This window comes from Camellia sinensis, chromosome 13 (assembly GCF_055761805.1).
Source record: "Camellia sinensis isolate YWXY chromosome 13, ASM5576180v1, whole genome shotgun sequence".
NCBI classification, from domain to species: domain Eukaryota; kingdom Viridiplantae; phylum Streptophyta; class Magnoliopsida; order Ericales; family Theaceae; genus Camellia; species Camellia sinensis.
In genome coordinates, this window is record NC_138973.1 from 126,432,321 (window position 1) to 126,504,409 (window position 72,089).

Here is a 72,089-nt window from a genome sequence, read left to right on the forward strand (position 1 = left end):
CCCCTTAGTCGGCTTTCTCACTCGGTTACCCTTCGCAGTCGGACCTCCCCTCAGTCGGCCTCCTCACTCGGTCACCCTTCGCGGTCAGCCCTTCCCTCAGTCGGTCACCTCGCTCGGTCATCCTTTCTGGTTGGCCCTCCTCCTAGTCAGTCTTCTTTCACTTAACCACTAACACTCTCCGTCTTCCTCCTTATTCCCTTCGTTGGACTGAAGCTGCACTTGGGAATGGGGGACTACTGACATAGATGGACCCATAAAGGCTTTGGGCTCTCTACTTAGAGCCCAACACACGATCCAAACATTAAGGCCCAACATTACTGAAACCCAGCATAACACCAAGAACCAATGGCATCTAAACACTTGTTAAGAGGAGAACCAGCCACATAAGCAGACAAAGATCTTGTAAAGTTATTGAACCACACACCAGCCACTAATGAGGTCCCCTACAACATTTAATGCAACAACCCCCTCACGATGGGACAGAAAACAACCTCACCATGAATAATGCAAGCTGGAGCACAGACTTTTGGTTAGGATGATGAGAGGAAATGATGAAAAGGATATAAAGAGGCTTCTAAGACAAAGAAAAAAGGTTAAGTTCTTTATCACCATCCTATCTCTATACTCCTTTGATCTCTCTTCTCTAACTTGCTCATCGGAGGGTTCGCTGGGGGACTCCAGTTCCCTGTTGAACTCTTGTGCAGGTTTCTCAGTGGGCCAGCGATCGGACAACCGTGTGGGAGGCCTGGATCAGCCCAACCCGTTACCCAGAAACAAGTAGTATCATCAATATTAAATTCATGGATACATAGAATAAAAATATTTCAAGTTACTCTAGTGATATTGTAGCTTAGTTGCTATTTTCTGTTTTCGTGAAATTGAAGATTCAGGGCCACCTTCATTATAGTCTACATAGATCAAGGGTGCTAAGTTCTAAGGCTGACTCTCAAAACACGATATCCTTAATTAAGAACAAGACAAGTATTCGCCACTCATTTAGAACAACCATTCACATCTCTTGTACATATGGCGGATAAAACCGTGGCACATTAGTGTAGCAGCCACTATGCTGAGTTACTTATGCAAATATTATTATTATTATTATTTATTTATTTTTTATCAGTCAAAAAAGAACTTTATTGATGAATATTCAAACAACTAGAGAAGGTACATCAATAAAGAGGAAAAAATGCAAAAAGCATCACAGTAAACCTATGCCATCCCAACAAGGTTGGCACTGCGAAGGCTACCCAATCATATGCTAGCACAACCCAAATGTTGGTGAGAAACTAACAATCACAGAGAACATAGAACAAAAATGAAAACTCCTTCTGAATGAAAATTTGTGGACCACCCCCAACTTCATATCAAAACTCAACTCCCCAAACACATCTTGATCTGCCTCAGATTGAAAATAAAGTCTTAGGTTGAAAAGTTGAACTCCTTCAATAATGGTTTCATCCACAAGGTAGTCCTAATCTTGATCAACTCATATAGCTCAGTCAGATTTGGATTAGCTGCTCTAAACACACATTCATTTCGATGCTTCCGGACAAACCGCAACACAACTAATGGAATACCACTCCAAATCTTCCTCTCCATTTTCTTCATCTTTCTTCTAACCCACCATAACAATAGATGATCCACAGAATGTGGTATAACACCCTAAACATCCCACCACTTCATCATATCAGCCCATATCTTCCAAACAAAAGGGCAGTAGATTAACACATGTTCCACATATTCATTGTCCCTCTTGCAGAAAACACATAAACTGGACACATTCCCATTGAGGACACCTACTTTATGAAGGAACTCTTTTGTCTTAACTTTCTTTTTCCAAGCTAAACATCCAAATACTTGCACCTTAGGCGGAATGTAATTTAACCAAACCAACTTGCTGATTCTCGGGGTTGGGCCAAGATTATCCACAATAGACTTATACAATGATGATACAGAAAACTCACCTGAGGCCAAGGCTGACCAGACAAGCCTATCAACATGCTCTAATCTCACTTCAGGACCTAACATATGATGATTTAATAGATTTGCAAGTTCCACCTCCTCCCAGTCATGTAACCTTCTTCTGAATGAAAGATTCCAATCGCCTGATATAGCTTTCTTATCATAGATTGCTCTCAAGGATTCACTATTTTCCATCGACAACCTATAAAGACCTGGAAACATCTCTTTCAAACTTACTGCCTGGCACCATATATCAGTCCAGAAATTAATCCTTTTACCACCCCCAACCTTCAAATGACAATTAATCAAATAGAAATCTTTTAAAGTGTTGCTCTCCTTAGCAATGGATAAGATTCCTTTCTATATAGCATAGTGGCTGCCAGAAGAGGTAAATGATGGAAACTAGCTTCCTACCTCTGACTTGTATTTGCTACAAATTACTCTCTTCCACAAAGCTTCTTCTTCACAACCAAACCTTACCACCATTTGATTAACAAGCAGTTATTAACTTCCAAAACTTTCCTGATGCCTAACCCTTCTTGATCCACTCTTTTAGATAGTTCCTCCCATTTGATCATACGTGTGTGGACCTGAATATGAAAATAAAATAAATAATTAAACAATAATAATTTTACAATCTCAAATATTTTTCTTGTGAATCTCAAAGTGCAAATTAAATATTATTGGATGGTATTTTAATTAATTTTAAACTATAAATAAATTTGTTATGAAAGTCCACAATTTTAAAAGCTAATAATAACAATAATAATAATAATAATAATAATAATAATAATAATAATAATAATAATAAATAAGAGGGGTTGTTAATTATACATATAAAGGAAAACAAAACCTTAGTATAATGTATGTTGCATTAGCCGTTAGATTAAGAGAAAGAGAAGCTGCGTTGGGTTGTCACTAGGGTTCATAAGAATCTATAGCAAATTCTTCAAGGTAGACTAATCTTTTAATTGTTTTGTCTCTTCTTCAACATTTCTTTTCCTTCTTTTTTTATTATGGTGTGCCATTTGACACTGTTTTGGTTGTTCTTAAAGTACCGTGAGAGAAACAAAAATAATGTGCCCATGTATTGTGTATGGCATGTGTGCAGAGGTTATTTGGAGGCTAGCATGTGTGTCTTTGGCAAAGTGAAGGGCTGAAGGTGTGTTTGTGTCACACCCCAAACTCGCCCCTAAAAGTTTGGGGCATGACCAATTCGGAAACGGACATAAAATTTGGTTTACATAACATATGGGGCCTAAACGGAAGCAGTTATCAACATAAACAATATCCATTGAGCTAACATTACTATGCCAGGATCATAAACTTAGCATCAGATAGACAATATACAGTGTTCATACATGCGAAGAACAGTTATGTACATACGTATATATAGACCCGGCCCCATGATTGGGTGTGAAACAAAAGCATTGGTAAAAGAGAGTTATACATATTTCATGACATCAGACAAAAAATTTAGAGCACAAGTGAAAAGTTTAGTAAGAACTCCACAAAAATGACTGAGCTTCATCTAAGTGCTTGGACGCATTGAAGTTGACAAAAGAGAACGGATATGAAGGTTAAGACTGACCTCCAGGGTGATTACCTACAGAGACAGACACAACACAGAGTGAGCCAGGCTCAGTGAATAATAGTACTTAAACAATTCAATGGTTAACTTGAATTATAATGTATATAAGTGCAGAGGTTATATGATTAAGGTTATTCTGTAAATATTTTCAGAACGGCCTTGGGCCCAAATTTTATACAGAGCGGCTTCAAGCCCGGTAACATACAGAACGACCTTAGGCCTAATAGATTTTACAGATCGGCCTCGGGCCCAGATATCAACAGATTGGCCTGAGGCCCATATAACAACAGATTGGCCTCAGGCCCATCATTAGTATAACAGAATGATTCCAGATACACAAAAATATCATTGTTCCATAATACACATATGTTCCATTTGTTCATCATAAATCAACATAGTTAACTTGTAGATAACAGAATGTTAATATTAACTATTAACGGTAAACACAACGTACTACGACAGTACTATTACTCACAGTGTTGTGGCGGAGCGATAGTTCCTCCCGGAGTGTGACCTACACACATATGCAATTCACAAATTAGTTCCTTTTCCTTTTAAATCATTTTCTGATTCGTTTTGCTTCCAATGAATTTACAAACATGTTAAAGGTATCAAATATAGATTTTAGTAATACCAGAGGGTCAAACAAGTAAAACGGAGCAGACGTGATTTTTCGGCGTGGGCCACACGTGCGGCAGTCCCCTCCGTATGTACGGAAATGTGGGCCGCATGTATGGTAATCCTCCCCCGCTTGTGCAGTAATTTTAGTAGCCAAGCCTCGAGTTTCCCCTGTGTTCCGCACGTGCGGTTGTGAGCTCCGCATGTGCGGCAGTGCTTCCACATGTGCGGCCAGGACCTTCGCACGTGCGGCCGTAGCCCCAGTTTTGGGCAGTCCGAATTTCAAGCAAAAGCCCAACTTGATAAACATATGGAAAGGCTCAAAATAGGTAAATTTAATACAAGAACATGGCTCAATATCCCATAAAGATGAATCACAAACTTACTTAGGTCCTTAATCACTTTGAATTCATAATCACAATTAATTACAATCCAATTCTTTCATGTTAATGGCTACCATTGATATATGCAAAATATATATGTATCACCATGTGATTCAACATGGAAAACAAAGAATAAAAATATAATTCCTCCATGTAGATCAAATTAATCTCCAAAACAAGCAAATGATAAGTACCCTTTCCAATTAAGTAATTATCACACACAAAACTTCAATCACAAACCCTAGTTCTCACAAATGAAAGCGGGATTCTTACCCAAGTCCAAGAAAGAGGCTATTTAAAATGAATTATGCATACCTTGAGTCCAATTCTCTACAATCTCACTCAATCTCCCCAATCTCTTCCTTGTTGAAGTTCTCTCCTCTTTGTTTTTCTTCTCTCACTCTCTCTCTCAGGAGATATTTGTGTAATGACTTCTAAATCAAATGTTTAAACAAACATATATATATATATATATAAGTTGTATAAAACAAAATTTAATCAGTTTAATCATTCCGAATCATATTTTTACATAAAATCATATTATGATCTAAAAATCATACTGATCTCAAATATAAAGTCAATTTCAGATTATTAAGCTTCTAAGGCTTTCAATTTCTGATTTGAACATTACAATTATAACAGATGTTTCTCTTACTCAACAGATATGAATCCACAATCACAAGATTCATTCAATTTAAATTAATTTCCCATGGAATTTCGCAGCAAGCATATAAATGTACAGAGTAAGGGGCTGAAAGTATACCGGAAAACATGTACGAGGGTCGGGTTATTACAGTTTGGATGGTAATGGGTTGGATTGTGAGTGTGCAACGTAGTTGGTGTAAATTGTAGTCTAAAAATTCTGCACACAAACACAAATTTTAAAAATCAAGAAATCATATTAAACGGATGAATTTTGAACTAAAATTTTTATAGTAGCTTAATAAATATTGAATTTCATGCCAGAATTATTTTATAATTTTTGAGAGTCAAAATCCATATAAACTAATGCATTCAAGTTTGTCCAGGAAACTAGTAAAAAATAGTAACTTCGGAAGTGTCATTCTCTTTGGGTATAAATCTGAAAATTATCAAATCAGCATCATTAGAACTAATTGCTTTGGTATACTAAGAGAATCGTTAATTTCTTTAAAGTGCTGCAGAAAGAGACCTGTTTGGATATAATTAATTGTAAATAATTATTTGCATAAGCAAATCAAGTAAAACCAATTAAGCATGAAACTTAAGATATATTGGTTGATATGTGGAGGGTTTTGGAATTTTTCTAACAGCGTGTAGTGGGTTTTTAATTTTCAAATTTAGCGAATGGGTTGGGAAAATTTGTTTAAAATTCTGTTTTATCTTAAAGTTGCTTTTACTTAAGTTTCGATCTGAACCCATGTCTTTGGCAATTTTAGACCTTGAAGAACATGAACTTAGGTATTATTTAATAGTAACAGTGAGTTAGGTTGAGCCGTGATAGTGTGATTTAGCTTGGGGTTACTTAGTTTCTTATTTTTTTTAGTATTTTTGAGTTACTAGTGACATGTAGTTTTCGTACTTGGTTCAGGGCACAAGTTGGACTTTTCTATTCGGTTTGAGGATTATATTATACCGTGTTGCAGTGAGTAGTTGCATGCTACATATTTTTACAAATGTTCCCTACCGCGAACTGTTCGAAAATTAAATTATTGTTTCAAAACTAAACTATTTTGATAAATTATTATATTATCAATAAAACAAAATTATATCCGAAACAAGTGTAAACTTGACATACAGTAAACTGTTTGAAATATTCTCATGTTTATAACGGTGAATTACGACGTTTTATGAAATTGAATTGCATTGATGATTGGTACCATCTGTATATAAAAGTTTAGGGAATTTATTCCATTGTCTGTGGTGACTTTGGCCACTAGGGAACAGATCTAGGTTGATGTAGCTCAGCTTTTTCGTGCCCCCTTTCGGAAGCTTAGAATAAAGCCCTACAACTCGGACTCCCGCAGTTCTAAATCTAATCTCACAAGTGCAATGTGAAATTGATAATCTCCAAAGTGTCCAAATCCGGAAAATCTTTTTAGAAAACCGATTTTAAATCAAATAATGCCAAAATTGGACTGCTTTGCCAGATACAGAGTCGCCACCTAAATATTTTATTTTTGGAGAAATTTAGGAAACCCATGACTCGTGCCAAAGGCCATGTGTCCGTCATCACCAAAGTTGTCTCGGCTCAGGAACTTAGGTACGAGAGGGGAAGGCCATGAATTGAGCACCCCCGCTCGCCCGATCGAAGATCGGCCTCTACTAATCATGATATGATATTTTATAAACATTATGTGCTCTTGTTGATTATTAATCTAGCTTTACTATGTGATGTGCACAATCAAGTATAGATTAGTTTGCTCAATTTGGAACAATTCAACTCATGTTTGTTTGCAAAAATGGTTTAAATTTTCCACCTCAAGTGGGCTTAAAGATTGCGGATTTGCTATCAAACATAGTGGGCTTAAAACATGATTTGCCACTCAACAAAGTGGGCCTAAAACGCACATTCGTTGAATCGTTCCAATTCAAACAACAAGCCTTCATCCATAAGCATTCAAGCAGTTTAGCATTTAAGCACATAGTCTCGTGGCAAGCATGCTAATCATGGCAACATTTACACTTATGCAAGTATGCTAAAGCATAAAAACTCACCTAGTACACAAAGCTAATAAGATATGAGTTAGAAAATAATGCATGATTCCTAACTATACAAGATGTCTAATACAACACATGCAATATGCAATTAATAGGCTCGGCTACTAATATGGAATATGAAGCAATTTAAATAACATGTGATTAAACATGTATTCAAATAAGATATTGAAATGACAATGCAATTTGAATGATGCGCCGAGCCTTGGTACATGCAAGACAAGATGAATGGATGCAAGCATCCGATATGCTAATTAAAACATGTCCCTAATCTAACCATCAAAGGCGATTAAAATAAAAGGGAGAAAGACGTGGGGTTGGAAGACATACACGCACGTACGCATACTTATTACAACATTACACCCTCGCGAAGGAGGATCCAAATGAATAGAAGCTAACTAGCTAACTACGCTAATTAAGCTAACTAATTATTACAAAACTCGAATTAATTAACTATTCTAGTTAACTAATTACAAAACAAAATTGAATAACTAGTTAAACTAACTAATTATTTACAACACTTAATTAGCTACAACTAATTAATTACAACATATATTTGATCTATTGCTAATTAAACTAATTAGCTAATCCTGGGAAGCGAGGGAGGCCCATGCATGCTTGGTTTCCACCTAAAAATCCACTGCCTTGCTGTTGAATGCCTCTGTTTGCACATTGAACACCAACAATTCTGCCCACTTTCAGAGCACCTCTGCTCCACCTTACCAACACACTGTGCAAATTTCACTGATGGCTGACAAGGGGCCGGTTGGCTACCAATGGTGGCCAGTCGGCCACTGTTGACATGTACTTCCTTGCTGCAACAAAGAGCAAATAAAGCAAAACATTGTGTTTCTCAAGGGTTGTTTGCATACTTTGCCTCTCCTTTTCATGGGGAAATTAAATGAGGGATAAAATTTGGTTCATAAACCATCAATGAAGCAATTTCATTGCATGATGGCTTGTGTAACCAATTGTGTAAGTTCAATAAATGCAAAATGAGACCAAAATGTCCATCACTCTATCATGCATGATCAAGGGCAATGAAGACCAAGGAAAGTGGCACATTTCATCACTTTTGAGTATGAAATGTCCCATTTTTCTTGTGTTCAAATTAACATCCGATTTGAACACATGCAATGCGACACAAAGAAATGCTTATCTTGCTACTTTTACCAGCCACTTTTGTTTACTCATTTTAGTTACCAAATCATTCTTTAATCAATTTTTCCATTGGTGAGTGTCTTCTAAGTGGAAAGAAAACTCAAACCAAAGATTGTTTTAGGCATGAAAGAGACTTCATACCGTTGGTAATGAACCCCCAAAGGAATTACACCATTAAGCACAAAACCTCAATTTCATGCTTTAAACAAGCAAATGGTTTGAACCACTTTCAATGCAAAAATAAAACCAAGAAAGGAGGGAAGTTGCAGATATGATTAAGTGCTGGAAATGAGCAATAAAAGCATAAACAAATGCTATCAACTCAAACAACAAGGTGTCTAAGGCCTAGAACACTAACCTTGTGAGGACTATTGCCCTACAACCATGCAAAACAAGATTTAAATGAAGTAACCAGCACAAAACAGAGCTAAAGTAGGCTAAAACATGCTGGACTTGAGCTAAGTTAAGCTAGAAAAACATGCTAACATGTGAAGCTAACTAGGCATGCAAACAAGACAAAAGGAGGGGAGGCTAACCCCTCCAAATTTGGACTTTAAAATGAGTTTTTTGCCACTAAAAAACCTCTGAAATTCAATGGTTAAAAGGCCAAAAAATGATGATTTGAAAGTGGTGAAGAAAGGCAGAAAAACTTTACAAGCAAAGATTCAAGAAGGGCCCTCTAACTGAAAATGGCCTCAAACCACCACCTCTAGGCCACAAAATAGAGTTTTTTACAGTCCAAAGACATGCCAAAACAATTGAAAAAGATGGCAAAGCAAGTGTGCAAAACAAGTATAAAAGGAGAATGTTATACCTCTTGAAGGGAAGACACAAATGAGGCAATAATTCAAGCCAAGAACATCTTCAAGAGCTCAAAGAGGGTCTCAAGTAACCTCAGCCCAAAGATAAGCAACTTTGATAAAGGGTGTGTATGCAAAAGTGTTGAGAAAACAAGCAACTACGCACAAAATTGTAAGAGAGAGAGAGAGAGAGAGAGAGAGAGAGAGGGAGATTTTTGTTCCAAAATTTCTAACCCTCAAAAATAGGGGAGGAACCCCCCTATATATAGAAAAACAAGCCTTGAGCTTACAAACATCCCGCCACAGACGTGTAGGGAGATGCAACTCAATGTGCTAACAACTAGCACAACTGTTAACAAATATCTGGAAAAAGACACTGGTGGCCATCGGCCACCACTGATGGCCAACCGGCCACACTAATGGCTGACAACCATGAGCCATGGCCGACAGCCTATGGTGGTGGCCGACAGGTCACCAAAAGTTTCAGGCTTGACAAGGCAAAGAAAAGACAACGTTAAAAGGCTCAAAGACAGGGCGTTCCGCTGAGAACTTCGGGCACTCAAAATGAACACATGTAATCACAATCATCATGTGCACAAGCGATGACATCCATGTCTAAAGGACGGTCAAAAATGGGGTGTCCACAGTTGCCCCTCTTTGACAGAGCTCGGAAGTCATGAAGTGACAGGAGTGAATGTCAAAGCCCAGAGACAACCCATTTTTGACAAGGCCGAAGACTTGGACAAACAAACAAGCAAGACAAAAATGGTTGCGCCTGTAGGCTGCCTACGTATCCCTTTGCAAGGAATCAAACTAGCGTAGTTCTAGGGACAGGATAGAAATGATACGCATGAAGCAAGAACATAACTTATGATCATGCAATGAGGACGTAATGAAACATGTAGATGCAAATGCTATGAAATGAAAATGCCACATTTAAATAATCTGAAACAAGGTATAGCAACCTTAAACACAAAAGGAAGTAAGTAAACACGCCACGCGTGGGAATCACAAGCCAAACTACATTTCATGCAGAAAGTATATAAGAAAATTATGCAAGCTCAACCACGCAACGTGCAGGAAAGGCAAAGAGCGACATAACCATCGGGCGCACTCGAGGTCTCAATTAAGATCCTAAGGTGTTGAATGTGGAAGGAGAACAAGAATGGTGTGAACATCGGGACGCACCTAAATGTGTTTAACCAAAGAGATCAATCTTAACGTGTCTCACGTGAGAGGAGAAAAGGTGGTGTGAACACCAGGACGCACCCAAATGTTTTAATCGAAGGGAGTGGTGTGAACACCGGGAAACACCCGAATGTTTTTAACTGAAGGGAGGTGTGAACACCGGGACGCACTTGAATTTTTTTAACGAAAACGTTGGTGTGAACACCAGGAAGCACCCGAATGTTTTTAACTGAAGAGTCAGTGTGAACACCGAGATGCACTTGAATGTTTTTAATTGAAGGGTTGGTATGAACACTGGGACGCACCTGAATGCTTTTAACCAAACGGTTGGTGTTAACACCGGGACGCACTCGAATGTTTTTAACCGAAGGGTTGGTGTGAACACCGGGACGCACCCGAATGTTTTTAATTGAAGGGTTGGTGTGAACACTGGAGTGCACCTGAATGTTTTTAACCGAAGGGTTGATGTGAACATCAGGACGCATCCGAATGTTTTTAATCGAAATGAGTAATCCTAACGCGTTGCACACGAGAGGAAAGAGAGTAAAAGGATGTGATTCAAAGGACACAAATGATCTCACCTGGAGCTCCTCTGAATGAACAGTACATACAATATCGTTTGACTGTGTTGGCTCCATTGAATGAACCATATCGAATGTACTATTTCTCTGAATGAACAGTACGACCGCAAGGGGAGGGTGTCAGCCACCTGTCGGCCACCCCTGAGCATTTTCGGCCACTGATGGCAGATCAGGCCCATTTTGGTCTTTTAACCACGAGTTTTTAAGTAAAGGCCATGGGGCCTCATTTCCACACACCCTCATGTCTGAAATTCCACCCTCTCTCTCTCTAGACCTTTCTTCTCTCTAGATCCGCACTTTCTACACGTTTTCCAACGTCCCACGAAAGTTGATTCGCTAAATCCTCTTTGTTTCCTTCGTTTTGAACCGATTGAAATTTGATTTCGGTGCTTTTTTCTTCATTTTCACCACTTGAGGGTATCCCCTCAAGTTTCTCTCGAGTTCTGTGCACTTTTCCCGGCTTTGAATTTTTCTCCCATTTTCTCTCTCCTAAGGTTTGACTTTTTCCAAGTTTAACCTATTTCTTCCATTTTCTTTACTTTTTATCGACTCTTCACCCATATTCCAGATGGCAGATGATATACCGCATGATGGAGCTCCTCTAGAGGTAGAGTTCGAAGAAGAGTTTGATTCTGAGGACGAGCCGGAGCCATTACCACTGAGGGTATGACCCTTTGATCCAGCGAGGTACCACCCTCAGACACACATCCTGCCAACTGGAGGTATTAGACGCTTTACTGATGTTGATCCCGGCGCACTAGAGGATCTCCTACTGTGGGAGCCAGCCTTTTTTAAGCTTTCAGCCATCTTTCAGCCATCTTTCAGCCATTGCTGTTGGAGCTCATCTTTCAGCCATTGCTGTTGAGGTGTGAGCTATATCCGCCGTATTTAAGCTGCATTTCTTGCACTGTCTTTCATTTGACTATACTTTCATAGCTTCTTTATCTGATTCATCTCTACTTGATATGTTTACATCTGTTCTTTGCCACAGGGTGAGTCCCGCGCCTTCAGGGGCTACGGTGCTACGACTGTACGGGACTGGTATGACGAGCTCCCTGCAGGAGTACGCCACATCGTCGACGTGGTTGGCATCAGCCTTTTCTACTCTGGCTTGACGAGAGTCATAGCTAGCCGCCCTTTTCTGGAGGCCCTTGTAGAGAGATAGTGGGACACCACCAACTCTCTCTACTTCTCCACAGCCGAGGAGATGACGATGACTCCCTACGACTTTGCCATGATCACCGGCTTAGGCGTAAAGGGCGATCCGATCCCTCTTGATACAGACATGGGAGAGTAGGAGGCAGCTTGGGTCGAGCTATTGGGGGCGCGCCTAGCTTTATACCAGCCAGGCATGGTCAAATACAGTTGGTTCAAGAAGCAGTTTTGGGGGACCGAGCTAGAGACAGTTGAGGAGACAGAGGAGTACGCTCGAGATTTTTTGATGTTCCTCCTCAGTACCACCCTGTTTGCGAACAAGGCGAACACTGTAGGATTATACTTGCTGAGCGCATTGGTGACCCTTCCCCGGGTGAGTTCCTATGATTGGGGTGTAGACACCCCATTTTGACCGGTCGTAAGACTTGGGCATTTTTTTTTTGAACACTCCAGGATGAAAATTGGAATATGTAATTTTATGAATTTCTTAACCGAAAAATTAAATTGAAACTTTAATTCTAAACTTCACCCATTTTGATCAAATTAGTTTATATTATTAATATTTTATTAATTTGTAGTATTTCATAATTTTATATATTTTTATATAATTTAAGGTGTATGTACATGTGTTTTAGATATTTTTATATAAATAGGTATACTTTTATATTTTAACTATGTTTTTATTAGAAAATAATAAAAAAAAGAAAAAAAGAAAAATAACAAAAAAAACAAAAAAAAAATATATGGTCAGAATGCTTGGAGGGATTTTGGGTGGGGCGAAAAGTTAAATGAATTGAGGGGGAATGATGATTTTTTTTTTGGGGAGGGGGGGGGGGGTTGGGGTGGGCTGGGCTAGGGTAGGGGGGCTTGGGCTGGGCTGGGCTGGGCTAGGCTAGAAAATAATAGGGGGTGGGTTGGGCTAGAAAATAATAAAAAAAGAAAAAAAAGATAAACAACAAAAAATTAAAAAAAATATATAGTCAGAATGTTTGGAGGGATTTTGGGTGGGGTGTAAAGTTAAATGAATTGAGGGAGAATAAATGAATTGAGGGGGAATGATGAAAATTTTTTTTTTTGGGGGGGGGGGGGGGAGTAACGGTTCGGCTAAATTTGAAAAGTGTAAAAAAGATTTAAAAATTAAAAAATTATTTTAAAAATTAAAAAGTTATTATTATTTATTAAAAATTAAAAATTACGACTGTATAATTTTTAATTTTAATTTTTTTTATATATTAATTTATATAATTTTTTAATATATATTTTTTTATAAAAAGTTAAAAAGTTAATTCAAATATTTATATATTTTTTTAATTTTTTAATTTGAAAAGATAAAAAGTGTACTTATTTAGAACACTCCAAACAACTTAGGTCAAGTTTGCCAACACCAAAATAATTTATTTTTTTATTTTTTTTTTATCACATTACCTTTCTATTTTTTACACATTTTTTTATAAAAAAATAAAAATAAACTTATTTAATTGATCCTAAACAAGCCCTTAGTGTGCCAGGCAGCATGACTGGTGGGTGGATTAAAAAAATAACATGATAACACACATGGGTCTGCGCATGACTGGTGGGTGGATTAAAAAAAGAAAAATGTTTGGGAGCACTAATTAGTGCTCCCACTAATTAGGTGGCAGTGGGTTCTGCTATTAATGATGTGATATTTTGCTCTTGAAGTTGTGTTTTTTTTTTTTAATACATTAGTGCTATTAGTGGTGATGTTTTTAGTGGGATGAATCATTGTTGTTAAAAAAATAACAAGATAACACACATGGGTCTGCACTATCTCTGCTCTTGTGGTGTTCGTTGAAAAAGGCTGAAGTGGGTTGTTACAAGCAGGGGGTTCCGCGGTGCGGGTCGGTACGGTTTGAGAGAAAAATAGAAATTATATGATGGATGGTGGATTGATAAAAGTATTATTAAAATTTGTCATTTTTTTTTATCAAAAATCGGCGGTTCGATTGACAAATAATGGTGGATTTGCCTTGGCGGTTCTGACGGATTTGCGGTTTATAAAAAATATAATTCAAATTACAAAACTTAAATAAAGAATAAAAAAAAGACGAGAGATACCGTGATGTTAAGTATCTTACGAAGCTTTCTTCTGATGCAGCAACTGTAGCAACAACATGATAATATCAATGACTATGCCATCAGTTCATTACAAGCATCTGTGGAAGCTACAATGATCAAATACAATACATAAAATTAATATCATTCAGGGTTTACAATATATTGAAAATGTTTATTATTGAAAAGTATTTAGATTGAAAAGTGAGCTGATGTAAGTTTGCAACATGGCCAGGGAAAAAAAAAAGATTGAAAAGTGAATTGGAATCCAATTTTATTTTAGATTACTGACATCTTGAATTCCCCTCGAGCAGTAATGTAATACTATATTCTAAGGTATAGAACAACAAGCAAACTTAAGTAAAAAAGAATTTTTAGAATCTTATAAAACATGATTTAATAGCGGTGCGGGTCGGTGCGGTTTGAAAAAAAATAGAAATTGACGGATTGATAAAAGTATCATTAGAATTTATCATTTTTCTTACAAAAAATCGACGATTCGATTGATAAATAATAATGAATTTACCTTGACAGTGCAACTCGGTGCGATTTTGATAATTTCAACCGTTTGGGCGATATTATACACCCCTAGTTACAAGTGGAGCTTGAGAGTGCAATAAATAGAGGAGAAAAAAAATCAAAGAAAGGGGGACCAATAACACAATAAAAAAAGAAAAGTTAGGGATCATGAAAATTCTTTCATGAAAATATCATGAAAGAGTTATAATCCTTGGATTACCTTGATTAGTGTGTGGTGCTTTATTCTAAGTGTAATCCAAGGGTCACAAAACTTTCATGATTATTTTTATGAAAGATTTTTCATGATACCTAGCATTGCTACAATAAAAATGGGTCTAATCTCTCTCTCTCTCCTTGACACCAAAACCAACCTTCTCTCTCGGCAATTCTCTCTCTCTCTCTCCATGGATGACAATTTGACACACCCAACACACACACACATTACACAGCAGCGCACACGGGACAGCTAGAGACATACTCTCTCTCTCTTTCCATGCATGACAATTTGACACACCCAACACACACACACATTACACAGCAGCACACACGGGACAGCTAGAGACATACAGATTCTCTCTCTCTCTCTATATTTCTCACTTGGTGAGACCAAACCCACGGCTCTGGCTAAAAAGATTACAACCTGATTTCTCTGTTAGGATCAAAGACACCCAGAAAATTATCTCACACACACAGAGAACACAATATTTACGTGGTTCGGCCCAATGCCTACATCCACGGACAGAAATGAGAATTATCACTAAAATGGAGCAAAAATACAATTACAGAGGAGGAGATAAAACTCACTCAACTCACAGCTCTCACACTCAATTTCTGATGATTTCAACTCTGCCCTCAACCTCTATTTATACACCAAAGAGGGAGAGCCTCATTGGTCACCACCTACCCTCTTCCACTCTCTAGTGGGGTTGGTAGAGTGGGAGAGCCACTTCCATTGGGTGGAGAAAGTGGGTTCTCCAATGGGAGCTCATATGGGATGATCCAACAAATCACCCCCTCAACTCATGTGAGGTGATCCAGTCCACACACTGCTGCTAATCTTGTCACGCCCAAAAGACCAACAGAATCTTCATCTCCTCACTGAGACATTGCATCCCCTGAAAGCTAGAGATAATACACCAGAGATACAAGAGGAGGAGGGAATCCTACATCCTCAACTCAACTCACACGATTCTCTGATTTGGAGAGAGCCTCTGCTCCTATCTCCCACAAATCTCTTCCACGCTTCCTGTCTCGGATATCTTCACTTGCTATGCTTGAACTTGCGCAACCAAGATATCTTGACACCCCCTGATTGGATGTCCTGCACCCCCTGCTCGGGATACCCTTGCATTACCGTGCAACTCCTTGCATGATGAACACTGGAGCAACTAGAAAACTTCAGAGTTTGACACATTAACATCCTCAATTTTCCTTGCTCGGAGCTTATTTCTGAACAACCAGCCTTTGCTTTCTGCACTTCAGAACAACTTCCCAGCGATCTCATACGCCCGTTGTCTGTGCTGCAATCCCTGATGTTCGGTTCTGTCTCACTTGTACGTCCGTACTGATGTTTGACAGTTAGCCCTTCTGCCAAGACAACTTCCATCGGTCTGTACAAGTTATCACTATGCAACTCCGTGCATAGTGCTTGCACCCCCTTATTGGAGTGCATTGCAAAGCTCACTTTGCGACTTGAGATTGCATCCCTCCCTTCCATGCATCTTTTGAGAGGTTGCAAAATGTCTCTAACACGGAAGCAAAAGAAACTCTCTTCTTTACTGGCATAGTCTCTACAGATTTGGTTTCTTTGCTCTGAACTTTCTTCAAGATAGGCTTCACTGGCTCAGATCTGTGCACCTTTGAACTGCCTCCTTGCGTTCCCGTGCACCGTTTTCGCCATTCCTGATGAAAGCCTTGCTCAATCATACGCTTTGGTTGCGTATGTTCTCTCTTTGTACCCTTCGACTGGCATTTGACAACACTCATCTTTGTCAAAACTTCTCCTTCCAGTCTGTACAGTTTGTTGCACAATTTGCCTTGCAACATTTCTCTATCACCACTACGTACATGAAGAACCCCGCCACTAGATGAGAAACAATTTCCTTTTAGATCTAGCATACTCAGGGAGATTAGATTCCTCCGTACTCCTGGCACATGTCGGACCTCAGATAAAATTACTTTTCTTCCATCCTTAGTAAGGAATCGCACTGTCCCTATGCCGACAACTCTGTTCACTGTGTTGTTGGCCATCCGGATAATGCTACCGCTGACTCTTCGGTAAGTGGAGAAAAGCTTCCTATCCGCACATATGTGGAACGTACACCCTGAATCCAAAATCCAGCCGGGTGTTTTCAACTCTGACGAGACTGTAAGCATCACCTCTTCATCGTCAGAGGAATGCACTGCAACTGCTGTAGTTGAGGGACCTCCGTGTCCCTTAGCCTTCTCTTTGGCTTGTCTGTCCGCCTTCTTCTCCGGGCAATCTCTTATTACGTGATCCTCTTGATCACAGTAAAAACACCTCCTCGTGTTGTCCTGTCTGGACTGTGAACGCCCTCTGCTTTTACTTCTTCCTCTACCTCTGCCCCTTTCTCTATCTCTGCCTCTACTTTCTGTGACAAGGGCATGAGACTGCTCTCCGTCCATCTCTTTCTTCCTTGCCTCCTCGTTGAATAAGGCGTCTGTGACCATCCCCATGGTTAGCTTCCCTTCGGGTGCAGAATTACTGAGAGAAACCACCAACGTCTCCCAGCTGTCTAGTAAGGAACTGAGTAATAATAATGCTTGCATCTCATCCTCCAACTCCATTTTGATAGATGCAAGCTGGTTCACAAGGCTGTGGAATTCACTGGTGTGTTCAGCAACAGACACACCATTCTTCAGCTTCAGGTTTATAAGCCTTCTCATTATCAAGGCTTTGTTCCGTGCGGTCTTGGACTGGTACATGCCCTCCAATTTCATCCATAGGGCATAGGCGTCTGTCTCTTGGGCAACATGGTGGAACACACTGTGGTCAATCCACTGTCTAATTTGACCGACAGTCTTCCGGTTGGTTTTTATCCAGTCCCCATCCTTGTCTCTATCTGGTTTGACCCCCTTTAGCGCTATAGGGTCAAACAAATCTCTACAATACAAGACGTCCTCCATCCGCGGCTTCCATATCGCATAATTAGAAGCGTTCAACCGTATCATCGGCCCTGAAACTGATGTGGATTCCTCTATCATCCAGAAAGTAATCTCTGTTTGAAAACCAGGCTTTGCTGTGAAGTCCGGACTGCTCAAATTAGCCGGAAAATCACTTCGGATTGCCAAAATAAAAACTGCAAATTTTTGAAAAACCTATTTGAAAAATCTGACCATACGGATGTGTCCGAAATATTCCAAATAGTTGGAAAGTACTATTGGATCACCCAAATCGGACCTCAAATGGCTTAGATGTAGCCAAAACAATTTTAACGGTTCAGATCGGCAGAATCTGGTGCGCCTGCGAAGCACCAGATTACTCCTCCGGTTATGCTGACGTCAGGCTGACGTCATCGGCTCAGTCAGCGGCTCGGTCAGCGGCTCGAACTCGGTCAACGCGGCTCCGGCTCGAGCGGTTCGGTGCGCGCGCGTGCGGCGCGTGGCGCGCGTGAACTCACGCGTCTTCTTCCTTCGTCCGCGCGTGGGGCGCGTGGGTGAGAGTGGTATCACGCGCCGTCTGCCTGATCGGCGCGTGGTGGCGCGTGGCGAGACTGGGACTCACGCGCCAACTTCCAGGGGCGCGTGAGGGCGCGTCCGGCCTCCGTTGGGTGTGTGCTTTATGTTTCTGGACTCCTCTCGTCGAGCCCTTGCTCCTAGTATGCTCAAAATCGGATTTCGAGCAATACGATTTCTGGGCAGTTTCGAAACAACGCTCTGTTTTTCCGAAAAACGTACAACTTGGCTCTGATACCACTTTGTTAGGATCAAAGACACCCAGAAAATTATCTCACACACACAGAGAACACAATATTTACGTGGTTCGGCCCAATGCCTACATCCACGGACAGAAATGAGAATTATCACTAAAATGGAGCAAAAATACAATTACAGAGGAGGAGATAAAACTCACTCAACTCACAGCTCTCACACTCAATTTCTGATGATTTCAACTCTGCCCTCAACCTCTATTTATACACCAAAGAGGGAGAGCCTCATTGGTCACCACCTACCCTCTTCCACTCTCTAGTGGGGTTGGTAGAGTGGGAGAGCCACTTCCATTGGGTGGAGAAAGTGGGTTCTCCAATGGGAGCTCACATGGGATGATCCAACATTCTCTCCGGTTTCTCTCTGATAAAACACAAAGACGCATGCATGGGCTGAGGTGATGGTAAATACATGCATGGGGTGAGAACTCTCTCTCTCTCTCTTGGAGTGATCTTCTGAGCACCGATTCTTTCTCTCCAAATCGGCCATGCATGCTTCCATCACAATGGCCAAAGCAGTCCGTAACCAAAAAAAAAAAACATCTGTCACTCTCTCTCTCTTACTATGGCCGACCCCATTCTCACCACCCACCTTCTAATACCGAAATGAAGAAGAAAACTGGTTCAAGTGAAGAAGGTGAAGTTGGGTTCACAAGGTCTAGAGTTATCAACACAGAGACTCGGCTGCATGGGCATGTCCAGAAGAAGACATGATCCAGCTCGCCCACCACTCCATCAACTCCGGCGTCACTTTCCTCGACACCTCCCAAAGTCTATGGTAATATCAACGAAGCTCTCTCTCTGTCAAGGGATGAAGGCAGCATCTCTCTATTCTCTCTCTCTCTCTCTCTCTCTCTCTCTCTACAGAGACCAACCAGGCTCTCTTATTCTTCAAGACCGACACCGCAGCTGCCAAACCCAAAGGCCACCGTGACCAGCTGGCTGTGCAACCACCGAAGACCACCGACGTTCCCACGTTGGCCATCATCGCAACTCCAGGCGCCATGGCCGTCTTTCCTTTCTAGATTCTTGAACTCTGGTTACCCACTGCCGGAGTTCAAATGGATATATATGCTCAAAAAAGCATGAGGCTGATTCTGTCAGTTGGGAGTTGAAGCATGAGGTTGATTCTGTCAGCAAGAATGGTAGTGTTGAGTATGTTGAGTCTGTGAAGAAATCACATGGTGGACGAATGTCTCATGATGGTGGGAGGTCCAGCAATAGCAGCAGCGGTTCAAAGCTTCTCTCTCTCCCTCTCTCTCTCTCTCTCTCTCTCTACAGGTGACACCTTTCTCTCTACAAATATCTTTGGCGCGCGTACGGTACCAGGAGCACCCTACCTCTCGCAATTTCTCTGTTTCTGAGTTCGTTTATTCAATTCATTCAACAAAAGTTTTGTTCAATTCGCGTTTTGTTTGATCGCATAAAGCAATTTTTCGAGTGTGTGAACAATTTCGAATTTGATCTTCGAGTTCGAGATCTACTTGGAGATCACATTGCCGATTCCTATTCGCATTCTCGCTCTCTTTGTTTCTGAATCTTCAGAGTTTGTTTGGTTTATGAGAGCTTACATAGTCACTGGACTGAAATTCAGAAGTTGAAAATTTGATTTTGGTTTGTTGGAAGCCAAGGGTTTGGTGATTTTGATTGATCTGATCCAGTGTTGGGATCGGTTGAGTGGCTAAGATGGTTGTTGGGCATGCATTCAAAGTGATGTATGGCAACGTGTATGGTGCTTAATCTTGAAGGAGATTACACTGATGTGATATTTGATAATAATCTATATAGTTTATATATATATATATTCGACTACATGGGTAGGTTATTGCTGCAAAACAGTGGGTTTTCATTTGGCCCACAGTTTTGATTTAAGCCAATGAGAAATGTTTGGGAACATGAAAATTTTTTTATAAAAATGATCATAAAAAATTTGTGATCTTTAGATTACTTTAATTAATGTATGGTGTTTTATTCTAAATGTAATTCAAAAGTCACAAGTCTTTTATAATTATTTTTATAAAAGACTTTTTATAATACCTAATATTACTGTAAGTCAACATATAGTTTGTTTTATTGTGGTTTTGTTATGGTGGGGCCATCAGAAGTTTTTAGTGGAGATTGTTATTATTGATCACTACGTGGAGCATGAAAGGAAATTTCATTCTGTTTGGTTGAAATGGTTATGTGGTTGACCCACGGAATTTTGGGTTATGACTATTGTGTCTGTGGTCCGCGGTACTGTAAGTGGTGGCTCACAATTGTAAACACTTGTGGGCTGTGATCTAGGTTTATATGGTGTTCTTTCGTTCAACCATGGTGCAACGGTATATGGGTGTGCAGTGGTTTAGTTATGATGGTTGATTACGTGATCTTCATGAAAGAGAAATAAATGAGGTATGTATATTGAATTTGTTGTACCATTACAAGGGGTGCTTAGCTCGCTTCTTATAGCCTATGCGAGGCATGCGAGACGCGAGGCACGGAGCCGAAAGCATAAAGCAAACAAACATAATAATAACAACTTAATGCTAAAGTATACAAAGTAATAACAACTAAAGAATAAACAATGCTAAAGTATAATAATAGACTAAACAATGCTAAAGTATAATAATAGACTAACATCCCCCCGCAAACTCAAGGAGGGAAAGCATCAACCAAGTTGAGTTTGGAAACAAGATCAGTGAAGCGGCCAGGAGGATGAGCTTTAGTGAAGATATCAGCGGGTTGATCGATGGAAGCAATAGGGAGAAGGTGGACAGTACCACAGGTAACATGCTGGCGAATGAAATGACAATCAATCTCAATATGTTTGGTGCGATCATGAAAAACATCATTGTGAGCAATTTGAAGAGCACTGTGATTGTCACAAAAAAGGTCAGTAGCACCAGAGGAGGGAACACCCAGATCAGCAAGAAGCCAACGAAGCCAGAGAAGTTCCTGAGTAGTATCAGTAAGAGCACGGTATTCGGTCTCAGTACTGGAACGAGCAGTAAGAGATTGTTTCTTGCTGCGCCAAGAAATAAGAGAATCACCCAGAAAAAAGCAGAACCCAGTAGTAGACCGGCGGTCAGTAGGATCTCCAGCCCAATCAGCATCGGAAAAAGCACGAAGCCGGAGAGAGGAGCGGGCGGAATAATGAAGACCATGAAACATGGTGCCTTTGAGATACCGAAGGATACGAAGTAAGGCAGCATAATGAGGGTTACGAGGAGCCGACATAAACTGGCTGACAATATGAACTGCATAGGCAATATCAGGACGAGTAACAGTGAGATAGACAAGACTGCCAACCAGCTGACGATATAGGGTAGCATCAGAGAGAAGAGTGCCATCAAGAGGTGTAAGACGACTCTGAGGCTCGAGGGGAGTGGAAGTAGTCTTGCAATCCGTAAGACCAGCACGGGTGAGAAGATCAGAGGTATACTTAGCTTGAGAGATAAAAGAACCCGTAGAATCATGGAAGATTTCAAGACCCAAAAAATAGCTGAGAGGACCAAGGTCTTTCATCTCGAAATGGTGGCTAAGAAACTGTTTAAGGCGAAGAATACCATCGATATCATCACCGGTGATAATCATGTCATCCACATAAAGTAAAAGCAGGGTGGTCCCTTGAGCTGTTTTTCGGATAAAAAGAGCAGTATCATAAGAGCTGGAGGTGAAACCATAGTCATGAATAGTAGAGCTGAACTTGGCAAACCAAGTGCGTGGAGCTTGTTTGAGACCGTATAAGGCACGCCGAAGCTTGCAGACTTTATGAGGTGGATAAGTAGACCCGGGGGGAGGTTGCATGTAAACCTCCTCGAGAAGACACTACAGGAAAAAACACTTTTAGTGACCAACATTTCTGGTCGCAAAAAGGTCAAATCTGGTCGCTAATAGTTTTTAGCGACCAAAAAAAGTTGGTCGCAATTTGGTCGTCAAAAGTCCGTCACAGAAGGTTTTTGGAGACCAAAAGTGAAGTTGGTCGCGGAAAATCATCATTTGCGACAACATTCTTTGGTCGCGGAATGCTCTTGAATTTGTCAAAATTGATCCTATTGCGACTAAGAATTTGGTCGCTAAAAGTCTACTTTCTGCGACCATCTATTTTGGTCGCTGAAAGATAACCATTTGCGACGAAAATATTGGTCGCAGAAAGTAGACTTTTAGCTACCAGAATAATTCTAGTCGCGGAAAGTGAGCATTGGCGACGATGGTTTTGGTCGCTGAAAGTGGACTTTTGGCGACCAGAATAATTCTGGTCGCAGAAAATGATCATTGGCGACGAAATTTTTGGTCGCTAAAAGTGGGATTTTGGCGACCAGAATCTTGTTGGTCACAGAAAGTGAGCATTGGCGACGAAAGTTTTCGTCGCGAAAAGTGGGATTTTGGCGACCGTGATCTTGTTGGTCACAGAAAGGGTGTGTTTAGCAATTCCTAGAGGCTTTTTGCGACTAAAAACATATTGGTCGCAAAAAAACATTTAATTTCAAAATTGATTCTTTTAAATATAATGCTAAATTTTTTGTAATACCTATAATACATTTGCAATTAATACATAATTCATGCCCATCCAATCAATTTTAATATACCAATCCAATCTAAAAAAAAAAAAAACCATCAATTATAAAGTCAAAATAATAATTAATATATTTACAACCACCTGTCAATATCAACATATTACATGCCCAAAATAACCATCCATCCTTATAATAAATTCACCACATCAAAAATCAAAAAAACCATCAATTATAAAGTCAAAATAGTAATTAATATATTTACAACCACCTGTCAATATCAACACATTACACGTCCAAAATAACCATCCATCCTTACAATAAATTCACCACATCAAAAAATATTTAACAAAACATCAAAGATTTCAAATGCATGTCATATTTGTCCGATGCGAAGTATCTCAAAAACTCCACATATATATATGCACAACTTAGAATTAATGCATCGGCAAACTCAGATCCATAAACATGCATGACTACGCCTCTAGCTACCTACCTGCAATAAAAAAATAAAAAAAAATTGAAGAAAGCGTTGTTAATAATAATATATTTGTTTACATTTCTAAATAAAAAATAAAAAAAAAACCACAACACCACCACATTATTACCATCCTTACAGTTCGTGTATTATCTCCTCCATCACTAGTTCAATCCCTAACTATGTAAATAGAATTATTATCCATGTATAGATTGTAAATAGAATATTCTGTTAACAAGACAGTCATAGAAATGTAACTATGTAACTATGTACCTAAATCCAATAATTTAATACCAAGTCATGTACTGAAAATAAGGCACCTCAACCTATGTCCCTCAACCATCCAACTATGTACCTAAATCCGAATGAAATTAACCTATGAAACCAATCAAATCAATATTAGACCATCATATGAATGGATGCCAACACGACAGTCATAGATCAACTGTCAAAATCAGATCTATGAGCTGATAAATTGAAACAAATCCCAGAAGTATTCACAAACCATCAAAAGCAATAGTACTTACTCATCAAAAGAGTCGTATCCACTACCATTGCCCTGCATTTGTCTCATAAAGTGTTCAAACTGCTCAAAGCGTCCTTCATATGATTGAATTATCCCTTTCAGTGATGCTACCTCTTCTTTAAGGCCCTTAACCTCTTCATCACGTGCTTGTGATGACCTAGTTGTAGACTTGAATGCAGAAGACGGCTTTGGACCAACCCCGAAACCTCTCAAATACCCTAAACGCTTCCCAAGGACTTGAACAGTAATTTCCTCCTGTGTTAGCGGAGTTGCTCCGGGCTGTGAAGATTCCTCACGAAGTTGGTCCATCTTTTCCTGTTTGTGTTAAAAAAAGAAAAGAAAAGAAAAGAAAAAAAAAAAAAAAAGGATCAACAGTTATCCTATTTTACAAGTACACTAACTAGTTAAGCATTATATAGGACTATGAATAACAAATATAATGAAGGTATACTTACATATAACTCCGCACAAACTGGTTCAATCCAATCTTTTTTTTTCTTACTCCAATGTGAGGTCTTGAAAAAATCTACAATGTGAGGCTCCTTTCCAGTTTCAATTCCCTACATGAAACATATAAAATGCAAGCTTAGTAATATTGTTAATAAAAAAATTGCAGCATTAACTATAAGTTTTAAAACAAAAAATATGTTACCTCAATTGAGATTGCTGCTGAAAATGACCTTGAACCCATGGTGTGATTATAGGGTAACTTTTTCCTGTTGGCTATATTTCTTGTTGACCGTTTCTACAATGCAATAGAAATATTAACTTAAAAATCAATATCCAAGCATGGTTCCTATATCTTTCCCTCCATCTCTGCAATTTCCTTACTCTGTCTCATATATAATTGTATATTATTTGAATTTCAAAGAAACTTGGGACCTTTGAGTTATTCATTGTAGTGCAATTAAAAGAAACATCCATGACTGTTAAGTTAATTACCTTGTGTGTGTCACCAAGAAACACTTCATCAATCATGTATCTCCAATCTTCTTCGCTCACCCCAGCAAATGGTTTACTATAAGGATCTGTACCTTCTTTCACCAACTCTTTGTAATGTTCATGCATATGATATCGCCAGCCTTTAAACAAATGTGTGGCCTTTGTGTCAATGATTTCTTGTGGAAGTGGACTCTCATCATATCCTTCAATCTCAAACTTATCCTGTCCCAATTAAACATAAAATGAAAATTAAACATCTTATATATTAATTACTTCAATCTCAACAACTATAAAAATTAAATTACCCGCAAGGATTGTACAATAGCTGCTCGAATGACTGGTGGAACGTCCTCCCAATTTTTTGTTCCTTGCAATGGGGCTTGCAATCGAATTTGTGCCCCCAATTCGTTAGCGGCCTTGGTGGCATTAAGCCCCACAAATGTCCTCCTCTCAATAGAAACTCCAACAAAAAGCTTCTTCCCACCATGTTGGCTCATGAGTCTACTACTGTTCTTACCCCTAGTTGGACCTCGTACTCGCTTTGCAGATGGACCTATATTATAAACACAAAATGAAACACTATTATAGGCTGCTGCTAAATAAACTTCTGTTGCTGTATATACAGAGCAGATTTTAAGAACTCTCTTTAAATAGCATATGTGAATGAAGATTACTATGTGTCATATAATGTTCATAGGTTGCTGCTGCTGCTGCTATATAGGTTGCTGTAGATTTTAAGAACTCTCAAGTTTAAAGCATCATGGAATGTATATGCCTTTATTCAAGCTTGCTATTATGTCATGTTCATGATTATAAGATTACTATGTCTAAGATAAGATGACTGAACATGCCTGTAATCCTGACTATATCAGCCTCGACTGCATAGAATGGTAAAATTATTTCAACATTAGGAACATGTAGATGCTCTGTTCTATTGGCTAATTTTTCTGGCCTAACTGCAGCAAGATTTAGCTTCTTAACTTCTTTAACTAACTGCAGCAACCTCCAGGAACTGGACATAGGCCTTAACAGGTTCAAAGGTGAATTACCAACTTTGATTGCGAATTTTTCAACTACTCTTCAACAGCTGATTGCAGGAGCAAACCAGATATCAGAGGGAAGGAGGGAGAGGTTTTGATCGTAATGATATTAGATCGTAACCAATATCGCTTTGAGCATTACCAAAGACCACTTCAATTGTAACCAACAATACCACTTTATAGAGGGCAGAGGGAAGGAGGGAGAGGTTTTGCTCAATGGCAACTGCTCAAATTCTGGTAATATGTTTATTTGTTTGATTGAATCAAATACTTATTTTTCTCTATATATTTCTTCTCTTAAGCTTTACAAGATAAGGGTAGGAAAAATAGTAATTCTAAGAATCCAAAAAAATAAACTAAAAAAAATGTCTAGAATTTGTAATCAAAGATTAAGATTTATTTATACTGTGCTCCCACAATAATAACTTTAAATATAGACATTTGTTTTACAAGTATAAAATACTATTCTTGCATATGACCGTTTATCTTAAGATTACCCCTAAGAAAAATATTCTAACTCTCCTATTAATTTGAAAAACTTGTCAAGGATTAATTGCGTGAAAAATACTATTTCCAGATATGACCATTTATACCACCGGAGTGGTGGTGGAGTGGAAGGTGTTGGCCTTTTACACCAGTGAGTAAGACTCGATTTCTAATGGCATAACTAGCGTTTTTCATTTATGGTTGAAACTGATCGTGTTGTGCTCCGTGCGTGACTCTACCTTCTGAGTTGGAGGTTGATGCAAAAGAGCTACTGGCTGAAAATTAAAATCCTGTCAATCAACTTGGTTTCTTCTACACTTTGACCAACTATTAGAAAACATTAATTAGATGGCATAAATATCAACTATGGGGAAACTTACGTCCAATTCTGATGAAAGCATTAGATCAGAAATCATGTCAATAACCCCTGGTAGTTGGGAATCTTGGGATAAGGTTTTGTTGAGTTGCACAGTTATGTTTTTATCCTCTAGATTTGGCCTTGAATGATTTACTATATTGTAAAACTAATACTTTATGGTTTTCATTCTTATGAAGGCTGTTCAGCTCAACAAATTTGATTACAGACTTTCAAATAGGTTGGACACAGATTTACAAAAGCTTAGATGCAGAGTTAACTATCATGCCTTGAAGTTCACTGATCCTATAATTGACATGGGTGAACAATTGGTCCATCGAATGAAGATGAGAAGCAAGCATTTTATTGCCCTTCACCTAAGGTAATCTCTCTATCGAATGAAGATGAGAAGCAAGCTCCTGAGATAACTAACTCAACCTTAAGTTTTTACTGCTTAAGACTTCGTTAACCTCAGTTAAATTTCATCTCTGAAGCTCATAATGACCACAACTGACAGACCAATCTTGTACTTTTCCAGTGCAGTCTGAGCTCCAGAGAGTTGGTTTAAACACGAATTCCCTTCTGAGACCTCAAATCTCAAATCACACGGATAAAAAAAATGCCTCAAATATCAGGGTGAAAGCTCTTTAACCAAAAAGAAGAAGAACAGGAAAGCCTAACTCCAATGTATCAGAATGCTTCAAATTCTGCTGCAACTGCTTCGAATAATATGATACATATACCTAACAGTGCTTTGAATCCATTGAAGTGCTTGATAAATAACCTAACATAGTTTTGAATCCACTGTTAGAAAAATAACTACTAGTCGAAGCCCTTTGCCTGCAGCAAAGGTAAAACCTTAGGGCATATGGAGGAGCAATGTCACTCAAAAAGGAATAGAAAGAGAGGGGAAAAGCTATAGACACAACCAAGTCTGATTGGCTTCTTTCTTAAAACCAGTAGTGAAAAAGTCATTTGACTGACAGCAAAAGATAATTATCATATTGAATTTGCAGAATGCTTTGACACTGCCCAAGAGATCAATACAATTCAATCTTAGCAAATGGAGAACATCATTGCAAATGTATTGCCAAAATACAGAGTTGCCTACTTCAGAAAACAGCTGGACATAGGTGGAGGGAATGTCAAAGACAAAATCACAGAGATCGCAGAGATTGTGAACATCACAAGCAACCTAAAGAGGATCAAATTGATACCATGAATTTATTATTTCCCTTTGTAGAGATCAAAGAAAATGACTAGAGGAAATAAGAACAGAAAGAACAGAAAAAATAAATAATTAATTAAAAAAATGTGAGGGTAGGGAACAGATTAGAACTCCTAAGGGTGGAATGGTAAGGTTGCTCCATTGTGATGTGGCACAGAGTATAGTATGGGCAGCCCATATATTTACAGGAAAGAGACCTACTGAATTGTAGTTCATTATATATATATATATATATATATATATTCTTTAGGTGCCAAGGGAAAAAGTTTAAAAACAACATTCACCACTAGTGGGCTAATATCCAGATGTTGCATGCATGGTAGTCCCAATGTGAAATAAAGGTTCCAGATTACAAAGAATGAGGCCAGAACAATATCATTATAAAACTACCCATTATAATTCCTTCATGACATGTCATAGTAGTCCTAGCCATGATATCCAAATGAAATATTGAATGATAAATATAGCTTAATTTACATAACAAACAAACTGATATAGCCAGATCTGTAACAATCACACAATTGAAATGAGTTTCGTTAATTTACAAAAAGGACAGCACCAGCTGACAACCAGTTGAAGATACACTGTCTGGATTACTAAACAATAAATGCCTTGCACTCTTTATTGACTAATTGTCTCTCACTTTATCTTTTAGGTGCCGTTTGTGACTTCAAAGATCTCTTTTTTCATTGTCTCTCACAGATTGTCTCTCACAGAGTCATACTTCAATACTAACAAATTTTTAATCATAATCACTCAAAAAAGAGTAAGCATGTAGTAACACTTACCAATATCAACTGTTTGCGAAGATGGAGAGGCATCCACAGGAGATAGACTTGCAAATGCATCCACAGGAGATGCAGCTGGGAGCTCAACCAGGTTTGCCTCTGACATTGAGGTCGTCGACCTCCTCTTAGTGGCTTGCCCAGGTGGCATCTGTGCAGTCTTTGTGTCTAACAAATGAATTGTAAGCAACCAAAAGTAAAAATTTAAAATGCATGACAATTTATGAAATTATAAGATAACCTAATACTGTAATATTAGAACCACATTACAAGTCAAGAAATTATCAACAAAAAAATTCATTACAATTTGAATCATCACTAAACATGTCTTCAATTTTTTTATCAACAAACAAAATAAGATTATATATAATGAACACAAATACATCAGGAGCATAGCTATTAAAACCAAACAAATCCAGCAGATTCAGATTAATACACAGATTCAGACAGATTCAGCATTAAACCAGATTCAAGCAGCAGATTCAAGCAGCAGCCGCATTTCAGCATTAAACCAGCAGATTCAAAACAGATTCAGCAGATTCAGATTAATACACAGATTCAGACAAATTCAGCAGCATCACCAAACAGAAGAGAAAAAAAAACATAGAGCACTTCAGCAGCAGCACACAGAGGAGACAGTAGAACAAACACAGCTTCAAACAGATTCAGACAGATTCCGATGTTTCCAAATGGACCACAATGAAGCAATAGGTACAACATTCCAGACTTGTTGTAACTAAACATGTCTTCATTAACAAGGCCATGCCATTACAATCAAGAGCATTACAATGAAAATGACTTGATAATGCAAAAAATAAAGGATATTACAATCAAGGCTCTATATCATCATCTGTATCCGAGTTACTATGACTATGAAATTCATCTTCATCATCACTAGGATCATTTGAATGTTGATCATTATCATCACAGATAAAATCATCTCTGTTTGGACCCTCTACATGTACACTTGTACTAGATTGCAGAACCACTTGACTTGGAATAATATCAGGTGCAATATCAGTCCTACGTAAAGTGTTGCTAATGGAATCTGCAATGCTGATTTGGACAATTTCAGTGGTCTCGTCCTGCTGGAACACATCATTCGGAATAGGCAATTCATTAGCATCGGGATCTACATCCTCAAGCTCCGGCACATTCCATATTCCTCGACGTTGAAATCGCTCTACGACTTTCCAATGTTCACCTAATTTGGTATCATTGACATAAAAAACTTGTTGCACCTGACTTGGCAAGACAAATGGGTCATTTTGATACCAACGGCTTCTTACATCAATGGTTGTCAAATGTGTTTCAGTGCGAAATGTTCTGTTGCTACCAGTGTTAAACCATTCGCATTGAAACAACACAACTCGATGCCCGAACATGTATGTCATTTCCCAAACTTTATTCAACTGACCATAGAAATCAATTGACATACCATGATGATCCCCTTGAACAACCAACCCACTATTTTGACTTTTACGACGGTTGTCTCGCTCTTTCGTGTGAAATCGAATGCCATTACAAATACAACCTGAATAAATATTCACTATTGCACTAGGACCATTAGCTAATGACCACAACTCATCAGTTGCTTCCGATGATCCTTCAGCTCGTAATTGATTTATCTACATGAACATGTGACAAGGATGCATGATGTTAATATCAATCTACGAACAGTGAATTATGTTTATGATGAGAGGTTACATATTATCTATGTATCTTATATATTACCCGCTCTTTGAACCACCTAGGAAATTCTTCTTGTTGTTGTCTTGTAATGTCATGTACATTTGCATTTTGTAACTGATTCTTGTGTTCTCTACTTGAAAAATCAAATGTGAATAATTAGTACTTGAGTGTGATCATAATGAAAAGCATTTTGCATAGACTTAACTAAATGAGAACATACTCTAGATATTCATCAATTTCAGGACTATTATACAAGATAAACCAATGAGCCATTTTTCTTTCATTCTCAGACACGTCAACTGCCCTTTGAGTTAGCCCAAAAGTACGGACTTTTTGTGAAAAAACTGAATGCCCTGAGCCAACATCACCACCATCTTCATTTCTTTCCTCTCTGTTAAATACGGTTTCAATCCCACCAAGATACATAGAGCAAAAAGTTAGGCATTCTTTGACAATGTAAGCTTCTGCAATTGAACCTTCTGGGTGAGCTCGATTTGCTACATACCCTTTCAAAATCCCGAGTAATCTTCAACAAATAATATGAAATTATTATGTAAACCATATATATGGGTATACTATAATATTAAAAAATATATAATTTCACATAAAAGAGCATAAAAATACCTTTCGATAGGGTACATCCATCGATATTGCACTGGCCCTCCAAGAATGGCTTCGCGAGGCAAGTGAATAGCTAAGTGAACCATCACATCAAAGAATGCAGGTGGAAAAATTTTTTCTAGCTTGCAAAGTATGAGTACTATGCTCTCTTGTAATTTTTCCAAATCATTCACCCTCACTGTTTTTGAACATAACTGTTGAAAGTAATTTCCCAACTCAAACAATGCAATAGAAATGTCCTTGTTAAGATACCCACGCATTCCAATAGGAAGAAGTCGTTGTATAAGGACATGGCAATCATGGCTTTTCAAACCGGATAACTTGCCGCCCTTTGTGCTCACACACATAGAGATGTTTGCTGCATACCCATCAGGATACCTAATCGATTTTAAGAACTCGCAAAAACCTTGTCTTTCCTTTAGGGACAATGTGAACAATGCAATGGGCTTTTCAAAGGACCCATCCGCGCGCCTCTTTAAGTGCAAATCCTTCCTAATTTTCATATCCTCTAAATCCATGCGTGCTTTTTCCGTATCCTTGTTCTTCCCATCAATGCTCAACAAAGTCCCAATTAAATTATCACATATGTTCTTCTCTATGTGCATGACATCGAGGTTATGTCGTAACTTGAGTGTCTTCCAGTAAGGCAATTCGAAAAATATGCTTTTCTTTGTCCAATTCAGGACGGTATTTTCATCCCTTTTTCTTTTTTGGTTGCTTGGATGCTTTCCAAATGGTTTAAATGTTCCTGAATCCAATTGATTTAAAATTTGTTCTCCTGACAACTCCGAAGGTCTTGCTCGATCATCTGCCTTACCATTAAACAGCTTACTTCTTCGCCAAGGATGGTCTTCAGGTAAGTATCGGCGAGCACCAGTGTATCCTATCTTACTTCTTAACCGTTGTGATGATGCATTCTCATTACAATTGGGACAAGCCAAATATCCTTTTGTACTCCACCCTGACAAGTTACCATATGCAGGGAAGTCATTAATAGTCCACATAACAGTTGCATGCATTCGGAAACTTGCCCCAGTTGAGGCATCATAAGTAACTACACCATCTTCCAATAACTCCTTCAACTCGTCAATTAATGGCCTCAAGTAAACATCAATATCTCTCCCGGGTGCTTGCGGTCCAGGAATAAGCAATGACATCATGGAAAATGGTTGCTTCATACACTTCCACGGTGGTAGGTTATAAGGCATAACTACCACAGGCCACATACTATATGAGTTGCTCAAATTTCCAAAAGGGTTGAAACCATCGGTGGCCAACCCTAACCTCACATTACGTGGTTCTTGGGCAAACACAACATGTTGCCTATCAAAATCCTTCCACGCCTCACCATCGGCTGGATGCCTTAAGATGCCATCATCAACACGTTTTTCTTTATGCCATCGCATATCTCCAGCTGTTTTTCTCGACATGTATAATCTTTGCAACCTTGGTGTCAACGGAAAATATCTCAAAATTTTATGAGGTATCTTCTTACCTTTGCCATCATTCATTTTGTATCTAGGCTCCTTACAAATTGAACAATTTTCTAAATTTGCATTTTCCTTCCAAAAAAGAGCACAATCATACTTACATGCATGAATAGGCACATATCCTAAACCCAAATCACGTAAAAATTTCTTCGCTTCATAAAGGGTCCATGGAACCTTTTGATCACTTTCTGGTAAAAGGTCTTTCAATACGCCTAACAACATGTCAAAAGACTTATTGCTCCCCTTGTTTAAAACTTTTATATGAAGCATCTTAACGACAAATGATAACAAAGTAAACTTCTGACAGCCAAGGTATAATGGACGACGAGCATCCTCTAACAATTTATCAAAGTTTCGTCCATCTTCTCTTTGCTCATTATCATTCTGCTCACCCTCTTCATCATCATCAAAAATATGCGCCATGTGACAGTCATTTAACATATCATACAATTCATCTTCCACGTGAAGGCATTCATTGGTTGTCCCTTCATCACCAACACCTTCAATGTCATTGTCATTATTCCACACACGAGGTTGATTGACAGAAACAGTTTCCCCATGGTGCACCCAAGTCTTGTATGAAAGTGATATCCCTTTTCGGATCAAATGATATTCCACATCCTTAAAGGTATGATGTTCAAAATTTAGGCAATCCATACACGGACAACGAATTCTATTATCTACGCCAACATTTGTCATTGCAAATTGGAGAAATGACTTAACCCCTTCTCTATACTCCGAACTCAATCTATTCCTAATTGACATCCAACTCTTGTCCATATTTGGTGACCTACAAAGTGAAGATTATGTTAGGTGAATAAAGCAAAAACCAATTAACTAAAAATGAATTTTATTCCTATTTTGGAGGTTAATTTTGTTATAAGGTGAAAAAGTTATTTATACGCTTTAGGCAAGCATCAAATCTCACATTCCTTCCTATATTATTCAACTATAATAGTTATTGATTCCATTATGGTTGTTTTAGTATTCAATAAGCATAATATTGAACACTAATGCTGCTGCCAAGAAAAGAAGAAAAAAAATATTAAGAACCAACAGGAAGTTGCTACTGCAGCATGAAGCTGCTGCTACAGCACAAAGAACCAAATTATATTAACTGAAAAGAGAAAAGAGAATAGATATGGATTATTTGAAAAGAAAAAAGAGAATAGAGAAAAGAGAATATCTCACCTAGGACCAACACTATGGATATCCAATAGGGAGAGAGAAAAGAGAATATCCAATATATACATAAGAAAGGAATGGTGGGAATGCTTTTTAATAAAGTGTACAGATATATTCAATGAACCATATCTTCATCTTATAGATTTGTCAAATAAATTATTTGTTGTGTACAATTTATAGGATTATTTGTTTTTTTTTTTAAAGAAATTATCGAAGTGATAATTTTTTTTACAACATAGGAGGTAAGAATAAGTTAAATAAATTAAAAACATCTAATTATTAAATTGTTAAAAGTCTATGTATGAAAATCAAATGATAGATATTAAAAAAAAATAAATCAGAAAGTATGTATGAAACTCAAATGATAGAGATATAGATATAGACATAGACATAGATATGGATTCTTCACTAGAAATAGAAATGAGGGCAGTGAGTTGACAAATTGCAGAGAGCATTCGATGAAACAAGAGCAATTTACTAAACTATCTAAAACATGCAATTTAAAAAAAAAAAATCATGCCCATATTAAGTTTAATTTATTCATTTTAGATTATCTATATATACTAAACTATCTAAAACATGCAGCCTGGTCAAGAGCTTTGTAATAAGTTAATAACAAACTTTTTAGAAACAATAATTTTAAATAATGATAATGAAGATGTCCATGATTAATGAGAATAAAGCATGACCAATAAATTTCCATGGCATTGCGTCTTGCTAAATCTAAAAGTTCAAGTACACTGGACCAATCACTATTCATTGACTCATAGATTAAGATAGGACTGTATTTCATACATTAAGATACGACAAAATTAAAGACAAAATTAAAGACAAATAAAGGGTCAGTAACATATTACAAAGGTCATTAAAGTATAGTTCATTTCTTTACAGAAGCAATTAAAGTTAAGTTTACTCCCAAAAATATTAAAAATTCTTAAAAATCAATGCACATTTGAGGTTGACTAGATGCTACATTTTGTCTTAGCTATATGGCCAAATAACATGAACCTACTCTCACACTTTGACCCCTAAAATACTTCTTAGCATAGACCTTGTATTCAATCAAGAGTGATGCTATAATTACATTCTTTTTATTTTATTTTATTTTATATCATATGCAAGTCTTGGTCTAAATTAACATTAGTTATAAACTATTATAATATTTAATTACAGGTCAATTATGGTAGTGAAACAAATAAATTGTCAAATCAAAATTAATTACAATCCATTGTGATAATTGATTATGTCTTGAAGTGGTGTTACTGCCTCATTGTGATATTTTCAATTACGGCCAAAATGGTTTGGTCTTATGTCCCTATGTGACTATGATTAATAGCTTGAATTCATTATTTGGTATGTATAGTAGATTTTCCTTCAAAATACTTACATGTGCAAGGTCAGTACTTACAATTCTTATAGCAAATAAACCATATACTATTTCTATTTCTAAGAAGAAAAAAGGGCCAAAAGCCAAATTGAAACAATCCAAAAAACAAGGACAGAGACTATGCATTATTATTCATTCAAGCACCATTGATGATATTTGCAGTGCTCCAGTGAGAAATTAAAATCCATGTACAACAAACAGTCCCTTAAATGTTTCTTTCTTTTTTTTAAAGACACTTCACAGAAGCTTGCGATTTGCATTTCGAGCTGCCTCTGGTTCTCCATATCGGGAAATTTCGGGGACCATTTGTGCACTTTCTTTTCACCCTTCAATGGCTTCTTCCAAATAGACATTGCAAGAAAGTGGGTATATGTACTCTATGTTCAATCCTTGCATTATTATGAACATGTGAATTTGAGTCTCTTGCTCTCACTAAAAATGGTCACATGATGGTTCAAGTGTGATGTTGAAGTTTGTCTAACAAAATGAGAAATGTTTTAGACAACTAATTAGCGGTGGCTCTAATGATGTGGCAGTGGGTCTCACCCACTACCACAATGTGTTCGTGAGCAATGCTATAGACCACTAATTTGCTATCACTAATCCCACCACTAGTGAGGTGGCAATTGAAATGAAAAAAAAAATATAAATAAATAAGGCACAATGTTTGTGCCTTGTTTTTTTTTTTCAATTGTCACCTCATTAGTGGTGGGATTAGTGATGACAAATTAGTGGTCTATAGAATTGCTCTTATTAGTACAACAGCTTTTATTTGAAGGAATTGTCACGTAAAAATGTTTAATACAACAATGTAAAATAAAAAGCATATAATAGGACAGATATTTCATTTTGCTCTGCATTGGGTATTACATAAGAAAGAAGAACCTTTCATGGTTTTATTATTCAAAATTTTGAAATCACACCTTTTACAAATCAACCATCACTTCACCATTTGATCGAGCCACTTATCACATCTTTAAGATTGGAAGTGATTTCCACTATACACTGCCCTATTATAGTGCCATGCTCATACTTTAAAGCCATAGCTCCGTATGGATAGACATTTTATTAAACCTTTCAATTTTCTCTCAGTTTCCAATATAAGATTCATAAGTAAGGCGATATAAATTTTCTTAAAAAATAAGTAAAACTAATTTTGAAAACTCCCAAAACTTAGATATATATAAACTCACAATTTGCCTTACCTGAATTGTTGCAATACCAACTCAACACCACACCCCTTCCAAGGGAGAAAATGGGACTAAGATATGGGCAAATTTATTTATTTATTTTTTATTTTAAATAAGGTTATGGGCAAGTTGGAAATGAAATACAGTCCTATCTTAATCTATGAGTCAATGAATAGTGATTGATAATGAATTTATCATACATTCAAAAGATCTGACTCAAGCCTTAACACTGGACCAAAAAGACTACGGTTGCTTTCTATTAAAAATTTCCATAATATCTTGTCAACTACATAACACTATTAATGTAACAATTGTGTATCAATGCAAAATTTAGCAGAAAATGTGGATAATTCCTTTTGTGTACTCATAGTAGTAATAGAATTCCATTAGAATATTCAACTGGACCAGATTGACCATCAATTACAAGCCTCCTTTAAGGCTGACAAATAAACAGACTAGGTTTAAAACAATACTTAGCAACAAAAGAAAATTTTGCAACTTACAGGCATCCACGGTTACCATATTTATATGACTAATTAAAGGATGTGTAAAAGCATTAATCTGCTTGTAAACCACAGAAAGTAACCAAAAATAATAATATGATAATAAAGAGACTACATATAGACATGAGCGGAGCTACAAGGAGGTGAGTGTGATCAATTGACCCGAAATGAATTTTGAAAATGTTTTTCTTTTACCAATGTATAATTATGCACAATTTTTTGGGATTTTCAGAATTGACCGAAGTGGAATTGTTAAAAAAACCAAAGATGGAGTTGCAACGATGAAAAACAGGAACACTGGGGACCATAAATCGATCGATTATATATATATATATATACATGAACAGAGAGAGAGATTGAGAGAGAGAGACACTAACCTGGTAAGTACAAGGCGGAGGCGAAGATGAAGAGCGGCAAACCCAAGGGACGAAGTGAGGAGATGGTGGGTAGGGCTTGATGAACCGATCGGAAGATCAAGGAAATAGGAAACTTTTTTTTATTAAGGAAGAGGGCAACAATGAGGGAAGATCAAGGCTCAGGAACATTTTTTATTTAATTTTTTTCCAAACGACGTAGTTTATTTCCTTTTCGCGACCAACATCTGCTGGTAGCCAAAAGATTTGATGTCCCGCCATTTTTTTTCGCGCTCCCGCCATCACGTTTGGCGACCACATTTTCTATTTGGTCACAAATACTTAACTATTAGCCACCAAAAAAATGTTGGTCACTAAAACACCATCATCCGTGACCAAAATAAATTTTGGTGGCAGATTACTATACTTTTTGTGACCAACTAAAAATAGGTGGTCACTAAAGGTGTTTTTTCTTGTAGTGAGAACACCATTAAGAAAAGCATTGGTGACGTCCATTTGATAAAGATCCCAGCGACGGGAGGTAGCAACAGCAATCAAGCTGCGAACAGAGGTGAGACGAGCAACAGGAGCAAAGGTCTCTTCATAGTCAATACCATATTCTTGGTTAAAGCCTTTGGCAACAAGGCGGGCTTTGTAGCGCTCAATAGATCCATCAGAACAAGTCTTGATTTTGTATACCCATTTGCAGCCAATGGCAGACTTGCCAGGAGGAAGATCAACAATGTCCCAAGTATGGGTTTTGGCTAATGCCTGCAATTCAGTAGTCATAGCTTGCTGCCAAAGAGGATTAGAGCGAGCCTCACGATAGGAGGTCGGTTCATAAGTAGAAAAAGCAGTAGAGCCAACAATAAAGTCACGAAGACGAGTAGAAGGTTGTGTTACCCGGCGTGGTCTAGCAGACGGAGGAGGAGCCAGAGGAAGAGACTCAGCAGGAGAGGAGGAGTCCGAGGAAGCAAGAGCAGGACCATCAGAGGGAGCAGGGGCATGGGACAGTCCAACAGGCAAGGCGATCTCGAGAGAAGCTGGCGTGGGTGGTGGAGGAAGATCATCAGAAAATAGATCAGTGGAAGGATCAGTAAAAAACAGAGAGGGTGAGGGAACGGACAAACGGAAGAGAGAGAGAGAGGAAAACATTTTGTGTTCCCAAAAGACCACATGACGAGAGATACGAAGTCGTTGGGAGAGAGGATCCCAACAACGATACCCTTTATGTTCAATACCATAGCCCAAGAAGCAACAAAGGCGGGAACGAGGTTCAAGTTTGGTACGTTCATGAGGTTGGAGAAGAACAAAACAGGCAGAGCCAAAGACCCGAAGGTTGGTGTAAGGAGGACGGGTGCCGTGCAGACGCTCATAAGGGGTGTGATTCTGAATGACAGGTGTAGGGATACAATTGATAGTGTAAGCAGCAGTGAGAGCTGCCTCTCCCCAAAAATGTTCCGGACAAGAGGAAGATAGAAGAAGAGCACGAGTAGTGTCGAGAATATGCCGATGTTTCCGTTCAGCACGTCCATTTTGTTGAGACGTACCGGGACAGGAACGATGAGGTTGAGTACCATGACTCTGAAGGAAGGAAAGAAAGTCAAAATCTTTATATTCCATGGCATTGTCGGAGCGAAAAATCTTAATAGTTTTAGAAAATTGTGTGTTAACCATTGCAGCAAAATTGTAATAAAGTTGTTTGAGCTCAGAGCGACTTTTCATAAGGAACAACCATGTAAAACGGGAAAAATCATCAATAAAAACAACAAAGTAGCGGGCTCCGCCCATAGTGGGAGTAGGAGAGGGTCCCCAAATATTAGAATGGATGAGATCAAATGGTGCAAGAGAAACAAAATCACTTTTATTAAACGACAAAGCAGGTTGTTTAGCAAGTTGACAGGACACACAATCGAAAGCATCAGAGCTGACAGGACCTAAATGACCACTAGAAATTAAAGTTTTTAAACGACCAGCAGAAAGATGGCCTAAACGACAGTGCCAAAGCTGAAAAGGAGATAAACGAGGAGCAGTGGTAGCAGTGGTAGGAGCTGTGATCTGAGAGGAATCCGGAACATGAAGATGGATAAGTTCGTAGAGGCGTCCATGCTTACGGCCTATCCCAAGGGTTTGCCCCGTCCGAGGGTCCTGCACCAAACAACCAGTAGGAGAAAAGGTAACAGTTAGACCATGCTCACATAATTGACTAATGGAGATAAGATTTAAAGTGAGAGCAGACATAAGATAGACATGAGATAAAGATAAGTGAGAGGTGGAAACAGAACCAACATGACGTACAGAGAGAAGAGACCCATCAGCAGTATGGATAGAAGGGACATGAGGAGTAAAAGAGATAGGAGTAAAAATAGTAGAGTCAAAGGTCATGTGATTACAACAAGCGGAGTCAAAGTACCAAGAAGTGTTACCTGCGGTGACAGACAAGGCAGGAGAGGAAAGGGTACCGGATTTTTGCCAAAGATGTTGAAACATGGCTTCGACATCTGTGTGAGAGAAGACTGGAGTGGAAGGATCTATAGGGAGAGGGGAAGGTAAATCCTCTGAGGCAGCAGCAGCAGTGCGTTGAGCAGGGAGTGATTTAGACGGAGGCCCAGAACGATGTGAGGTGCTGCGGGAAAAATGCCCGGGGGAAGGACCATTGCGAGAAGCACGGGCGGGATTGCGGAAGCAATCTTGCTGAAGATGACCAGGACCAGTCTTGTTGCAAAATCGACAGAGGCGAACAGGACAATTAACCAGAAGATGAGTCGACGGAAGACTGCGATTTTGACAGTAGTTGCAGAAGGTTGACTTCTGGGATGAAGGAGAACTCTTAGTCTGGGGAGTAGCAAGAACAGAGTCCACAGGGTGCGGATGGAGAGTACCAAACCGAGTTTCCTCTGACAGGAGTTCAGAAATTGCTTGCTCAAGAGTGGGTAAAGGAGTGCGATGGAGGAGAGATGCTCGTACGGGCTCAAAACGGGAAGTAAGAGCCATGAGAAACTGAACCAAGCGATGTTGGTCACGGTAAGTAGTAAACAAGGCAGCATCCTTAGTACAATCCCATGGAGGTTCAGAAAGAGCGAGCTGATCCCAAACAGAATACATTTGGGAGAGGAAATCATTAATGGTCTGAGTTGTGTCTTGGCGCATACGGTGAAGATGACTCAGAAGCTGATATTGGTGCGCAAGGCCAGTAGTCTGATAGCGTTCTTGTAAAAAATCCCAGATGTCCTTGGCGGGAGAGGAAGCAGAGTCAAGTTGGAACCGACCAAACTGAAGGCTGATAGATGTAATAGAAGTATTGCGAAACCAGGTAATGATCTGATAGTTTTTACTATCCCAATCCTCCAGATGATCGATATATTTGGCAGCGGAGTCCGCGGTGGCAGCGGAGTCCGTGGTGGCTTGGATAGGTTTGCACACATCCCCAGTGATGATGCGCCAAAGTTTCTTTCCTTTGAGAAACCCAGACATAGCTTGTGCCCATAAGACATAGTTAGTCCCGTCAAGAACAACGGAAATAGGGTGGTGAGAGGAGTCAAGGCGATCCATGAGGGCAAAATCGTACTTTCGAGGTGGAATTTAAAAAATCCAAGGGTACCAGTGAATTCAGAAGGTCGAAATTAGGGGAAAAAGAGTGAACTCACCAAAAAATAGGACCAGAAAAGCACTAAATGGGCTGGTCAAAATTCGGTCAAAGGCGCGACGCACGTTAGCAGAGAGGTGCGCGGCGCACAATAGCAGCGGACAGCAGGCGGCGCACGAAAGCAGGAGGGCTGACGTCGGCTGACGCAGAAACACGCGGCTCACGTTAGCAGAGGAGGCCGCGGCGCACAGTAGCGCGGGACAGTGCAGAGGCGCGTAGAGCGCGTCAGAGAACGAGAATGCGCGTGGCCTTAAGTTCCGGAGGCGCGTGAAGGCGCGTGGCACGTCTTTTGGTGATGAATTTGGTGGCGGTGGATTCGTCGTGAGGAGACGAAGAGACTGGTGTGGTTGAAGAGGGAAAACAGAGAAGGTCGAGAGATGCAACAATCTGTCCAAATGTGATGCAGACGAGAGACACAGCAGTCTGCGAAGAAGAAAAAAAAAATGTAGAGACTAGGCAAAACACCTGTGCTCTGATACCATGAAAGAGAAATAAATGAGGTATGTATATTGAATTTGTTGTACCATTACAAGGGGTGCTTAGCTCGCTTCTTATAGCCTATGCGAGGCATGCGAGACGCGAGGCACTGAGCCGAAAGCATAAAGCAAACAAACATAATAATAACAACTTAATGCTAAAGTATACAAAGTAATAACAACTAAAGAATAAACAATGCTAAAGTATAATAATAGACTAAACAATGCTAAAGTATAATAATAGACTAACACTTCATGTGATCCTACCGGATAAATATCGGCAGTGAATAGTTTTCCAAGATGAATAGTACTCCGCAATATAAATTTTCTCAGACAGAGCAGAGCACTCTTCCTGTCAAGCTGATTATTTTCCGGTGATCCTCAAAGAACATGAAGCTTTTCCTTTGTTTATTTTTTATTTTGAGTGTTTTGTGAAGTTTTATTTTATTTTATTATTTCTTCCTCCCTCCTTTATTTGGATATATAATAATTTAGGTGTTGTAATAATTCCCCCACCCTGCTTCTTTCTATCCCATTCTTTAATCGCTTTCCCTATATGTATATATCTGACATGCCATGCATATTCATGCTTTGCATCCATGTTTCATTCATATTGATTCGGCTAAGTTTGCATCTTTGTGAGTGGATTTCATCAATTCTTATATGATTTTGTGTACTATCGAAAGGGTTGCAATGATTCACATGTCATATCTTAGAAGTCGAATCTTTAGTTGCATCTCATGAGTGAATTGCATTGAGATTTTGTATATAAGATCATGCATATTGTACTAACTTTGTTTTGTAACTGTTCGCGGGACGTCGGTAAATCTGTTAGTTTTTATGCTTTAGCATCCCATTTGTGTGTGTTTTTCTTACTATGTGTTAACATTCTACTATGAGGCTAATTGCTTAACTGATAAACTGTTTGAATGCCTGTGGATGAATGGTTGTTACTTGAATTGGAATGCTTCGATGAATGTACGTTTAAGCCCACTTTGTGGTGGCAAATTCACAAACTTTAAGCCCACTTGAGGTGGCAAATTCAAACTCTTTTCAAAAAACAAACATGAAATCGAATTGTTCCAATTTGAGCAAACTAGTCTATACTTTGTATGCTTCACATAATAAATTTGAGGATTTACTAAATAATCAGAACATGAACATATAAAGAAAATAAAATTCATATCATGGTTTAGTAGAGGCGGATCTTTGATCGGGTGAGCGGGGTGCTCATTATTGACCTTCCCCTCTCATACCTAAGGTTCCGAGCCAAGTATCCTTGGTTACAACGAACAGTGGCCTTGGCACGAGTCATGGGTTTCCTAATTTCCCAAAATATTAGGTGGTGACTCTAAGATCTGATGACGCAGTCCATTTTTGACAAAATTTCAATAAAATGAATTTTTAATAAAAGTTGCCAAATCTGGACTCTCATCTACGTTTCACATTGCACTCGTGAGACTAGATCAAAGAGATCTCGAGGGTCCGAACTGTTTAACGCGAACGGGTACCCCCTGGGCATGTTAAATGGGGCGGGGTTGGCCTCGCCACTCTATACGGCTATATGAGCTTGACCTCCCTCTTGAGGGAAAATTTGATCGGTGGCTACTGGTAAGCCTGGGAGGTACACATCTTTGCACTTTACACTTTTGGTTCAGCATTTCCTGCTTTGTATCTGTTCAACACATGTGGTTTCTACCTTGTAATTTCTGCATATGTTTATGTTGTATGCTTTCTGCTTTGCATTTTCTATATCTGTTCAAATTGTATGCTTTTCTGTTTTGTATTTTCTATATTTGTTCAAATTCATTGTTGATTATATCATTGCATTTTCCTTGCAGCTATGAGTGTATGCTTATTTTTCGACTCTAGCCCTAGAGCCTGTAGTGGAGCTTCCATTGACAGTTCCCTACTGACGGAGATATGACGGTCAACTCCACCGTAAGACTCGCGAGTCCTTTTCATTCTTCAGGAATTACTTTGACATAGTAATTACTCATGAGGTAACCCAAAACATAGTCATTTTTGTCTTACAACTGTTCTGACTCACATATTAGCAACTGACAATGGCTAATAATCTGTTCACCTTCTATGTTCAGATCACGTGGCAGCCATGGGCCACGATACCGACAGGGATTCAGGGCTAGTATAATGCGGCTTAGGGCATTTCTTGTTATCGCATTCTATTTGAGGGCCTAGTTTTCCGAGTTTGGTTCATAGGCGAGCGACTCATGCGTCAGACCATGGGTTTCCCTGTTTCGATCACTCGATGGCACCGCCAGAGTCCATGAGGTCAACAGGCAACCTATCTGCTGAAGAGGTCATTCAGTTCATGGTGGGCCTGGAGGTAGACTACTTTTGAGTTGAGGGCGATTATACAGTCTTCATTTAGACATACTTCATGCCATCTTTAATCGGTGTTCGTGGAGGCGAGAAAGCGAGAGCTCCTGCTGCGAGGACAACGCCTAGAGTGACTAGGGCCCATGGGAGAGGGACTTCTCGGGCGAGGCAAATGACTGGTTGGCCAAAGCTTCCCACTACACTTACATGTTGGCGGCATACCGGGGAGGCTTACCAGATCCCTATTGAGCCTACACCAGCCGGGCACGAGCTTGCCAGGGTTCGAGGTCCAACTCCAATATGTACCATTGTTTACGTTTTGCATGCCATATTTCATTTCAGCTATATTTATAGAACCTTGATCAGATAAATGTACTTGCAGGCATCTATAGACTACACCGGGGACGCTCTCAAGCTGGCGGCTTCCCTAATGAGGATGGTGTAGAGAAGCATGAGCCTGCTCAGTCTCTACGACATTCAGGTAACCTTCTCCAGTTTACGCTTCATGCTATCAATCTTTATGGAGATACACTAACATTTTAACTGTAATCTGTTCCATATTGCAATGATTTGATACACTGCATCTGATACATTGCATTCAAATACCATATTCATACACTCATGCTGCATACCATCTGTGTATCTAATACATACACTAAGATTGATATGTTGACAGCTGCCATTTTCAGATCCCAGCTATACCGGGTGCGCTGGCAGGAGCAGCATTAGGACTAGCAGTACCTCCTCTAGCAGTAGGGAGGGGGGGGAGAGAGTCTCCAACATCCAGCCGAGGTAGAGCCGATAGCACCCAAGATGAGAATGGTTCTTCAGAACCCATTCTGAGTGATGATGACGCTGAGACGAGTGACTTCGAGGAGGCAGTGAGTCCAGAGTCTGAGTCCTCTGAGAGTGGAGACGACTGTGACTCTATATCTGAAAGTGGAGGTGATGCTGAGCCAGGTTCTGAGGTGGAGAACGGCGATGATTCTGGTTCCGATTTGGCATTTGGTTTAGACAGCGATACAGATGGAGATAGCTCTGAGCCCCTGTCTAGGAAGAGGACGAAGAGGGCCTCTCAAGCCTGAGATGGCTGGCGCTGATTTTCTGCATTTTTGCTTAGTTTATTTTGTTAGTAAAGTTAGCATATTGTACAGCCTTTAGACAGGTTTTATTTTCTTTAAAAAAAACTTGTACTGCACTTTTGTAAAAACAACCATGATCGGAATGAAAACCAGCTTTCATTTGAAAAAGTGTTGTATTTCGCATCATGAGCACCGCATTGTATGAAAACGAGATTGGATTTGATAATGAAATTTAAATACTTGTACTGGCACAATGTTCTTAATCAGGCAATGAACCGATCAAACAACTAACAAACAAAGTAATATAATTTGATAAACAAAACAGCGACAACTCAATAAACAAAATAACAATAACTAGATAAGCAAAAACAAAATAACTCGAATGCAACTCAACAAACTTGCTAAAGTTAAAAGGACTCAAAACAAGACCTTAAAATGCATAAAGAATAGAACAAAACACATTCCTTCAGCATTGCCCAACACACAGGTGGACAATAGGATAGACAAGAAGGTTGTCGGCCATGAATAGAGGTTGTCGGCCACCAGTGGTGGCCGATTGGCTACCAAAGTGGCCTATCGGCCATCAATGTGAGGAACCTTCAGATTGTTGCCACCTGGCTTCCACTTACTGCCTTATCCTCTACCAAAGGTAGAGCTTCGTGATTTCTTTATTTCAGCTGCAAATTCTTCACAAATGGAGCCATTCTTTGCCCAAAAACTCTCGAATTGGATTGCAACTTTAGATGGCTCGGAAAAGATAAATTTCTGAGGTTTCGGCATAAATGCACTATTCTCGCTGAGTCATACTCCACTTTTGTTTTCCGTTCCTACACGTCGCGGCTAGATGTTGGAACCCAATTACAAATGTCTTTAGCTTCGGGGGACAAGAGACATGCCCGACAATCGAGGAATTTCAAGTGCTAATGGAGTCCCGACGTGATGAGGAAATCCTGCCTCAGCCACGTTTTGGTCACATCCAAGCTTTGGAAAGAATGTGTGGGCTTACTCTACACAAGGCCCGATCCTTGGTTCACAATGGAGAGCTGGATATTCCCAGCCTGATCCATCGATTTTCTGAAGCCAGTGACCGAGGCAACCTTCTTTGGCGAGGTTTTTGACAACACGCCCTTTGTTTGTGCATGTTAGCTCATTACTTTCTTGCCCCCAGTTTTAGAGGGTCTAGCATTCGGCTAGTTAAAGTGGCCCAAGGCTTGAAAGAGGGCAAGAGCTACATTGGTTTGGTGTTGGCCGAGACTTTAATGGGCTTAGACGCCTTCCATCGGCGAGAGACAAACAAATTTGTAAGGAGTCCACTACTTCTTCAGGTAGTGTTTCCCGCCCTTCCTAATATGTGTTTCTCTCTTCTCTCGGCACTCATGCTTTGTTTTTCTCTCAAATCCCTTTTCTTACTTTTCTCTCAACATATACCTCTCTATTCTTTAATCTCTATTTTCTTTCATCCCTCTCCAAGTGTGGCTCATGGACAGGTTGAAGATAGTGGATACATGCCCTAAATACTCAGCACAGGGCTATTTCTTTCGCCAACAGCTAGTAGATTTCCCAAACGAGGGATGGTGGTGCCATTGGATGTGCAACAGGTCTACTGTTGACATTGCTTGGCGTTGGTCCTGGTTTGATCTGTCCAAGATGAGCTACAGCATGACTCAGCAACCTCGCATTCAGCTGATTGGCTTGACACACTGTGTATTTTACTTTTCGTTCCGGTTCGGGCGTCAGTTCGGACATGATCAGATTTGCCCAGAGGAGGGGGTAAAATACCCGGTTTCATTCCCTGTCCGAGGTTCACAATTGGCTAGATACCCCACTACTTGGAGGACGAGAGAGCTTCTAACTCCTGCCTCTAGTTTCAACTGCGCACTTCCTGGTGAGTGCTTGACTTGGCTTGAAGATGAGGCGCAGACTGGGCCTACTTTAGCATCTGAAGCTTCTACGAGCTCAGAGAGGGGACGCAGGAGCACTTGACTCATCTATGTCCTAAGTTTGTTGTTTTGATCTTTACTTTTCAAGTTTTCTTTTTGAATGCAATAAAAACAACTTTTATTTGTATTGAGAGTTAGAAAACTTTGTATTGAAATCAATGAAATTGAATTTGTGAACAATGAAAGTTTTCATTTTGGTCCAAAAATGGTCTAAGCTGTAAAAAGATTAATTTGAACAAAATCAACTTTTATTAAAACTTTTTAAAACCATTTTCGATAAGGATCACAACTTGACACACATGGAATCTATCCTCGAGATGTACAACCCCAAATCCAAAGATGGAATATTGCCCCTTGTCTGAATGACACAGCTTAGCACTGTAACCAGATCTTCTCTTAGACTAAGGATCACAACCGAACTTTGAAATAACGAATAGACAAGGATGACTTGATTAAACACATGGACATGACAGTTGAATTGGAGGTATTTACGACCGAACTTCAAGATGAAATTGCCTACGTATCCAGAATATGGGAATTTGGCCTTGCGTAGTTCGGTGCGGGTGTACTCGAGTATTAACACTCCTTTTGCGCTCTAACTTTTGCCAAGGCCGCCCTTCCGGGTTTTCAACCTTACAAGCTCTATTTTTCTTTTTTCAATTTTTTTGTGCTCTAACTTTTGCCTAGGTTGCCTTTCCGGGTTTTCGGTCTAGCGAGCCTCTCAGGGATAGTATTTTTTGAACTTGTCCATGTTGATCGATTGGGAAAATTCTAAGCCATCCACGTCTATGAGAATCACAGCTCCACCCGGCCAGATAGTTTTGATAATGTAAGGACCAGTCTAATTGGGTCTGAACTTGCCCCTAGGGTCATGGATGGGAGGTCGGTTGTCTTTCAACACCAAATCCGCTTCTTTGAGATTCCGAGACTTAACCTTCTTGTTAAAAGCCCTAGCAATCCTGTGTTGATAAACCTGAACATGGTACGGTGCTTTTAGCCTTCTCTCATCAAATGACATTACTTCTTCGAACCTGCTCTATTACCAGTCTGTCTTTGCTATCTGACACTCAGCCGTAACTCGCAGTGACGACATTTCTATTTCGATTGGCAGAACAGCCTCCATCCCGTAGACAAGAGAATAAGGGGTCACCCCTGTAGATGTCCAAATTGAAGTCCTATAGCCCCAGAGTGCAAATGGCAATTTGTCTGGCCAATCCCTGTAGGTCTCAACCATTTTCTACAAAATATGCTTGATGTTCTTGTTGGTGGCCTCAACAGCTCCATTGGTTTACGGCCGATATGTGGATGACTTATGAAAAGCCACGTTATATTTCTCCAACAAGTCTATCACTTCTTTCTGGAAATGGTAGCCATTATTTGAAATGATCTCGTTTGGGACTCCATAATGGCAAATGATGTTGTTTCAGATAAACTTAGCCATTATTTGAAATGATCTCGTTTGGGACTCCATAATGGCAAATGATGTTGTTTCAGATAAACTTAGCCACATGCGCTGCCTTCAACACTGCATAAGACTAAGCTTCCACCCACTTTGTGAATTAATCAATTGCCACTAGGATATATTCATGCCCATTCGACCCTTTCGGTGCAACTGCCCCAATGACGTCAATTCCCGAGACTAAGAAAGGCCATGGTGAAGTCATGTCATACAGTTTCGACGACGGGATATTCATGCGATTAGCATGAATTTGACATTTGTGGCATCGCCGAACAAAACCAATACAATCCTCCTTCATGGTAGACCAGTAGTAACTTTGCCTAAGAATTTTTCGAGCTAACATTACTCTGCTCATGTGCGCTCCGCACTCTCCTCCATGGATGGCCTCCATTAGGCAGTTTGGCTCCTCTGCGTCAACACACAACTTGTGTATTCCCAGATGACCTCTTTTATACAACTTACCCCCGCAGATGATAAATTGAACGGCCATCCGCCGTATTGCCCTCTTATCTTTGGCATTTATCCTTAGTGGATAAGTCTCATTTTCCAAGAAGTTCCAGATATCATAGAACCAAGGGTTTTGATCTTGCACTTCATCTATTGTGGCGATGGTTTCGTAGGTCGGTCTATATCTTTGTTCAATGATGATCGGACGCATCCGGACTCCAAATCGGATGTCTATCATTGACAATAGAGTTGATAAAGCGTCAGTGAACCTGTTGTTCTCTCTTAGTAGATGCGTGAAGGTCAGCTTCTCAAACCTAGGAATCAGACCGTCCAGGGTCTGGTGATAGATCTTTATATTTTTTTCTTTGACCTTCCAATCTCTTTTTTCTTGAGACACAACTAGGTTCGAGTCCTCGATGACGTCCAACATTTTTGTCCCTAGTTCCAGGGCAGCTTCCAAACCAGCGATACATGCCTTGTATTCTGCTTCGTTGTTGGATACCTTGAACTGGAGTTTGAAGGCTAAAGGCATATGGAAATTGTCGGGTGTTATCAACAATACACCTATCCCATACCCATATTGATTAGACACTCCGTCAAAGTACATTGTCCAAATCTCTTCCTCAACTTACAGAATAGCGTTATCTGGGAACAGGTATTCTACCACTTCTTCCCCTTCCATTGGGTGATCTGCCAGAAATTCTGCTACTGCTCTCCTTTTGACAAACTTGCGAGTGACATACTTCAGATCAAATTCGGAGAGAGGAAGCAGCCAATGAGCTAGCCTACCTGTAAGCGCTGGCTTCTCAAAGAGATATTTGATAGGATCTAATCTGGAAACCAGAATTATGGAGTGATCTAACAAGTAGTGCCTCAACTTCCTGGTAGCCCATACCAAGGCTAAGCAAGCTTTCTTCAGTGGGGTGTAACGGGTCTCATATTCCAGCATCTTCTTGCTCAAGTAATAGATGGCTTTCCTACCCTATCCTCAGATTCCTAAGCAAGCATGCATTCCATTGTTGTGTTCGTGACTGAAAGATACAGAATCAAAGGCTTCACCGGCTCCAGCGGCGACAACACAGGCAGATTCTGAAGATACTGCTTGATTTGCTCGAAAGCGAATTGGTATCGGTCATCCCATCGAAATTTCTTTCTTTTCTTCAGCAGACCAAATAGTGGTTCACAAGTCAAGGTTAATTTAGAAATAAACCGTCTTATGAATTGAACTTTACCTAGAAAGCCTCGCATCTCTTTTTCAGTCCTTGGTGGTGGCATTTCTAGGATGACCTTGATTTTGGAAGGATCTACCTCGATGCCCTCTGTGTGATAAAAAATCCCAACATTTTACCTGTTGTTACGCCGAAAGTATACTTCTGTTGATTCAACCTCAGTCTGTATTCTCTGATCTGTTGAAAGAATTTTTCCAAGGCAGTGTAGTGGCTCCCTATTTCTTTGGACTTTACAATCATGTCGTCTATGTACACCTCAACCTCTTTGTGGATCATGTCATGCATAATGGTAGTTGCAGCCCTTTTATAAGTAGCCTCGACGTTCTTCAGCCTAAACGACATCACCCTGTAGCAGTAGGTTCCCTACGGTGTAGTGAACGCAGTTTTCTCTCTGTCATCAGGTGCCATCAGAATCTAGTTATACTTGGAAAATCCATCAATGATGGAGAACAACGCATGACCTGCGGTGAAGTCTACCAATTCATCAATGTGTGGTAGAAGAAAGTCGTCCTTCATACTCGCTCCGTTCAGAACTTTGAAATCCACACACACTTGAATTTTTCCATCTTTCTTCGGCACTGGAACAATGTTGGCCAACCAAGTTGGATACTCAGATACTAGCAAGAACCCTGCATCTATCTTCTTGGTGACCTCTTCCTTAATCTTCAAAGTCCAATCTGGGCGTGTTCTCTGCAACTTCTATTTGACGGGTCGGGCCTCGGGGTCAAGAGGAATTCGATGCTGTACAATCTTAGGATCAATTCCAGGCATGTCTTCGTAGGATCATGCGAAAACATCTTTGAAATCTTTTAATAAAGTGACTAAGCGCTCGCGCTCCATCGAAGACAACGTGGACCCGATCTGGACCAGATGCGAATCCTTCTTAGTACCCACATTAATTGCAATGATTTCATCAACAAGGGGTTTTACAAACCTCTCATCTTCTCGATTAATCAAATGTTTCAAAACCACAGGAATTCCTTCCTCATCGTTTTCATCAAAATTTTGAAAATCATGATTAATGCAATAAACAAAAGGCACAGAGAAATACTCAGAATCTATAGCAGCATTCTCATTCACAAGGTCAAGCTCAACCAATTCCTCGGCTATAACTGACTCAAAAGAAAAGGAAAAAGATGACTTGGACAAGACCTCGGCGTCCGGGTTATCACTCCCAGGAATACCAGACCTAGACTCAGAGGAACCGGAATCTGATTCCGACCCCACAAACTTTGGGGAATCAGATTCTAGCTCACTACCCGACTAAGAACTGCTGGATAAGTAGCCCTCCTTCAACTGCCAAATGAGGGATGGTGCATCAGATGCATCCAAGATGCTGCTAGAAGGGTTAGCACCCGGTTGGTCCTCGATCATGGAAACAGCCAGGTTATCCCCCAAACTCTCTGAGTCGATCAGTGGATTCAAAAGGATACATGCCTGTGCTGCTCCTATTTCAAGATCGCTGTTGTTGGACTCACTTTCTGTGCTCTGTTCAGCTTCAGCAGTAACCGGCTCTGCCCTTTCCTCTGTATCACTGTCTTGCAACTGTAAGTCGAAGAAAATCTTGAAGCTAGGAACCCGCTGCTTCTCAAAGTTGAACCAGGGTTTAGGGAAACCACAGAATGGGAAGTTCTTACCCTCCCGAACAAAATGACCATTTAGGGTTCCCTAAATTAGTCGATGCACAAGCTTGTAGCATTTTCAGGTCTACTTAGCTTTGGCCCTTCCTGCCATTTCTTTTCCATTCCTTACCCGATCCTCTTTGCTGGGTGTATTACCAAGAGCAAAGGTATGCGGGTTATGTGGCACATCAGCCAATGCAGTGACGCCCTTCCGACCACTCCTTCCTAATCCCATTCCTGGCATATGTTGTAGCTTGTTCATGAGGTATACAGATTGGGCACTAACATACAAGCCCTCATCAATAGCTAAGATATTTTGCACTACCTGGGCCTCAGCCAAGGTAAACCCTGAAAGGAAAACATCCTCTTTGCCATGCGCAATCTCTAACACGGGTGTAGTGACCTCTGGTAGAGGATGAATAAAAGAATTCCCAAACACTATAGCCACCCCTTTCCCATAGGGATACTTCAACATTTGGTGGAGGGTGGACGAGACATCTCTCACTTGGTGCAGCCAGGGTCATCCAAGTAGCAAGTTGAAAGTGGTTGGAACATTTAGGACGTGAAACTCAATATCCTGTTGAGCTGGTCCAACCTGCACTCTGATTTGTACTTTTCCCATCACCTCTTTGCTCATATTGTCATATGCCAGATCACCTGGGCCATAGGTACAAAATTTGCCGATTTCAGGCCAATACCATAAGCCGTGCGGCATGGACAAACATTAATTGCTGACCTGGTGTCGACTAATACGACTGGTACCCATTTTTCTCGGCATTCCACTGATATGTATAAAGGCTTGTTGTGTGCAGAGCCTTCTGGCGGCAGTTCCTTGTCCAAGAAGGTCAAAGTCGGCGCAGTACCTCCCGGGAAGACCAGTCCGACTAGTTGTTTAGGAGTAGTTTCGATGGACAATTTGGTTTTATCCATCGCCGATAGTACAACTTGTCTCTGCACTTGCGAAGCCATAAGCAGACCCTAGATAGATATATCAGCTTGAATCTTCTTCAACTGCTTTAGTACAGCCTCTTCTGCTAATTGTTTTTCCTTCTGCTTCTCAACTTCCTTATCCTTCCCGAATGCCTCGGGTTAGTCCAGATGCAGTGGTTTGAAATATCGACCACTTCTTGTCATATGGTCAACCTCTCCCACATACCAAGTGTTGTCAGGAAGGTCTTCACCCCAATCGTCGTCAGTATGGGCAAGGTGCAAATCATCATCTACCCACCATATTCCTCTGGCAACCGACAAACTATTGTTCTCTTCCGTCCTAATTATTTTCACATCCCCCGCAGGGTATTGGGCTTTTCTAACCTCCTGCTTGTCTTGATCCCTTTCTTGTTCAAAATGCTTCAGTGCAGCTTCTTGCTCTATATCCACAGTGCTCACGGTATCCATTTCTTGAGCGAATTTCTTAACACCGGTGCTCTCCGGCAATATACCCTTTCCATCGACCATTCCGGCCATTGCAGCGGTTCCCGCTTTCTATTCTTCCAGCTTCAATTCAGTTCCCTCCTCTATATTGGGTTCATCACTTAGCCACCTAGGATTGTCTGTTGACCCGTTCAAATCAAACCAATCAATATGCACGTCTCCTTGATCTTGCTCATCAAAGAACTGCAAGTTCTCTATATCCTCCTCCAGGTTGGCTAGATCATCTAATCCCTGACTTGGTCTATCTTCTCAAACTACACTGACATCTATCCCAGTTCGCAACACCACTTCCGGCTTGGCTTGATTGATTGACACAATATAGAAGCCCGAGTTGTACACCTCTGCATTAGATAAGTCCTCAAAGCCCTCGGGCAACAAACACTCCAAGGCCAATCTCTCTTTATTCAGCACTGTCACCACCACGGGTTTAGGTTGGAATGTGGATACGTCCATCATACACAAGTCCATGTTTTTAGGAATGGACACAGCCGGCTTAGGCAGTTGGGATAGGGTGATATATATACTGGGGTCATAAGGGACGACCAGTGTATGGATGAGGTTTATATGCTGGGGTGGAGGGACTTGATTATGTGGTGGGAGAGGATTTGTAGTGACGTTGGGTTTTTGGGGAGGTGTTATCACCTTGTTATCAATAAGATCTTGGATCTCATGATGCAGCCTATAGCATTAGTCGGTGTCATAACCGTGCTACTGTTGAAAAGCACAATATTTGGTCGGGTTGTGTTTTGGGATGAGGGGATCAGGTAGAGGGCGAGGCTCTAACAGCTTAAGATGCCCCATTTTGATCAACACGCTCATGGCTTTGGATAAGGACATGTGAAGCGAGGTGAAGACCCTTTGATTTCGGGCTTGATGGCTTGAGGTTTGTGAAGTTGTGTTAGATGTACCGACAAGGGGTTGTCAGTCTTGGGTGTGGTGGTGATCATACCCACGTCTGAAGGCCTTGCAGTTGCGCTACCGCTAGTAGTCGCATTGGAACTGCGTGTGAAAGGCCTCTTAGGTTGTTCCTTCTCATCATTTATCAACCCCTGTCTCATGGCATCTTCAACATGCACTCCTATCTCATGGAGATCAGCAAATGTGAACAAGGGTAAGACAATCATCTTCTACAGTAATTTCCCCTGCGGGCTACGGACTATCATTCTGATTTGATCTTTTTCGGATGGCCGGGTAGTCGTCATCGAAGCCTTGGCCCTCTACCTTGTCACAAAGTCTGAGAAGCCCTCATTTGGCTCCTGACGAATTGCTTCAAGATCACAGGTGGTGACCTCGATCTGCGTGTTGTATGAATATTGTGCAACAAAGTCCTTAGTCATTTCATCCCAGCTCCGTTTCAGAGAGTCTTCCAATTTTGCATACCAGATAGTCGCTATCCCTAACAGGGTTCAGCTGAAAAGCGATAGCTTTTGGAGCCTAGAAATGACCATCGGCCGCAGAATGTTTGAGAATAGCCGCAAATGGACCATGGGATCACCCGAGCCATCAAAGCGGTCTATATGTGGCATCTTGAATCTGTCTGGCAAAGTCACTGCCGAGTCAGTATAGCCATCTTTGATATCCGGGATTGAATTCACACCCTGCGCCCATCGAAAAAGCTTTTCCAACTTGTTGACTTTCACTGCGGTAGGGTCAACCTCGAATTCAAATGGCGCTTCCGTTTGATACACTGGTCCTTTGGAGGCCTATGGCGGGATCGGATCTACTGGTATGCCCAAATTCTCTTTGACATTAACTATAATTCCAGGTGCTGGAATCCCTGTTGGAGGTGCATGGGAAGCAGAAGCTGTTGCTTGCTGTGGTTGTTGTTGCTGCAGCCTGTTTATCACTTTAGTTTGTTGGGCTGTAACCTCAGCTTTGCAGGCAACATCTTGCTGCATAGTTTCAATGGTTTGTTGGAGATGGCGAATCAGATCCTCCATATCGGCGGGGTACTGAGCCATCTGAATGGACGAATGATCTCTTACTGGCCTGGATGTAGAAGATTGTCCCTAACTGAGTGCAGGTGATTGTTGAATTGGTGAATTATGCCGAACTCTCCTCTGTCTCGTAACTGGTGGGTGTGAAACAAACACTGGCTGTCCCCTAACAAGATCCCCAGATCTGTAAAACCTTCTTACACGAGTCCAAAGTGCTTAGGGGGAACAAAATCGTCCGAAGCAATTGTGAAACACTACCTTGCAAAAGGAAATAAAGCAAAAAAAGAAAAACAAAAATCAGAAACCGCATAGCACCTCTACTCAGATTCTAATCAGTACACTGATGTAATCAAAGCTGTAGAACCATGCTCAATACTGAATTCTGCCTCCCAAAAACTGATACCCAGACTTATAACTGATACATACATTTCCGTAGAGTTTCTCTCTAAAAGAACATATCAAGCAAGCGAGAGCCACAATACCCCTATAATGGGGTAGGGTTACCCTGTCCTAGTTTTGTGAGGAACTAGGCGTTTCACTACGCAAAACAAGCGGTTTCACACAATTCCTGTATTCGGGTAAGCAACTTGTCCTAGTTTGGAACAGTCTCTATGGTTTCCAATATGTAACTAGGTCGATTGGATGAAAAGGGTACCTCAGCAAGACTACCTAATATATCTCTCACACCTAACACCGAGAAGTGAAAGGAGGATCAAACGGTACAGTGGTAGTCCAGATCTAAGGGTTGTGTTCCCATCGTGGCAAAGCCCATAACCGGTCAACCTTTTGGCAAGCTTTTCCAAAGAAGCCACCGACAAACCGTTCAGGAATAGCAGATGGCAAACACAATGACATAGGTGCACTGATGCAATTGCAATGCAAAGAAACACATAAGTGTAGATAAAATGTCATATCATGAGTTCGAGTCAAGTTCTCTAAATCCCCAACAGAGTCACCAGAAACTGTAGCTTGGGTTTTTCGCGCCCCCTTTCAGAAGCTCAGAAAGAAGCCCTACAGTTTGGACTCTCGCGGTTCTGAATCTAATCTCACAAGTGCAATGTGAAATTGATATTCACGAAAGAGTCCAAATCCGGCAATTTTTTTTGAAAAATCGAATTTAAATCAAATAATGTCAAAATTAGACTGCTTTGCCAGATACAGAGTCGTCACCTAAATATCTTATTTTTGGAGAAATTTAGGAAACCCATGACTCATGCCAAAGGCCACATGTTCGTCATCACCAAAGTTGTCTCGGCTCGAGAACTTAGGTACGAGAGGGGAAGGTTATGAATTGAGCACCCCCGTTTGCCCGATTGAAGATCGGCCTCTACTAATCATGATATGATATTTTATAAACATTATGTGCTCTTGTTGATTATTAAGCTAGCTTTACTATGTGATGTGCACAATCAAGTATAGACTAGTTTGGTCAATTTGGAACAACTCAACTCATGTTTGTTTACGAAAATGGTTTAAATTTGCCACCTCAAGTGGGCTTAAAGATTGTAGATTTGCCACCAAACATAGTGGCTTTAAAACATGATTTGTCACTCAACAAAGTCGGCTTAAAACGCACATTCGTTGAATTGTTCTAATGCAAACAACAAGCCTTCATCCACAGGCATTCAAGCAGTTTAGCATTTAAGCACATAGCCTCATGGCAAGCGTGCTAATCATGGTAACATTCACACTTATGTAAGTATGCTAAAGAATAAAAACTCACCTAATACACAAAGCTAATAAGATATGAGTTAGAAAATAATGCATGATTCCTAACTATACAAGATGTCTAATGCAACACAAGCAATATGCAATTAATAGGCTTGGCTACGAATATGGCATATGAAGCAATCTAACTAACATGTGATTAAACACGTATTCCAACAAGATATTGAAATGACAATGCATTTTGAATGATGCACCGAGCCTCGGTGCATGCAAGACAAGATGAATGGATGCAAGCATGCGATATGCTAATTAAAACATGTCCCTAATCTAACCATCAAAAGCGATTAAAATAAAAGAGAGAAAGACGTGGGGTTGGAAGACATATACGCACACACGCACGCACGCACGCACACTTATTACAACATTATGCCCTCGCGAAGGAGGGTCCAAATGAATAGAAGCTAACTAGCTAACTATGCTAATTAAGCTAACTAATTATTACAAAACTCGAATTAATTAACTAGCTATACTAGCTAACTAATTATTACAAACCAAATAAATTAACTGTTCTAGTTAACCAATTACAAAACGAAATTGAATGACTAGTTAAACTAACTAATTTTTTATAACACTTAATTAGCTACAACTAATTAATTACAACACATATATGATCTATTACTAATTAAACTAATTTGTTAATCTCGGGAAGTGAGGGAGGCCCATGCATGCTTGGTTTCCACCTGAAAAGCCACTACCTTGCTGTTGAATGCCTCTGTTTGCACATTGTGGACCGCCCGAACTCGCTTCGCGCGCCCCCCTTTCGGAGAGGGTGCAGATTGGGTTCTTAGCTACTACAGTTCGGACCCCTATCACGGTTCTGAATCTAATCTCACAAAGTGCAATGCAAGACTGATAAATCACCAAAGAGTTCAATCCGATAAATCATTTTGGAAAATCAGATTCTGAATCAAAAATGCCAAACTGGACTGCTTTGCCAGATTACAGAGTCGCCACCTAAATATTTTGTTTTGAAAAATTTAGGAAACCCTGACTCGTGCCAAAGGCCACATGTCCGTCATCACCAAAGTTGCCTCGGCTCAGGAACTTGGGTACAAGAGGGGAAGGTCCTGAAATGAGCACCCCTGCTCGCCCGATCAAAGGATCGGCCTTTACTAAGCATGATATGTTGTTTTTGAAAACACATGTGTTCTTATTCCGGCTTATTAACCTAACTTACTGTGTGATGCTCACAACACACAAGTATAGACTAAATCACTCAATTTGGAACAAAACATCTCATGTTCGTTTTTCGAAAATGGTTTGAAAGATGCTACCCTCAAGTAGGCTACGACGCGGATTTGCCACCCTTAAGTGGGCTTAGAAAACATGATTTGACACTCTCAAGTAGGCTTAAAATGCACATTTTGATGAATTGTTCCAATTTAAGCAATGAAGCCTTCATCCATAGGCATTCATGCAGTTAAACACTTAAGCAGTTACCCTCATGGCAAGCACGCTATCATGGTAGTCACTTACACACATGCAAGGATGCTAAAGCATAAACACTCACAGTGTACTCCGAGGCAAAACATAAGCTATGTTAGATATCAATGCATGATCCTAGCTATGTTTGAAATGCCTAATGCAACACATGCAAAATGCAACTAAGTAGGCTCAGCTATCTAAGATGGCATATGAATGCAACAATTGATACATGTATTCAAATAGGTATTGAAATACAATGCGGTTTGAATAATGCGCCGAGCCTGGTGCATGCAAGACAAATGAATGATGCACGCATGCCAAGCATAAGGTATGCTAATTGAAAAATTTTCTAAACTAACCATCAAAAGCTGATAAGTAAAAGGGAGAAAGAAATGGGAGTTGGAAGACATGGACACACACACACACTCTTATTACAACATTGTGCCCTCTCGACGGAGGGTCCGAACGAAGAATACAAGTTAGCTACGCTAAGCTAAACAAACTAATCTAATAATCTAATTAGACTAATTATTACACAACCAAATCGAATAACTAGCAAACTAAACACTAATTATAACAATGCTTTAATTAATTAACAAATCAACTAATCATGGCAACTAACTAAGCATGTAAGGTATGTAAACTAGGCTGCCACAGCTCTGCCTTGAAGAAGTTGAAGATGCATGCTCGGTTCCCGTCCCGAAAAAGCTCTCCAAATGCTCTTTAGAGGCTCTGTCTGCAGGGTGTCCTTAAGAACTTGTTGCTGGATCTCACCAAAATAGTGCTGAGGAGTGCACCAGTGGCCTGCCGGCCATGAGGAGCTACTGCCGACCCTCCTGCCGGCCAAGGATGCACACTGCCGGCCACAGATGAAGAGGTGCTGGCCAACAATAAGAGGGTGCTGGCCACTGGTGTCCTATGACACCAAGCTGCAGCAGAGCACAAAACAAAGAAAATGGAGAGTCTCCCAAGGGTATGTACGTACTATGCCCCTCCATATCACCACAAAACATCAAGGGAGAGGCATAATTGGATCCAAAACCACCAATCACGCATCTCAATGCATAATGGTCAAAGATCCAATATGTACAAATTCAATAAATGTATGACAAACAAGACACTTAGACCATCTCCTTATCATGAGAAATCAAAGGCAATGGAGACCAAGGGAGATTGGCCCATTTCATCACTTCAAGTATGAAATGAACCAATCTTCCTCGTGTTCAATACAACATCCGATTGAACACAATGCAAGGCAAGCAACATGGCATGCAAACAACATGCACAACATACTAGGACACTTAAGCATTAAAAGCTAGTGAAGGACACAACACTAGAATCATGCAAAGCAATGCTCGATGGACTAAACCAACACCAAACAGACCTCATGCATGCTAAAACAAAGGCCTAAACATGTTGGAATTGAAGCTCAAAGGACTAGACAAGCATACATACATGTCGAGCCACAAACAAGACACAATGCTTAACTCTCAAACACAATCAAAGAGTGATATGCATGAGAATATAACAATGCTATATGCTCTGAAATCAAGTATTAAATGATGCCAAATCATCCAACCACCACAAATAAGGCATGCTAGAAAGCTCAAAACTCAAGACTAGCTAAGGCACTTACACCATAGCCATATCAAGCAAGCCCCAAAGGGCCAAGATGACTCAAAATAGTTCCAAGGCAGGTCAAAACAATACCAAAACATGCATAGAGTAGAGCTAACACATGTTAGAATGGTAAGCTAAAACACTAAGCATGCAAGACCAAAGAGTGAGATTACACTACAAGTGCAAGAAGCAAATGAGAGATGCTCTAACCAACCAAAAATAGAGCTGTATCATGGCAAAATAAGACCAAAAACACACTGGGATGGTAGCCTAAAAGCTTAGGCATGCATGCATACAAATTGGCTCATAAGTGAAGCATAAGGCACAACTCTCCAAAAGCATTGAAAGAGTGAAACATGTGAGAGCATGTCTACACTACATGCACTAAAATCATGTGAGAGATGAGGCCAAAGCATGCAAAAACTCAAGTAAAGCATGCTAGAGACTTTGAAACTTAAAGCTAGTGAGCAAGATTGCACTATGGCTATACAAAGCAAGGCATGCATGACCAAAACCACTTAAAAAAGAGCTTAAGCATGGCAAAACATGAGTAAAAGTTTGCTGGAGTAGAGCCAAAAACATGCTAAAATGGTGGTCCAAAGCATAGAGCATGTTAGGCCAACAAGCATGCTTACACTACAAGTATGAGATGCAAGCAAACAATGACCAAACCAGCCAAAAACAGAGTTATGGCAAGTCCAAAAGGTCACAAAAACAAGCTTGAGAAAAGCCACAAAGGAGTACAAACACATGCTCATTTGGTGAGCCATCAACACATGCATGCAAGACAAGAGGAGAGGGGACCACCCCCTCTCATTTTTACCTCAAAACCACATTTCTACCACTGAAAATCCACTGGATTTTAGTGGCTAAAAGGCCAAACAAAGATGAACTCAAAGGCCTTAAAGGATGGCTCCAAGCCTAAGCAAATAAGGCACACAAGAGGGTAAAACACCCTCAATACCAAAGAGGCCTCAAACAACCATCTTAAACATTTGAAAACAAATCTTTTTGTAGTTGAAAACAAGGCCTAAAACAATATGCAAGGATGGACAAATAAGCAATGAAAATAAATCTTTAAAGAGGATATGAGACTCACCCTTGAAACACAGCAATAACAGCAAGTTTCTAAGGTAAAACGAAGCTGAAACCACTCAAATACAACCTCCAAGAACCTCAGCTCAAGAATGAAGGTGTTTAACTAGGTGTTGTAGTGCAAAAGCTAAGAGAGAATGCACTTTCGAGGCAATATAACACAAATATATATATAGAGAGAGAGTGAGAATTTCAGAGAGAGAGAGATATGTTGTCTCCAAAATTGTTGAACCTCTGGAAAGGGGGATGAGCCTCCCCTTATATAGAGCAATGCAATACAAAGCTTGTTAAACAAGCATGAAATGGCCTCCATCCCTCCATACATGTATATGGAGGATGGCTTAATGAAAAACAGTTGGCTCAAAAGATCTAGCACGAAATCTGCTGAAACAAAGTGTCCTGCCGACCAACAATGGTGGCCGACAGTGCCTCATTAATGGCCGGCAGGCCTCATCAATGGCCGGCAGGGAATTAAAATAAGAAATAGGGAGGGACCAAAGCATGGTCCAAAGATGGGGCAGAAATGAAACAGGGTTTGGAAAGCTCAAACCTGTGACGTTCCGCTGCGAAGTTCGAATGCTCGGCGAACAACCAAACTTGTGGCTGGATGTACCTACAAGCACAACCAAGTCTTGAGGACGGTCAAAAATAGGGTGTCTACACACATTGAACACCAACAATTATGCCCACTTCTAGAACACCTCTGCTCCACCTTACTAACACACTGTGCAAATTTCACTGATGGCCGACAAAGGGCCAGTCGGCTACCACTGGTGGCCGGTCGGCCACTGTTGACATGGACTCCCTTGCTGTAACAGAGAGCAAACAGAGCAAAACAGTGTATTTCTCAAGTGTTGTTTGCACACTTTGCCTCTCATTTTCATGGGGAAGTTAAAGGAGCGACAAAATTTGGTTCATAAACCATCAATCAAGCAATTTCATTGCATGATGGTTTGTGTAACCAATTGTGCAAGTTCAATAAATGCAACATGAGACCAAAATGTCCATCACCCTATCATACATGATCACGGGCAACGGAGACCAAGGAAAGTGGCACATTTCATTACTTTTGAGTATGAAATGTCCCATTTTCCTTGTGTTCAAATTAACGTCCGATTTGAACACATGCAATGCAACACAAAGAAATGTTTATCTTGCCACTTTTGTTTACACATTTTAGTTACCAAATTATTCTTTAATCAATTTGTCCATTGGTGAGTGTCTTCTAAGTGGAAAGAAAAATCAAACCAAAGATTGTTTCAGGCATGAATGAGACTTCATGCCATTGGTAATGAACCCCCAAAGGAATCAAACCATGAAGCACAAAACCTCAATTTCATGCTTTAAACAAGCAAATAGTTTGAACCACTTTCAAAGAAAAAATAAAACCAAGAAATGAGAGAGGTTGTAGAGATGATTAAATGTTGGAAATGATTGATAAAAGCATAAACAAATGCTATCAACTCAAACAATGTGTCTAAGGCCTAGAACACCAACCTTGTGAGGACTATTGCACTACAACTATGCAAAACAAGAATCAAATGAAGTAACCAGCCCAAAACAGAGCTAAAGCAGGCCATTTTAGAGGCTAAAACATGTTGGACTTGAGCTAAGTTAAGCTAGAAAAACATGCTAACATGTGAAGTTAACTAGGCATGCAACCAAGACACAAGGAGGGGTGGCTAACCCCTCCAAATTTGGACTTCAAAATTAATTTTTTGCCATTGAAAAACCTCTGAAATTCAGTGGTCAAAAGGCCCAAAAAAGTTGATCTGAAACTGATGAAGAAGGCACAAAAACTTTACAAGCAAAGAAGCAAGAAGGGTGAACCACCCCCTAGCTGAAAATAGCCTCAAACCACCAACTCTAGGCCACAAAAACAAAGTTTTTTACAGTCCAAAGACAAGCCAAAAATAGTTGAAAAAGATAACAAAGCAAGTGTGCAAAACAAGTATAAAAGGAGAATGTTATACCTCTTGAAGGGAAGACATAAATGAGGCAATAATTCAAGCCAAGAAAATCTTCTAGAGCTCAAAGAGGGTCTCAAGTAACCTCGGCCCAAAGATAAGAAACTTCGATTAAGGGTGTGTATGCAAAAGTATAGAGAAAATAAGCAACTAAGCACAAAATTGTAAGAGAAAGAGAGAGAGAGAGAAATCTAGAGAGAGAGGGAGATTTTTCTTCCAAAATTTCAAACCCTCAAAATGGAGGAGGAACCCCCTATATATAGAAAACAAGCCTTGAGCTTAGAAACATCCCGCCATACATGTGTAGGGAGATGTAACTCAATGTGCTAATAGTTGGCACATCTGTCAACAAATATATGGAAAAAGACACTGGTGGCCACCACTGATGGCCGACCGGCCACACCAATGGCTGACAACCATAAGCCATGGCTGACAACCTATGGTGGTGGCCAATAGGTCACCAAAAGTTCTAAGCTTGAAACACCAAGGTTTTGGTCCAAAACAAGGCAAACAAAAGACAAGGTTAAAAGGCTCAAAGATAGGGCATTCCGCTGAGAACTTCGAGCACTCAAAATGAACACATGCAATCACAATCATCATGTGCACAAGCGATGACGTCCAAGTCTTGAGGACGGTCAAAAATGGGGTGTCTACAATTGGGCTGTGATGACTCTAGTGCTCAGCGATTGTAAGGAAAGGACCTGGGCTAGGCTAGGTGACTTTCAATCGGATCGTCTTAGAGAAAAGGTCGGGGTTACCACCCCAAGGATGACTCTTGGTTCGATATTAGATCCGATGAGCATATTGCCTTGAGAACTTTGTGGCATGTTAATTGTTATTCTTGGTGCCCAGAAATTATTAATGATCATGTTGTAATTTGTTTTAAGTGGAGAATGTCATTTGTTATGTTCTTGAGGGACATGAGTATTTTAACTGTTGAACTGTGGAACCTACTTTTTGAAACATATTGTCTTTATCAAAATTGTATGCCAATTTAGTTTCTGTGATATATATCTTATTTTGGAATTCAACATTGTTTTCAAAACTGTATTTACTATCTATGCTTCTACTCACTGAGCTATCAGCTGACTTAGTTGTTTATCATTTCTAGGTGATCAAAGGACTTAGAGTGGACTCATGACATAGCGGTGACTCAATTGCATGGACCTCTATGACATTCATTATTATTTTTAGCTTGTTATGTCAGTTTTGTGCATACATTGTGGTTGGATTTTATTTAGAATTATTTTATTTTGTGGGCGGTTTGTGTTCCATTTATTATATATTTTTGGAAGTTGGTTATGGCCGGTTTTACCATTTATTCTTTGTAATATTGGGTTTGTGTTTAGGCTTATGTGTGCCTTGGGTTAAGTCCCTGTGGGCCACCGCCAATCATGCCCGATTTGGGGTGTGACAATATGAATCTTCCTCTTTAGTTTTGAACGACCCCACAAAAATGTAGCTTGAAGTTTATCAAATTCTTTAATAACCCCTTCAGGCATCTTGAACAGAGACAAGTAGTACATTGGTAGTGATGATGTTACTGATTTTATAAGTGTTAACCTTCCTGCAAAAGACAACAAGTTCCTTTTCCAACTAGCCAACCTACTTCTAACTTTATCCAAAATAGGTTTCCATGTGGCCTTGTTCTTTAAGTTAGCCCCCAATGGCAGCCCAAGATAATTGAGGAGTAAGGATTTAACTCTGTAATTAAGTAATGAAGCAAAGCCATCCATAACATCATCTGATACACGCACACCACACACAACACTTTTATAGTAATGTTTTTTTCAAACCAGACATGATTTGAAAGCATCTTAGCACTCTTTTAAAGTTCCACACCTCTTCCTCCTTTGCTTCACAAAATAATAGTAAGTCATCTACAAATTGAAGATAGGAAATCACAACACCATTTGAACCTACACTCACTCCATTAATCAGTCCTAATTCCTGAGCTCTGGTCAATAGAATATGGAGGCCTTCTATTGCTATATTAAACAAGAAAGGGGACAAAGGGTCCCTTTACCTCAGGCCCCCTTTGTGGAATGAATTCTTCAGTTAGAGATCCATTGACAAGCATTGATACCCTTGCAGTTGATACACACTCCTTAATCCAACTGGATCATATGCCTTCTCAAAATCCAATTTTAAAACCACCCCCTTCTTCTTTGTTTTCTTCCACCCATCGACCGCCTCATTAGCAATTAACACACCATCTAATATATTCCTTCCACTCAAGAATGGTGATTGTGTTTCACTAATTATGTGAGGTATCACTGCTTTCAGCCTATTTGCCAATAGTTTGGCTATGACCTTGTAACTTGATCCCACCAAGCTTATAGGCCTATAATTAGATAGCCCTATTGCATTTTGCTCCTTAGGTATAAGAGTTATGAAGGAACTATTGATCCCCTTCACCAATCTTCCATTCCTATGAAATTCATTTACAAAGTTTATCACTTCATCCCTCATTACTTTCCAAAACTTTTGAAAGCACAACAGGTTGAAGCCATCTGGCCCTAGTGCTTTATTTCCATCATATTCCATCATTGTTGCTTTTATTTTATCTTTTGTAAATTATGTTTCTAGTAGACTAAACTCCATGCTTCCTTCCACTGATTTGAAGAACCCTTCTAATTGATGTCTTGATGACCAATGTTCTGAATACTGATTATTGAAGTGCTCAAATACCTTAGCCTTCACATGACAAGGTTCCTTAATCACAGTCCCACCACAGTGATGGAGTTAATTTCATTTCTTGCATGTCTACATTTTTTCATTACATAGAAAAATCTTACATATCTATCACCTTTCATTGCCAAATTGAGTCTTGATTTTTTGCAGCCACATCCATTCCACCATTCTAATCAATGTCCACACATTTTCTCTGACTTTTCTCCTTCTTGCTTTTTCTGAGTCATCAAGGTCATTATCAATTTGTTAATCACATTCCCAAATATCTCCACATTCCATTTCTTAAGACCTAATTTCAGAGTCTTCAACTTGTTAAGTGATATATACCCTGCAAAACCCACAACATTAGCCTCTTTCCAACTTTTTTTTCCCCCAAAAAAAGCTTGAAAATCTCTATGTAAAAACCATACATTTAGTACCCTAAAGGGTCTAGGACTCCAGTCCCTCTCATCCTTCATCAATAATAGAAGGTTGTGATAAGAAATCATACTAGGTAATTGTAACAACCCCGAGCTGTGATTAACCAATAATCCATTATTAAAATGCCTAATGAGAAATTAAGAAGAAATTTTGAATTACTTGCATGTGCTTTGCGTTAATTGTGCTTATATCTGTCTGACGTGGGAATATATGTCCGAATTTCTGATTCAATATGCGAATTGAAGGCCTTATCGGCATCCAAACACAAAAGTGACTAAATCTATGTGCTATGTAGAATTTTCAGAGCCTTCTGGTAAGTTTAATTAGAATTCGATTCGGAACCAATTAATTAGTATAAGCTTAATTAGGTCTATATAAGGCTAAAATGATTTCTAGGCACCTCATATACACTCCTTCATCATTTTTGTACTAAACTAAAATGTAGAGAGAGACAAAGACAGAGACAGAGACAGAGAGGTTTGGGATCAACATTTTGAAAATGAAGAATTGAAAGGGAATTGGCTTGGAATCTAGCTAAAGATTTGAGAATTGGGAGGCAGAACTAGGAATTCTTGCTAATTCTTGACTTTAAATGAGTAATAAAACCTTGTGATTAAGTCATAAACTGTGAGAAATCAAGTGAAATAGGTGATTACATACAAGAATTAAGCTTAGAGAAGTGAATTAAGAGATCATTCCATGCATGCATGCATGATTCATGGATTTTGAGTTTAATTCTTACTCAATTCTTACATGCAAGTGTATATGTTTACTATCCCTTGGGAGCTCACCACGATTTTACATGAAAACACTTTATTTTTCATGTTTTGGAAAGCAAGGAACTCATATCATTACAAATATGAATTCAGGCTGGACAGTGTGACTTTTCTGGGGCATACAATCAATAAAGATAGCATATTTGTCGACCCGCAAAAAATTGAAGCTATTGTAGACTGGCCTAGACCAACCACTGTGACTGAAGTTAGAAGTCTTCTGGGGTTTGTTAGTTACTACTACAGATTCATGAAAGCCTTCTCAAAACTTGCTCTACCATTAACTCAGTTAACATAGAAAATGCACCATTTGACAAGAATGATAAAAATAAATCAGCGTTCTAAGAGTTGAAGACAAGATTAGTAACTGCACTGATTCTGACTCTATCTAATGGTATGGCAAGTTCCAAATCTACAGTGATGCTTCATACAAAGGCTTGGGGTGTGTTAATGCAGAATGGTAAAGTAATTGCTTATGCTTCTCGATAACTCTAACCTCATGAGAATAATTATCCGACCCATGACCTTGAACTTGCAACTGTAGTTTTTGCTTTGAAAATCTAGCGCCATTATCTGTATGGAGTGACTCTTGAAGTGTACAAGGACTACAAAAATCTGAAATATTTCTTCACTAAAAACGAACTGAAGATGAGACAAAGAAGATGGCTCGAATTGATTAAAGATTATGACTTACAGATTCTGTATCATCTGGGAAAAGCTAATATTCTTGTAGATGCTTTGAGTAGAAAATTTATTGGGAATTTGGCGTGTATGCCTACCAGACAAAAAGAGTTGTGTATGTGATTTTGAAAGAAATGAGACTGAAGTCGTTTTGTGTGAACATGGTGGAGTCTTAGCTACCATTTCTACACAACCAACAATCATTGAAGAGGTTAAAGAAAAACAGCTGGAGGACAAGTTTCTAAAAAAGATTGTTGAAGAAATCGATTCAAAATCAAAACCGGGATTTTTGTTTGAGGGCAATGCATTGAAATATCAGGATAGGCTTTGTGTACCAGATTGTTCAAAACTAAGAAAATGTATCATGGTCTAGGCACACAATTCTAAATTTGCTATGCATCCGGGAAACACAAAGATCTAAAAAGATTTGAAACAGAGTTTCGGATGGCCTGGAATAAATAAGAGTATTGTTGACTATGCAGCCAAATGTTTGCATTGCCAACAAGTAAAATTCAAACATCAATGACCCGCCAAATTACTCCAGTCACTCTCAATCAATGCCAGAATAGAAATGGAAGCATATTATGATGGACTTCATTGTCGGTCTACCTCGCTCTTCGAGAGGTATGGATTCTATCTAGGACATTGTTGATCGTTTGACCAAATCTGCTCACTTTTTACCTGTTAAAACCTTTTATAATGCGGACAAATTGGCTAATATTTATGTGAATGAGATTGTGAGACTGCACGGAGTGCCAATGTCTATTATATCCGATAGAGATCCTAAGTTCACTTCAAGATTCTGGCAGAGTCTATAGCAAGCTTCGGGAATTGAATTGAGACTAAGTAGTGCTTATCACCCACAAACAGATGGCCAATCTAAACGAACCATTTGAACTTTGAAAGATATGTTGAGAATGTGTGTGTTAGATTTCCAAGGAAATTGGGAGACGTACTTGCCTTAGCCAAATTTGTGTATAATAGCAGTTATCATTTGAGTATTAGAATGGCTCCTTATGAAGCTTTGTATGGTCAAAAATTTTGTTCTCTAATTTCTTGGGCTGAAGTAGGTGATAGATCATTATTGGGACCGGAACTTGTGCAAGAGATGACTGAGAAATTAAAATTGATTCAACAACAGTTGAAAACCGCACAGAGTCGTCAAAAGAGTTATACAGATGTTCGAAAAAGAGACAAAGAACATGAAGTCAGTGACCATGTGTTTATCAAAGTGACTCTTATGAAAGGGCAGACACTGTTTGGAGTTAAAGGCAAACTAGCACCGTGGTACATTAGCTCGTATGAAATCATTGAGAAAATTAACTCAGTGACGTACCAAGTGGCCTTACCTCCAGTTATGGAGAAAATGCACAATGTTTTTCATGTCTCAATGCTTCAGGATTATTTGAGAGATCAGTTACATGTGATTGAACCAACTCATGTGCTTCTAAAAGATGATTATACTTACGAGGAACGACCAATCCAAATTGTCAACCGAAGAATCAAGAGATTGATGAACAAAGAGATTCCATTGGTGAAGGTTGATTGGCAAAATCATGGAGGAACTTAGGAAACATGTGAAACAGAAGAAGATATGATGAAGAGATATCCGGACTTGTTTCCATTGGACCCTACATTCTTTCGAAATGAAGGTAATTCGAGTTTGGAGGACTAAACTCTTTAAGGGAGGAAGACTGTAACAACCCCGACTTGTGATTAGCCTATGATCCATGATTAAGAATGCCTAATGAGAAATTAAGAAATTCTGAATTAATTTCATGTGTTTTTGTGTTAATTGTGCTTATATCTGTCTGGCGTATGAATATCTGTTTGAATTTCTAATTTAATATGCAAATTAAAGGCCTTATCGGCATCCGAACACGAAATTGACTAAGTCTATGTGTTATGTAGAATTTTTAGAGCCTTCTGGTAAGTTTAATTAGAATTCAATTTAGAACCAAATAATTAGAATAAATTAATTAGCACTAATGGCAATTAATTAGTATAAACTTAATTGGGCCTATATAAGGCTTAAATGATTTCTAGGCACCTCATATACACCCCTTCATCATTTTTGTACTCAACTAAAACGTAGAGAGAGAGAGAGAGAGAGAGAGAGAGAGAGGGAGAGGTTTGAGATCAACATTTCGAAAAGGGCTAATTGAAAGGGTATTGGCTTGGAATCTAGCTAAAGACTTGAGAATCGAAAGAGACAACTTGGAATTCTTGCTAATTCCAGACTTTAGGTGAGTAATCAAACCTTGTGATTAAATCATAAATTGTGAGAAACCAAGTGAAATGGATGATTACATACAAGAATTAAGCTTAGAGAAGTGAATTAAGAGATCATTCCATGCATGTATGCATAATTCATGGATTTTGAGTTTAATTCTCACTAAATTCTTACATGCAACTGCATATGTTTACTATCCCTTGGGAGCTCACCATGATTTTACATGAAAACACTTCATTTTGCATGTTTTGGAAAGCAAAGAACTCATATCATTACATGCATGCTATGCATTCAAAGTTCAAGTTTTGCTTTTGAACAATTCACATGCTTTTGGGCTTTTGTTTTTGCGAAATAGCTTTCACCTTATGATGTTACATAAGTTTATAAGTGTTTTCTTGAGTTTTGGCCCAAAAGAACATGATTTTGTGCAATGCAATTGAGTTTTGAACTTGGAAATGAAATCTGAAAATTCCAAATTTCGCATCTTCGCTCGAGCGACCCTTTGTTTTGAACCTTGGCTCGAGTGACCAAAAGTTAGGTCGAGCGTAAAATTCAAGCTCCCAGTACTTTTGCAAACATAAGCCTTGGCTCGAGCGAAAGAATCTGTGCTCGAGCGACCACCCTTTGCTTTCAAACTTGGCTCGAGTGACCAAGATCTTTGCTTGAGCATAAAATGAGAGCTCTCAAAATTTTTGCAGGCCAGGGGGTCCGCTTGAGCGACCAAAGTTGCGTTCCAGCGAACTACCCTATTTTTCAAAATTTTGCAAGTGTTTTCGAAATGCATTTTTGCATCCTCATTGCATCTAAGGCATTCCTAAGTCTTGTTTAAGCTAGAATAATGAGGATAAGCGTTAGAAACACACGCTAAGGAAGAAGAATGATAAGTTAAATACCTTTGAGACGTGTGTTCAAGTGTATCTTTCACGTGTTTGTGTAGGTCACGTGTTATTGCCCGCCTTATCAATCTGTTCTGTCCACATGATCTATTATGCTATTAGAGCTATCTGTGAGTAATAACTCTTTAAAGTTATGTTTGATTATAAGTATTTTCTGACTTAAATGATATAATTTGTTTTCTGAAATGCTATTTATGAATCATGAATGAATGTCCATTTTTCTAAAAAGTATTTGTGGTATCCTTAATTCATGTGGCTCTTGCCCGGAGGTAACAATATCGTGGCCAATATATACGTGACCCTTGCCCAAGGGTAACAATATCGTGGTCTATATTCATGTGGCCCTTGCCCAGGGGTAACAATACAGAGGCCTATGTTCATGTGGCCCTCTCCTAGGGGTAACAATACCATGGCTATTTGTGCACAAAGATATTGACTTTTACGGTCGTCGGTACCGACTATGCATGTGGGTCTTATGACCAGTCTGGTCTGATAGCTAATGGATGCACCACATATAATTATTTATGAACTTTGTATAAGTATGTGAATCTGAATCTGTTTTTGATATGAATTGCGATTTCTAAATCTGTTTTGGACGCCATTCATAAACCCTGTACCCTATTGTTATTCACTGGGCTTCAACTCACTATATTATTTATGTATGTAGGTGATCAGGCGTGGGGACCAGGTCTAAGTTACTAGCCTAGAGTTTTGTTTTGTCAAGCCAGCCACCGTGCTGCCCGAAGAGGTTCCCAAGTATCTCAGAGTTTAGGTCAAATGCACATGATGTCTGCCTTTATCATTTATTCTTTTCTTTGTTAAACAAGATTTTTGTACACCCTGTATATTAGGCTAAGTCCTATTTTGTTTAATTTGAGTGTGGTGGAGACGATGGACTGACATATATGTATCACATCATTTTTATGACTATAAGTTTTAAATCTGTCCTATATAAGCCTATACAGCTCTATGGATGTTGTATTTCGTATATGTGCTTCCGCTAGCCCCTAATTACTGTTAAGAGGCCTTTGGTAATTTACGGATTACTGGCCGGTTACGATGCCAAACCTTTAGGGGCAAGTTTGGGTCGTGACAGTAATCCCCATATCTTCACATTGAACACCGCAAGCCATTTTGGGTCAATCAACACCTTATCAATTCCACTCTACTTTTTTCCATCTCTTGAATTACACTAAGTAAATTTTCTGCCTAACAGTAGTAGATCAGACACCTCACATTTGTCAATGAACTCATTCAAATCTTTCATTCCACTATCTCTTCTAGAGCACCCCTTCATTTCACCAATATTTCTTATCTCATTAAAATCTCTACATAGGCACCAAGGCTTAGGGAACTCCTCTTTCAATTTTACCAGGCTATCCTAATAGTTCTCCCCTTGAACCCACATCATTAGGTACATAAATATTCAACATAGCACACTCAAATGAATTTAAAAAAAAAAAAATACACGTGATAATGATAAACCTCCTAGTATTGTAACATTTTGTAA

General features: G+C 39.6%; 3 protein-coding genes across 3 annotated transcripts; 2 read left to right on the forward strand and 1 right to left on the reverse strand.

Annotated features, from left to right (window-relative positions):
* Window positions 1-24,468: 24,468 nt before the first annotated feature.
* On the reverse strand, window positions 24,469-26,147 carry LOC145806016 (uncharacterized). The gene is made up of 4 exons (XM_082901628.1): window positions 25,426-26,147; window positions 25,121-25,342; window positions 24,831-24,923; window positions 24,469-24,738 (listed from the first exon to the last, which is right to left on the reverse strand). The coding sequence occupies exons 1-4, from the start codon at window positions 25,615-25,617 to the stop codon at window positions 24,583-24,585; spliced, it is 663 nt and encodes a 220-aa protein (XP_082757754.1). The 5' UTR covers window positions 25,618-26,147; the 3' UTR covers window positions 24,469-24,582.
* Window positions 26,148-41,814: 15,667 nt separating this feature from the next.
* LOC145806431 (uncharacterized) lies at window positions 41,815-45,185 on the forward strand. Its single transcript, XM_082903360.1, has 4 exons — window positions 41,815-43,560; window positions 43,657-44,184; window positions 44,280-44,378; window positions 44,587-45,185. Exons 3-4 carry the CDS (start codon window positions 44,349-44,351, stop codon window positions 44,980-44,982), a joined length of 426 nt encoding a protein of 141 aa, XP_082759486.1. The 5' UTR covers window positions 41,815-43,560; window positions 43,657-44,184; window positions 44,280-44,348; the 3' UTR covers window positions 44,983-45,185.
* Window positions 45,186-68,456: 23,271 nt separating this feature from the next.
* On the forward strand, window positions 68,457-69,020 carry LOC145805701 (uncharacterized). Its single transcript, XM_082900882.1, has one exon. It carries the CDS (start codon window positions 68,457-68,459, stop codon window positions 69,018-69,020), a length of 564 nt encoding a protein of 187 aa, XP_082757008.1.
* Window positions 69,021-72,089: the final 3,069 nt, after the last annotated feature.

Bases quoted from the DNA above. Each gene is read 5' to 3' on its own strand.
- LOC145806431 (XM_082903360.1), top strand. From the start codon at position 44,349: ATGAGCCTGCTCAGTCTCTACGACATTCAG. The intron at 44,379-44,586 runs GTAACCTTCTCC...TGCCATTTTCAG, and splicing joins TCAGTCTCTACGACATTCAG to ATCCCAGCTATACCGGGTGC.
- LOC145805701 (XM_082900882.1), top strand. From the start codon at position 68,457: ATGGCTCCTTATGAAGCTTTGTATGGTCAAAAATTTTGTTCTCTAATT.
- LOC145806016 (XM_082901628.1), bottom strand. From the start codon at position 25,617: ATGAGCCAACATGGTGGGAAGAAGCTTTTTGTTGGAGTTTCTATTGAG. The intron at 24,924-25,120 runs GTAATTAACTTA...ATTGCATTGTAG, and splicing joins TTCTTGGTGACACACACAAG to AAACGGTCAACAAGAAATAT. The intron at 24,739-24,830 runs GTAACATATTTT...TGTTTCATGTAG, and splicing joins CAGCAGCAATCTCAATTGAG to GGAATTGAAACTGGAAAGGA.